The sequence below is a fragment of the Rattus rattus genome, chromosome 6, assembly GCF_011064425.1.
Source record: "Rattus rattus isolate New Zealand chromosome 6, Rrattus_CSIRO_v1, whole genome shotgun sequence".
NCBI classification, from domain to species: domain Eukaryota; kingdom Metazoa; phylum Chordata; class Mammalia; order Rodentia; family Muridae; genus Rattus; species Rattus rattus.
This window is the reverse complement of record NC_046159.1, coordinates 23675782-23747261: the sequence shown is the minus strand read 5'-3', so window position 1 is coordinate 23747261 and position 71480 is coordinate 23675782. Positions and strand designations below refer to the sequence as shown.

The 71480-nt window shown below is 39.0% G+C and overlaps 1 protein-coding gene across 1 annotated transcript; it reads right to left on the bottom strand.

The window, feature by feature from the left end:
* Window positions 1-14750: 14750 nt before the first annotated feature.
* Window positions 14751-50445, bottom strand: LOC116903301 (vomeronasal type-2 receptor 26-like). The gene is made up of 6 exons (XM_032905725.1): window positions 50234-50445; window positions 48705-49002; window positions 34296-35105; window positions 26481-26705; window positions 23224-23347; window positions 14751-15643 (listed from the first exon to the last, which is right to left on the bottom strand). The coding sequence occupies exons 1-6, from the start codon at window positions 50443-50445 to the stop codon at window positions 14751-14753; spliced, it is 2562 nt and encodes an 853-aa protein (XP_032761616.1).
* Window positions 50446-71480: the final 21035 nt, after the last annotated feature.

Here is a 71480-nt window from a genome sequence, read left to right as displayed (position 1 = left end):
TTGTGTTGAGCTTTACCATTTATTATCCTTTCTAGTGCTGGATTTGTAGAAAGATATTGTGTAAATTTGGTTTTGTCATGGAATATCTTGGTTTCTCCATCTATGTTAATTGAGAGTTTTGCAGGATACAGTAACCTGGGCTGGCATTTGTGTTCTCTTAGGGTCTGTATGACATCAGTCCAGGATCTTCTGGCCTTCATAGTTTCTGGCGAGAAGTCAGGTGTGATTCTGATAGGTCTGCCTTTATATGTTACTTGACCTTTTTCTCTTACTGCTTTTAATATTCTTTCTTTATTTTGAGCGTTTAGTGTTTTGACTATTATGTGACGGGAGGTGTTTCTTTTCTGGTCCAATCTATTTGGAGTTCTGTAGGCTTCTTGTATGCTTATGGGTATCTCTTTTTTTTAGGTTAGGAAGTTTTCTTCTATGATTTTGTTGAAGATATTTACTGGTCCTTTGAGCTGGGAGTCTTCACTCTCTTCTATACCTATTATCCTTAGGTTTGATCTTCTCATTGAGTCCTGGATTTCCTGTATGTTTTGGACCAGTAGCTTTTCCGCTTTACATTATCTTTGACAGTTGAGTCAATGATTTCTATGGAATCTTCTGCTCCTGAGATTCTCTCTTCCATCTCTTGTATTCTGTTGGTGAAGCTTGTATCTACAGCTCCTTGTCTCTTCTTTTGGTTTTCTATATCCAGGTTATTTCCATGTGTTCTTTCTTGATTGCTTCTATTTCCATTTTTAATTCCTTCAACTGTTTGTTTGTGTTTTCCTGGAATTCTTTCAGGCATTTTTGCGATTCCTCTCTGTAGGCTTCTACTTGTTCTCTAAGGGAGTTCTTCACGTCTTTCTTGAAGTCCTCCAGCATCATGATCAAATCTGATTTTGAAACTAGATCTTGCTTTTCTGGTGTGTTTGGATATTCCATGTTTGTTTTGGTGGGAGAATTGGGCTCCGATGATGCCATGTAGTCTTGGTTTCTGTTGCTTGTGTTCCTGCGCTTGCCTCTCGCCATCAGATTATCTCTAGTGTTACTTTGTTCTGCTAATTCTGACAGTGGCTAGACTGTCCTATAAGCCTGTGTGTCAGGAGTGCTGTAGACCTGTTTTACTGTTTTCTTTCAGCCAGTTATGGGGACAGAGTGTTCTGCTTTCGTGTGTGTAGTTTTGTCCCTCTACAGGTCTTCAGCTGTTCCTGTGGGCCTGTGTCTTGAGTTCACCAGGCAGGTCACTTGCAGCAGAAAAGTTGGTCTTTCCTGTGGTCCCGAGGTTTGAGTTCGCTCGCGGGGTGCTGCCCACGGGCTCTCCGCGGTGGCAGCAACCAGGAAGATCTGCGCCGCCTCTTCCGGGAGCCTCCGTGCACCAGGGTTCCAGATGGCCTCCGGTGTTTTCCTCTGGAATCAGTAATGTGTGCAGAGAGCAGTCTCTTCTGGTTTCGCAGGCGTGTCTGCCTCTCTGAAGGTTTAGCTCTCCCTCCCTCGGGATTTGGGTGCAGAGAACTGTTTATCCGGTCTGTTTCCTTCAGGTTCCGGCGGTGTCTCAGGCAGGGCTCCTGCCTCACCTGGGCCCTCTCCCACGGGAGCCCAGAGGCCTTATACAGTTTCCTCTTGGGCCAGGGATGTGGGCAGGGGTGGGCAGTGTTGGTGGTCTCTTCTGCTCTGCAGCCTCAGGAGTGCCCACCTGACCAGGCGGTAAGGTATCTCTCCCACGGGTTCTGGGAGCAGAGAGCTGCTGCGGGCCGGGATCCGCGGGTGTGGGACTCCTGTATCCCATTTTTATAATGGTATTTCATATCTCTGGAGTCTAACTTTTTTTAGTTCTTTGTATATTTTGGATATTAGCCCTCTATTGGATGTAGAATTGGGAATTTTTTTTCCAATCTGTTGGTTGCCATTTTGTCCTAATGACAGTGTCCTCTGTCTAACAGAAGCTTTGAAGTTTATGAGGTCCAATTTGTTGAGCCTTGATCGTAAAACATAAACCACTGCTGTTTTGTTCAGGAAATTTTTCCCAGGGCCCATATGTTCGAGGTTCTTCCCAGTTTTTCTTCTATTATTTTGAGTGTATCTGGTTTTATTTGGAGGTCCTTGATCCACTTGGACTTAAGCTTTGTATGGGGTGATAAGAATGGATCGATCTGTATTCTTCTACATACTGACCTCCAGTAGAACCAACACCATTTGCTGAAAATCCTATCTTCTTTCCGCTGGATAGTTTTAGCTCCTTGGGTCAATGATCAATTGACCATAGGTGTGTGGGTCCACTTCTGGGTCTTCAATTCTATTCCATTGTCTACCTGATTGTCTCTGTACCAATACCATAAAGTTTTTCTCACTCTTCCTCTGTAATACTGGTTGAGGTCATGGATGGTGATTCCCCCAGAAGGTCTTTTATTGTTGAGGATAATTTTCACTATCCTGGATTCTTTGTTACTACAAATGAATTTGCAAATTACTAATTCTTAAAAATTGCTCATATAAAAGAATTGATTTGGAATTTTGACGGGGATTGCATTGAATCTATAGATTGCTTTTGGCAAAATGTCCATTTTTACTGTTAGTCCTGCCAGTTGATGAGCATGGGAGGTCTTTTCATCTTCTGAGATCTTCTTCAATTTCTTTCTTCAGAGACTTGAAGTTCTTGTCATACAGATCTTTCACTTGCTTGGTTAGTCTCACTTTGGCATTTTATATTATTTGTTACTGTTTTGAAGGGTGTCATTTCCCTAAATTCTTTCTCAGTCTGTTTATCCATTGAGTAGAGGAAGGCTACTAGTTTGTTTGAGTTAATTTTATACCAAGACACTTTGCTAAAGTTGTTGATCAGGTTTAAGAGTTCTCTGGTGGAACTTCGGGTTCACTAAAGTATACTATAATATCATCTGCAAATAATGATATTTTGACTTCTAGCTTTCCAAATTGTATCCCTTTAAAGTCCTTTTGTTGTCTGATTGCTCTGGCTATGATTTTGAGGACTATATTGAATAGGTAGGAAGAGAGTGGGAAGCCTTGTCTAGTCCCTCATTTTAGTTGGATTTCTCCTAGTTTTGTTCTATTTAGTTTAATGTTATCTACTGTTTTGTTGTATACTGCTTTTACTATGTTTAGATATGGGTCTTGAATTCCTGATCTTTCCAGGACTTTTATCATGAAGAGGTGTTGAATTTGTCAAAGGCTTTCTCAGCATCCAGTGATATGATGATGTTTTTTTTTCTTTGAGTTTGTTTATATAGTAGATTATGTTTATGGATTCTGTGTATTGAAACATCCCTGAATCCCTGGGATGAAGCCACCTTGATCATGATGGATGATCATTACGATACATTCTTGGATTCAGTTCCAAAGTTTTATTGAGTTTCTTTTGCAGGGATATTCATAAGGGAAATTGGACTGAAGTACTCTTTCTTTGTTGTGTCTCTGTGTTTTCAGTATAAGTGTAATTATGGTTTCATAGAAGGATTTGGGGATTGTTCCTTCTGTTTTCATTTGGGGGAATAGTTTGGACATTATTGGTATTCGGCCTTCTATGAATATCTGATAGAATTCTGTACTAATCCTGACTGATCCTGGGATTTTTTGATTTGGAGAATTTTAATAACCGCTTCTATTTCTTTAGGAGTTATGGGACTGTTTAGATGGTTTATCTGATCCTGATTTAACTTTGACCCCATGTATCTATCTAGAAAATGGTCCATTTCATCTAGATTGTCCAGTTTTGTTGAGTATATGCTTTTCTTGAGGGATCTCATGATTTTTTTTAAATTTCCTCAGGTTCTGTTATGTTTCCTTTTTCATTTCTGACTTTATTTATTTGGATACTCTGTGCCCTCTGGTTAGTATGGCTAAGGTTTTATCTATCTTGTTGATTTTCTGAAAGAACCAGCCCCTGATTTTGTTGATTCTTTGTACAGTCCTTTCTGTTTCTACTTGGTTGTTTTCAGCCTTGAGTTTGATTATTTTGTGCCATCTACTCCTCTTCTGTGTATTTGCATCTTTTTGTTCTAGGGCTTTTAGCTGTGCTGTCAAGCTGCAATTGTACCCTCTCTCCAGTTTCTTTTTGGAGGCACTCAGAGCTATGAGTTTTCCTCTTAGCACTGCTTTCGTGGTGTCCCATAAGTTTGGATATGTTGTGCCTTCTTTATCATTAAATTCTAAAACATCTTTAATTTCTTTATTTTTTCCTTGACCAAGTTATCATTGAATAGAGCATTGTTCAACTTCCATGTGTATGTGGGCTTTTTGTCCTTTTTGTTGTACTTAAGACCAGCCTTAGTTTCTGGTTATCTGATAGGATGTATGGGATTATTTCAATCTTCTTGTATCCACTGAGGCCTGTTTTGTGACCGACTATTTGGCCAGTTTTGTAGAAGGTACCAAGAGGTTTTGAGAAGAAGGTATGTTGTTTTGTTTTAGGAAGAAATGTTCTACAGATATCTGTTAAATCCATTTGCTTCATAACTTCTGTAACTTTCTCAATGTCTCTGTTTAGTGTCTGTTTCCATGATCTGTCCATTGATGAGAGTGGGGTATTGTAATCTCCCACTATTATTGTGTGAGGTGCAATGTGTTCTTTGAGCTTTAGTAAAGTTCCTTTTATGAAAGTAGGTGCCCTTGCATTTGGAGCATAGGTATTGAGGATTGAAAGTTCATCTTGGTGGATTTTTCCTTTGATAAATATGAAGTGCCTTTCCTTACCTTTTCTGATAACTTTTGCTTGAAAATAAATTTTATTAAATATTAGAATGGCTACTCCAGGTTGTTTCTTTGGACCATTTATGTTGACAATTGTTTTCCAGAATTTTACTCTGAGGTACTATCTGTCTTGATCACTAAAATTTGTTTCCTGTATGCAGCAAAATGCTGGGTCCTCTTTACATATCCAGTCTGTTAATCTATGTTGTTTTATTGGGAAAATTGGTCCATTGATGTTGAGAGATATTAGGCAACAATGATTGTTATTTCCTGTTATTTTTGTTGTCATATGTGGAAATATGTTTGTGTGGCTATCTTCTTTTGTTTTAGGTGAAATTAGATTACTTCTTTTATTTTTCCATGGTGTAGTTTCCCTCCTTGTGTTGGAGTTTTCCATCTATTATCCTTTGTAGGACCGGATTTGTGGAAATGTATTGCATAAATTTGGTTTTGTCATGGAATGTCTTGTTTTCTCCATCTATGTTAAGTGAGTTTTTGCTGGATATAATAGCCTAGGCTGGCATTTGTGTTCTCTTAGGGTCTGTAGGACATATGCCCAGAATCTTCTGTCTTTCATAGCCTCTGGTGAGAAGCCTGGTGTAATTCTGATAGGTCTGCCTTTATGTTACTTGACCTTTTTTCTCGTGCTGCTTTTAATATTCTCTCTTTGTTTTGTGCATTTGGAGTTTTGACTGATATGTGGCAGGAGGAGATTCTTTTCTGATGCAATTTATTTGGAGTTCTTTAGGCTTCTTGTATGTTTATAGGAATCTCTTTCCTTAGGTTAGGGAAGTTTTCTTCTATAAATATGTTGAAGGTATCTACTCGCCCTTTAATTTGGGAATCTTTGCTCTCCTCTAAACCTATTATCCTTAGGTTCGATCTTCTCATTGTGTCCTGGACTTCTTGGATGCTTTGTGTTAGGAGTTTTTGCATTTTTCATTTCCTTTAGGGTTGTGTCAATGTTTTCTATGGTATCTTATGCCCCTGAGATTCTCTCTTCTATCTATTGTATTCTGTTTGCAGTGCTTGTGTATATGACTCCTGACCTCCTTCTTAGGTTTTCGATCTCCAGAGTTGTCTCCCTTTGTTATTTCTTTATTGTCTCTATTTCTATTTTTAGATCTTAGATGGTTTTGTTCAGTTCCTTCACCTGTTTGGTTTTGTTTTCCTGTAATTCTTTGAGGGATTTTTTTTTTTTTTGCATTTCCTCTTTAATAGCTTCTACCTGTGTATCTGTGTTGTCCTGTATTTCTTCAAGTGAGTTACTTATGTCCTTCTTGAAGTCCTCTATCATTATCATGAGTTGTGATTTTAAATCAAAATCTTGCTTTCATGGTGTGTTGGGCTATTCAGGGCTTGCTGTGTTGGGGGAACTGGTTTCTGATGCTGCCAAATGGCCTTGGTTTCTATTGCTTAGGTTCTTGCACTTGCCTATAGCCATCTGCTTATCTCTGGTGTTAGCTGAACTTGCTGTCCCTGACAGTAACTTGACCCTCCCATAAGCCCTTGTGTTAGCACTCTTGGAGACCGGCTTTTTCCTAGCTGGATCTGGGTAGAGAGAGCTGTGTCACAGGCTCAGCTCCTGGCACAGGCAGAAACAAGAAGGATCCTGTCCCACACTGCTCCTCAGTTCTAGTGTCCAGAGGGCTCAAGGTGGGTTCCTCTTGGGCCAGGAATGTGAGCAGAAGAGGTGGTCTCACCTGTGCTCTCAGTATTGTCTGCATTCTAAGAATCCAGCTCTCTCCCATGGGCTCTGTGTACAGAGGTCTATGTCACAGGGTCAGCTCCAGGCACAGGTGAAAACAGGAAGTCCAGATTAGTTGATTCTGATGGTCTTTCTGTGGAGTTTCTATCCCCCCTGAAGTTCTGATCCTTCCTCCTATTCTTCTTCCTTAAGAGTCCTCAAGTTCTATATATTGTTTGGATGTGTGGATGTATGCATCTGTCTGAGTCAGTTGATGGGTGGGGTCTCTCAGAGGACAGCCAGGCTAGACTCATGTCTGTAAACATATCAGAGTATTAGTAGTAGTGTCAGGGATTGGTGCTAGTCCATGGGAAGTAACTCAAATTTGGCCAATGATTGGTGGGCTATTGCCTCAATCTCTGCTCCATCAAGAATCTCTGCATTTCAAGTACATAAGATAAATTTTGAGGTTGAAAATTTTGTGACTTGGTTGGTGTCCATATCACTCAACCAGGGTTTTTGCCTGGCCACAGGAAGCAACCTCCTGAGAATATCTCCAATGCTATCAGTCACAGCTAATGATGACCCATTGATTCTTGGATGCCTCCTCTATCTCAGGTCTCCATCTCTTCCTGGAAATTAAGTCTACCTCCCTTTCCCCCTGTCAGTTACAGATTTCCATTCATGCTCATGGCCATTCTGTCATCCTCCCTGCCTTTCCCCAACATTTCCTTGAACACTCCTCTCTTTATCCCTACTGTCACCCAGTGTCCTCCCTCCGTCTCTCTTCCAATATCATCTGATTCCCTCTTCAAAATGAGGCTAAAGCATCCTTGCTTTGGCCTGCTTCCTCTCCATATTCCTTGGGTCTTTGGCGTGTACCATGGGCATTCTGTATTTTACAGGTAATATCTACTTATTAATGAATATAAGCCATGCATGTTCTTTTGGGGACTGGGTTACCTAAGTCAGGGTGATGTTCTCAAGATCCATCCATTTACCTGCATAATTTATGATGTCTTTGTTTTCATACCTGACTACTCTTCCATTGTGTAGATATACAACCTTTGCTTTATCCATTCTTCAGTTGTTGAGGGATATGTAAGTTGTTTCCAATTTCTGGCTATTGCAAATAAATCTCCTAAGAACATAATTAAACAAGTATCTAAATGGAATGGTGGAACATCTTTTGGGTATCTGCCAAGGAGTGGTATATCTGAGTCTTGAAGTAGAACTATACCAAGATTTCTGAAAAACTGCCAAATTGATTGTTGAGGTGGTTGTACAAGTTGCCACTCCCACCAACAATGGAGAGCTATTCCCTTGTTCTACATCCTCACCACCATGTGTCATTACGTATGCATTTTATCTTAGCAATCATGATTAGTTTAAGATGGAATGTCAGAGTTGTTTTGATTTGCATTTCCCTGATGACTAAGGACTTTGAAGATTTATCAAGTGCTTTGTGGACAGTCACATTTTCTCAGTTGAGAATTCTCTGTTTATCTCTGTGTCCCATTTTTAAACTGGGTTATTTGAGTTCTTGGTGTTTAACTTCTTGCATGTTTATAAATTTGGATATCAGCCCTCTTTCAGATGTACAATTGGTAAAGATCCGTTCCCAATCTATAAGCTGCTGCTTTGTCCTATTGACAGTGTCTTTTCCATACAGAAGCTTTGTGATTTCCTGAAGTCCCATTTATCAATTGGTGCTCTTAGAGTCTGAACCATTGGTGTTCTGTTCAGGAAATTGTCTCCTGTATCAATGAATTCAAGAGTATTTTTTCCACTTTGCTGTTTTGAGATTTGGTGTCTCCAATTTTATGTTGAGGTTTTCATTCCACTTGAGTTTAGGTCAAACTGATATATATGGATCTACTTTCATTCTTCCACAGGTAAACATCGAGTTAGACCAGCAGTATTTGTAAGAGGCTTTCTCTTTTCCATTGTATGCTTTTTGGCTTCTTTATCAAAATCAAATGTCCATAGGTATGTGAGTTTATTTCTGTGAGTTCCATTCAATTCCATTGATCAATGTGTCTGTTTCTCTACCAGTAGTTTTTGTCACTATTGCTCTGTAGTAGTTCTTTAGGTCAGAAATGGCGATTCCTCCTGAAGTTCTTGTATTATTCAGGATACTTTTGGCTATCCTGAGTATTTTTTTCCATACTAAGTTGATCATTTCTCATATAAGATGTGTAAAAAATGTTTTGGAATTTTGATGGGGGTTGCATTGAATAAGGAATTTTCTTTTGATACAACAGATATTATCACTGTCGTAATCCTACCTATCCATGAGCATAGGAGATCTTTCCATCTTCTAATATCTTCTTCAACTTTTTCTTCAAAGACTTGAAGTTCTCATTTACGTCTTTTACTAGCTTGTTTAGAAATACAAGATATTTTATGTTATTCCTGGCTGTTTATAAAGGGTGTTGTTTTTTCTAATTTCTTTCTCACCCAGTTTATCATTTATATAAAGGAGGGACACTGATTTTTTTTAAGTTAATGTTGTATCCAGATACTCTGCTGATGTGGATTATTAACTATAATTCTCTGGTAGAATTACTGGGGTCACAAATATATACTAGCATATCATTGACAAATAGCAATACTTTGACTTTTTCTTTTAAGTACTATATTGAATAGATAGGGGAAACCCTGGACTTCTCCATAATTTTTGGAATTGCTTTAAGTGTCTCTCCATTTTGCTTGATGTTGGCTATTGGCTTGCTGTATAATGATTTGATTGTTTAGGTATGTATACTGTATAACTGATCTCTCTGATACTTTTAACATATAGGGATGTAAGGTTTTGTTGAAGGCTCCTTCATTATTTAATGAGATGATCATGTAAGTATTTTTTTCTTTCTGTTTGCTTATATGGTGGATGACGTGGTTGGATTTTCTTATATTGAACAATCTCTGCATTCCTGTGATGAAGCGTATTTGATCATGATGGATGTTATCATGGATGTCTTCCTGGATCAGTTTGAGAGTATTTAATTGACTATTTTTGCATCAGTGTCCATAAGAGAAATTGGTCTGAAGAAGATCTCAGAAGATGGAAAGATCTCCCATGCTCATGGATTGGCAGGATTAATATAGTAAAATTGACCATTATACCAAAAGCAATCTACAGATTCAATGCAATCCCCATCAAAATACCAATCCAATTCTTCAGAGAGTTAGACAGAACAATTTGAAAATTCATCTGGAATAACAGAAAACCCAGAAGCTAAAACTATCCTCAACGATAAAAGGACTTCTGGGGGAATCACTATCCCTGAACTCAAGCAGTATTACAGAGCAATAGTGATTAAAAACTGCATGGTATTGGTACAGAGACAGACAGAGAGAGACCAGTGGAATAGAATTGAAGACCCAGAAATGAACGCACACACATATGGTCACTTGATTTTTGACAAAGGAGCCAAAACCATCCAATGGAAAAAAGATAGGATTTTCAGCAAATGGTGTTGGTTCAACTGAAGGTCAGCATGTGAAAGAATGCAGATCGATCCATGCTTATCACCCTGTACAAAGCTTAAGTCCAAGTGGATCAAGACCTCCACATCAAACCAGATACACTCAAACTAATAGAAGAAAAAGTGGGGAAGCATCTCGAACACATGGGGACTGGAGAAAATTTCCTGAACAAAACACCAATGGCTTATGCTCTAAGATCAAGAATCGACAAATGGGATCTCATAAAACTGCAAAGCTTCTGTAAGGCAAAGGACACTGTGGTTAGGACAAAACAGCAACCAACAGATTGGGAAAAGATCTTTACCAATCCTACAACTGATACAGGGCTTATATCCAAAATATACAAAGAACTCAAGAAGTTAGACCGCAGGGAGACAAATAAGCCTACTAAAAAATGGAGTTCAGAGCTAAATAAAGAATTCACAGCTGAGGAATGCCGAATGGTGAGAAACATCTAAAGAAATGTTCAACATCTTTAGTCATAAGGGAAATGCAAATCAAAACAACCCTGAGGTTTCACCTCACACCAGTGAGAATGGCTAAGATCACAAACTCAGGTGATAGCAAATGCTGGCGAGGATGTGGAGAAAGAGGAACACTTCTCCATTTTTGGTGGGATTGCAGACTGGTACAACCATTCTGGAAAGCAGTCTAGAGGTTCCTCAGAAAATTGGACAATGAAATACCTGAGGACCCAGCTACATCTCTCTTGGGCATATACCCAAAAGATGCCCCAACATATAACAAAGACAGAGATGCTCCACTATGTTCATAGCAGCCTTATTTATAATAGCCAGAAGCTGGAAAGAACCCAGATGCCCTTCAACAGAGGAATGGATACAGAAAATGTGGCACATCTACACAATGGAATATTACTCAGCTATCAAAAACAATGACTTTATGAAATTCATAGGCAAATGGAGGGAACTGGAAAATATCATCCTGAGTGAGGTAACCCAATCACAGAAAAACACACATGGTATGCACTCATTGATAAGTGGCTATTACCCAAATGCTTGAATTACCCTAGATGCACAGAACACAGGAAACTCAAGTAGGATGACCAAAATGTGAATGCTTCACTCCTTCTTTAAAGGGGGAACAAGAATATCCTTGGCAGGGAAGAGAGAGGCAAAGTTTACAACAGAGGCAGAAGGAACACTCATTCAGAGCTGGCCCCACATGTGACCCATACATATACAGCCACCCAATTAGATAAGATGGATGAAGCAAAGAAGTGCAGGCCGACAGGAACCGGATGTAGATCTCTCCTGAGAGACACAGCCAGAGTACAGCAAATACAGAGGCGAATGCCAGCAGCAAACCACTGAACTGAGAACAGGACCCCTGTTGAAGGAATCAGAGAAAGGACTGGAAGAGCTTGAAGGTGCTTGAGACCCCATATGAACAACAATGCCAAGCAACCAGAGCTTCCAGGGACTAAGCCACTACCCAAAGACTATACATGGACTGACCCTGGGCTCCAACGTCATAGGTAGCAATGAATGGCCTAGTAAGAGCACCAGTGGAAGGGGAAGCCCTTGGTCCTGCCAAGACTGAACCCCCAGTGAACATGATGTGCTTGTGTATCAAGCTGACGAGTGGTCAGTTGTATTGGCTGGTATTGTGTGTCAACTGGACACAAGCTGGAGTTATCACAGAGAGAGGAGCCTCCTTTGAGGAAATGCCTCTATTAGATCCAGTTGTAAGGCATTTTCTCAATTAGAGATCAAGGGGATAGAGGGCCCCTTGTGAGTGGTGCCATCCTGGGGCTGTTGGTTCTGGGTTCTATAAAAAAGCAAGCTGAGCAAGCTAGGTGAAGCAAGCCACTGACATCCCTCAATGAACTCTGCATTAGCTACTGCCCCCAATTTCCTGCCCTGTGTGATTTCCTGTCCTGAATTCCTTTGTTTATGTAGAGCAATGTGAAATTATAAGCTGAATAAACCCTTTCCTCCCCAATTTGCTTCTTGGTCATGATGTTTGGTGCAGGAATAGGAACCCTGAGTAAGACACCAAGGAAAACAAAATGTTCAGTGATGAAGCCAGAGAATGGCTGTGAAAAATGGGAACATTATTCTAGATATTAAGGATGATATTTCATCCCAGAAATTCCTAAAGGGATGAAAAGAAGCTATTTTATATAATTGTGAAATTGCAGAAATTCCCAAAAAGTATGTATTGCAATCTGCTTATTCATCATGTCATTGTGAGCTAAAACAAAGTGTAATTATCATTTCATATGATAAAATTTAAGTGTGACAAAACTAAGTAATTTGTATAGATGACAACATTTTGATACTATGTTGAGGCCCCAATTACTCAAACATAATTCAGAAAATAATTTGTTTGTTACTGAAAATTAATATTTTACACTACAATAATGGTTATAAATCAAAATTTTAGGTAATGTGTTTATACCACTAGACTAATCTAGAAATAGAAGACACTTCACTTGTAATAAAAAAGTGGCAAAAGTCCCAATTTCTATCATGAAGAGAATATTATTATATTATTATATGAAATAATTTCCTGTAAGAAATTTAATGATAACTAGAAAAGACTGAATATAGCTACATTATAGAACCCTACATGTGTAAACACCTAAAGAATGATTAAGAAAGTCAGTAACTTAGAGAATACATAAAGTATGCCACATTTACATAAGACTGAAAACTGACAAATTTAGCGAAGTATTATTTAAGGGTAGAAAAATTGATATTTAAGACAGGTCCAAGAAACCAACTCAAAGCTTACAATGAGGCTTCCCTCTGGAGAACTTCAATGAAGGGAATATGCTTGAAGTAGAAAAAATGAGGGTTTCAACTAATCTAATATTTCTTAAGGAAACTGATGCAAAATGATTGTTTATTTAATGAAATTTTTCTAAATAATTTATGAGAGAGTATGACATTATTCCTACATGTACTTATAAGTCAAAATCAAGTAATAGATTTGCATCATTTTTTAGAAAATACTAGATAATGGGTAGTCTCCATTAACCATATAGTGATTGCCACAGTCTGCCCATTTTCAATACACTTGAATGTTTGAACATGAATTAGCAACATATACTTGATAAACAGTTACTTAAGCTTTCAGATAAGCTCCACCCAGGATGTAAGATTCCTGCAATCCACCCAGAACTGCCCCTGAAGTATTCTATCTGTCTCTCAGTGCAATGCTTGGCTTGCAACATGGTGGTACATGGATTCAAGGGAGGAACTGACTCGAGAAAAAAAGAGATTTCTTTATACTCATGGTATCAATCTGCTTGGCAGCTTTTCAGAGTGAGTGTCTTCCTCTTTAAGGTGGTAAGATACTATGAGTGCAGTTTCGGACACTTTAAATGCAAATGTTTCTATGCCCTTCAAGTAATACCTTTTGAACAAACTTTATTTTACTAATATCAAAGAATATTCCAATGACGTGTTCTGTGCTGTTTTTATGCCAAACATAAGCAACTCAGTCCAATAGAAGTTTAAATAAATGAAAGATAAACAATAATTGAGACTCAAATTAGACTGGGAATACCATAAGTGTTTCTTCATCTTACAATGGTACTCTGTCCAATATTACAGTACCACTACAGTATTAAAATATGGAAGACATAAGTAAGTCTTGTTTTAAAACATAAGCAAAACCACTTTGGACATGTTGCCATTTCTGAGCATGTTTTTGACCATGATTGAGTAGTGATGCTCCCAATGCTGCAAGCTCCAACTTGAGTTTGCCCTTGGCAAAATCTGGCAATCATGTTTAAAGCAAGTTGTTGGCTAGATAAAAGCAAATATCTAAAATTCCAAATAGTCTAGAATGCATGATTCCCAGACTCTCCATGTCCTGTAGAATCCCTGTATACTTCTACAATCACATACATAAACCATCAGAGACATTCCATCCTTGAGTATAGATTCCAATGGATATAAATGATGTCTGCAGTCACTATGTGAAGACAATTTGAAACTACTAACTCTAATAGAAAAAAGTACTTCCCATGGAAGTTGTTTGCTCTCTCATGAGACCCTCTATCCACTAATATGTGTTGGACATCTTCAGGGTAAACATGTCTGTGTTTCCAATGGGATTCTCCCTAAGCTCTAATCCATGCTGTTCTACCTGAGCATAGAGAAGAGAACAAAGCCCTCACAAGACTCTGCAACTTACATCCTATTCTTTGTTGCTTATGAGGACCTCAAAAGGGAGAAGCAGAGACCATGAAATTTCTGTTGCAGAACTCACAATTATTTTTAAATTTATTTTTTTTTATTATTAACTTGAGTATTTCTTATATACATTTCAATGTTATTCCCTTTCCGGTTTCGGGCAAACATCCCCTCCCCCTCCCCTTCCTTATGGGTGTTCCCTCCCAACCCTCCCCCCTTGCTGCCCTCTCCCCAACAGTCTAGTTCACTAGGGGTTCAGTCTTAGCAGGACCCAGGGCTTCCCCTTCCACTGGTGCTCTTACTAGGATATTCATTTTTAAATTTATTTTATTGAATATAAAGTGTCAACCTGCATATGATTAATGAAATGGAAGCGTGTTTTTAAACATTTGCTATTTCTGTTTCCCCACAAATGATTTACTCTCATTCTTACCCTTGATCATTTCCAGTCCTCTTTCATTATGTTAAAAAAAGAAGACCGTGATTTAAAGGATCAGCTAGTAGACACACAAAAGTCACTTCTAGTTGACAACTCTCTAACCTGTGGTACCTTTGTACACTATGTTTACTTGGCTCCCAGGATAGCAGGGACACTTAAATAAATAGCAGTTCCCATTGTTCAGTGAAATGCACTGACTTCACACCACTTCTTTTAATATTTCTACATGGTTCATTTAACACAAATCACAATAAATTCCTTTGTCTTAAAGAAGAAGTCATTTAAAGAACTTCTTTCTAGAATGGTCACCTGACTTCATTAGGATCACATAGCATTTGGGAAGAAATATACAGCCCAGTAAGCCAGCACTGGAAGCCAAAATTGAAAGAATTTCCACAGCAACCATGGTTTTGCCTTTGGTGCTCAGGTAAGTGGGTACAAAAGAAATCCACACACTGCAGAAAACCAGCATGCTGAACGTGATTGTTTTTGCCTCATTGAAGGTGTCTGGTAGCCTTCTAGCAAGAAAAGCAATAAGCAAGCTGAGACTGGCCAGAAAGCCCAAGTAACCCAGAACACAATAGAAGGCAAGGGTGGAGCCTTCGTTACACCAGAGGATGATTTGCCCAAACTCTGACTGCATGTCGACATCAGGGAAAGGGGGATATGTTCCCAGCCAGACTGCACAGATGCACACTTGAATGATGGAACCACAAAAGACTATAGTGTTTGAGAGTCGGATCACCATCGACATTTTTAAGGCACTTCCTGGTTTGATGGCTTTGAAGGCCACAACCACAATGAAGGTCTTTGCCAAGATAGTAGAAACAGCAACAGAAAATACAACCCCAAAAATCACTTGTCTCAAGACACAAGTGACTGTTTTAGGTTGGCCAATGAATATTAATGAGCAAAAGAAACAGAGCATTAGAGAAACCAGGAGGAGATAACTGAGATTTCTGTTATTTGCTCTGACAATGGGTGTGTCCCGATAGCAGATAAATAATCCTAAAATCATAGCTGAAAAGGCAGAAAAACTAAGGGCCACGAAGACCAAAACAGCTCCCAGAGTATCTTCGTGGGACAAAAAATCTGTAATTTTAGGGAGACACTGATTCCTCTGAGTATTTGAATATTGATCTTCAGGACACTTGATGCATTGATCCATATCTAAAATAGAGACAGATAGGTTTATTACATTCCACTGGCCACCCCCCAGAGGTATGTATGTGGCATATACCTTGTGCAAAATGATTGTTTGATTCTGAAGATGATATCCCTGGTTATATTCACTGAACTGTAATATTGAAAAACAATAAATGATTAAGTTTTCTTTCATTAGTGAAAAGTACACATACAGTGTATTCATAATATATTCAGAAAGTAGGTAGAATTGAACAATATGAGATAATCAGAAATCTAGAGATAATGTTGACGGGAAATCACACCGTGTGAAAATTATATTTGATTACATATGAAAGAAACAGAATTTTGTTTTGAAGCTTTTAGCATTTTCTTTTTGTTCTATTTGTTTATTAAAATATTGTTTATTACTTGAGAATATTATATATGCATATCATGTGTTTGATCAAATCTACCACCAACTTCTTTCCATTGCTGCTCCTTCTCTCTCTCTCTCTCTCTCTCTCTCTCTCTCTCTCTCTCTCTCTCTCTCAGCATTTTCAACTTTATTTGCTTTTTTTTTTCCTTTTGCCCACTGAGTTCACTTAATGCTCCCTGTATGTGTGTCAATATAGGGCCATCTACCAAAACGAGGGCAGCCTATCAGGACCACATATCTGGAAAAAAACTGACTCTTTCCCTTCAGCAGCCATCTACTGCCAATACCTTCTAGCTAGGAGTGAGAGTTTATGATCCTATCCCCCATCCATTCTGGAATTTTTTTCTGCCTTGATCTGCCTTGATCTGGCTTGATCTAGTGCATGTGTTCCAGGACCCTGTCATGTCTGACGAATTCTGCTTCCCTACAGATATCCCCTCTCTGATTGGTGCTTTTATCCCTGTGAGCTCTTGGTTATTATGGAAGGTTCCAGGAGACATCTAGGAGAAGCTAAAAACTAGCAGGTGACCTCCTGAGATGGTTTCACTTTGACAGTAAAGTCAACATGGATTTGCCCTTCTAGTCAAGTCTGAACGAATTACACATGAGTAAAGATTCCTGTTATTAATATGCTTTACCTCTTATACATACGCATATGTATCAACAAATATTAGCACTTCATGGGAGATTCCTGCATATCAATGAAGATGTACCCTCATGTAGCGATTCTACATAGACATATAGAGAATTTCTTAATTCTTAATGATTCTATGAGGATTATAATCCCTGAAATTATATTAGTAATTATTAAGCCCCATATTATTGATATTATAACTGCAATGAGAACTTTGCTAATCTTCAAGTGTCACAAGTTAATTGATTCCGACATAGAAAGAAGGCACCTACAACTTAGAACACATTCCAAGAGGCTGTAAAATAATTAACCAAAGGTTATGAAAAGGGAATTAATAATCTACTGTAAGTGCAAGGACAGAAGATAAAATATTGACAGGGATTATATATACAAAACTTCAATAATAACTTAGTCACAAAAATTATGGATGTTAAATTTCAATGAACCTGCAGTGCTAATGACAGATAATGAGTTGAATGGTGAGTTTCACCAGATACATATGTAAACAATCTCTGTTGTAGACTTATTCAATTTGTGATTTGAATTTACGTTTGAACTTTTATAAAAAAAAAAAAGAAGAGGTGATTGGAAAAATTGTGTTATCTTTCCCATAGAAATGGTACAAAAAACTAGGAAAAAATACCTTGTAGGTCATTATTAGATCAAAGCAAGGGAGAGAGCAAGATAGGAAGGACAGCAGAGTAGAATAACTTAGAAATTAAAAAGGAACTTAGAAATTAAAATGGAACTTTGAAATGAAGAACTTTTGGAGAGAGAATTTTTGGAGGAGAGGATTTTTTGGAGAAGAACTTAGAAATAAATATTAAAATTGCTTTTTAGAGTGGCCCCGTTTTCTTCCTGAGACTTTCATTATTAACAGGCTGAGAGTGTTAGCCTCCAAGTTTCTGCAGATAAGACCAAGCCTACTTTACTTAATCCCCAGATGTTTTATGATGAAATTCTAAGTGTCTGCAGCTTCTGGCCTGAAGAGAAACTAAGAAAGGTAGGCCAGCTACTATCACATGGTAACTTAGACTTAAAACAGGTAAATGTTTTCTTATTAAAAAATAACACTAACTATCTCACAAGATCAAGTCTTGCCAACTTTCCCTATCAGCTACCTCTAAAAGACAACCAGATTGCCAGAGTAGGCTGACAGGGAGGCCTAGAAAGTAAAACTGCCTAATATTTACTGACATTTATGTTTAGGATCTGTGGTATTTCCTTTTAGTTCTTGATTAAAATTGTTTTAGAAATAATGCTGAAGGCAATACATTTTAGATGAATTTTTCCTTAGGATAAGTAATGCTCACTTTGATGACTTCCCTTGTACCCTTCTTTGATTGAACTCTAATTAGAAATTTATCAAAGGAAAAATAATTTGGCACTTAATTTTCAATAAATACTAATTACATATATTTGTTACCTGAATTTCCTGAAGTTTCCCAGAAAGATTTATTTATTTTCTTCACATAGTGTCTTTATAAATAGGACACAAGTAAGTTTTTTTAATATTTAAGACAGGGGTTGGGGATTTAGCTCAGTGGTAGAGCGCTTGCCTAGCAAGTGCAAGGCCCTGGGTTCGGTCCCCAGCTCCGAAAAAAAAAATTTAAGACAAATGCAGTGAAATAGGAAGTCTTATTAACTAAGCTTAGACTTTATTCACTCTGAAAGACACTTGCATAAGACCCACCTTCAAGTAAAAAGTATAATTACAGCAGGCACATTACTGCACATCTGTCATTCCAGCACTCAGCAGGATTACCAGGCTGCCTGGTCTATATACCATATCCCTGGCCAAGACAGACAGATTTTGCAATGAGGCCTTGTCTCAAACGTAAATAAAAAAAAAAAACTAACAGAAAACAAAATTAAAGAAAAGAAAGAAGGAAGGAGGGAAAACAATCTCATATTCAATTGTGAGTTTATATGTCACAAAATCATTCTAAAAATACAAGTTAAATATTGATCATTCTATATGGTTACTTTTCTCTTTCAAAGAGTAATTCAAACCAGATTTTTCCAGTGGTGTACACAGGTTGTTTTCAGGGACAGTGTTTCCTTCATGGTCATGATCCAAAGTCAATATGCTTGGCTATCGATTCTGCTCATTCTCCCCTTTGATTCTGAAGAATATATCCTTTGGCATAAGTAGCTAGACATGGGTGGTTTGAAAAAATTATATACAGGAACTAAAACTGAACTCCTATAGGAGAATAGATGTATTGTTCTAAGAAGCAAATAACAAAGTATTAGAAGCAAGTGAGAAACCAATAGGACATAGAAACCAGACTGAACCTATTTTAAAGGGTATAGTGAGCTCTGATTGAATTTAGTCCATGTAATGAAACGTTTTTATGGTGATAAATGCATGATCTGTGGATACAGCTGAGTGTGGTGGGAATGCCTAGCATATATAAGGTTTAAGGGTCTATTCCCAGCACAAAAATATGCTCAATGCATGATGGTGATAGAAATATTTTCCCTGAATTATTTAGTACTATGAGATTATATCACTCAACTAAACTCTTAACTTTCAGTAAATGTAAAATTGCAAACTTGCAAAATTTTCAAAATTAATATTTTAAGGTATGGAACAATTATTGTTGAAGATTATGAAAAGGATAAAGATAATGTACTTCAACTTGGTAGATGTAAGACTGTAAGATGTAAGAAAAATATATTCAGTCATATATACTTGTAAACACCAAGCATTCTGTTGATTGCTCAAAAAATACTAGTATAGGATGAAGAGGGAAAGATTGCCACAGCATCTTAGGTACACTAAAGGCATCTTAAAGAGATAGTATTCCTAGAGAATATGAGGTAGATATATTTTCTTGCCTTTCTATCTTTCAATGTATTACTTCTCTAAGTAAATGGTGGCATTTGAAGTTCATAACAGCACAGAACAAGGACTGCTCCTAGAATGGTTGCAGGAGTGGCATCAGTAGGTGGCAGAGAGGGAGAGGCAAAGGTTACCTTCAGTGTTCTGACCTATCATTAGTAGGCTAACACTTCCTGAAAAAAAGAGAGGTTGAAAGACCACCAGTTTGGTGCTACAGAGGTCCCAATAGCTCCAGGACTGGGACCAAGCCAGAGACCAGAAGAACACTTTCTGGGGCTGAGGGTCCCAAGTACCAATGAAGAGGGTGTCCAAGATGACACCAGCCTGAACAGGAAGCTACCCTGGGGACAGTGAGACAACCATGAATCAGGCATTGTGCAGGGTTATTGAGGGAGAGCAGACCATGCCAGAGATAATGCTTGCCTGGCACCATAAAGCATGAGAAGGAAATTGCACCTGAGACCACTCCTGAGATGACCTAAGACACTCAGGGCACCACAAAGAGAAGTGGTTAGGTGGTAGAAAATGGCAGAGAAAGATAAAATAGCTGTGGACACAATTAATTTAGGCAGAACTGGATACTGAAAGGTAGTGAGAAACAGCCATCGAGAACAAGGTGTTGCCACCTGGGACTATGATTGGTTCCTGGACTGTGCTGCTGCTGGAGACCGCATTCATTTGTGTGACCTACCAACAACAGGAGTCTGTTATCAAGCAGCTGTCCCCGGTCTGGACTGACACCTGGAGTTATGTTAATGTCTGAGGGCTATGCAGAAATGCCCTACCCCTTACCAAGACTTTGTGGGAGACCTGGCCCTGGGAACATGAAAGGGGGAGAGCTGACACCATGCCTGGCCAGATGTATTACTCAGGAGTATAGGCCCTGTACACCTCTAGAGTTAAAGGAGGACCGTACACTCCACCATGAGAGACCCAGCCCTACCTCTTGTCTCTGCAATGAAGTGGATGAGGGAGTGATACCTTTCTCCCCTTTTGTCCTACACCAGATGCCACACTCAGGGGAAAGAGCCCTGCATCACCTGAGGGCAGCACAACAAAGTTGACTCTGGCCATGGGGTGTGGGACACAGCTGAGCAAGCCCCAAGGTCGTAGCATGGCAGAGTGGCCAGCACTTGACTTCCATGTAGTGACATGGATACGGGAGAGATATCTTCCTAATTGTCCCTTGCCACCTAAAGCAGGATAGCTGCCCCCAAGATCATCAGAGCAAGAAAGCTGTCCCTGCCCTCACCTGTTGCAGCACTCAGGAGAGCAGGCATTGAACCTTGCCTGGTCAGCAGAGTACAGTTGGCCCTGGATATGAGAGCTGCATGTGAGCCAGCCCCAAGGACATGACTGTGGGAGAACCAACCCTGTCTCACATCTGCTGGACAATGGTGCAACCAAGGAGAGACTTCCTCCTACCTCCCTTGTTCCTTGACATCTATGTTAGGCAGAAGAGCTGGCACTGGAAAAATGAGAGTGGGAAAACTGACCATGTCCCTCATCAGCTGCAGCATTCGGGAGAATAGGCCTTAAACATCACAGAGGCAGCAGGTTTACAGCTGGCCCTCCTAGTAGGGGTTTCTGGTAAGCTGGTACCAAAGGCATTAAAGCAGGAAAGTTGGTGGGCTAACCATCTCAGATCATTTTCAGGCCTATACTAACTGCTTTGACTTTGTGCACTCCCACATCCACCCAACTATGAACTGCTGGAGTACATGAAGGGGCTGGTCCTACATATTGAAAACTACAGGATCTCATGACACTGAACAACAGGATATCCAAGAGGAATCCCAGTGAGGTTCCAGTATTAATAGAGTAGCAGAAGCCAGGGGCTTAGAACAGACTGACAAGTCATTGCAATAAACATTGGCAAGCAAAGAATAGACACAAGGGTATACCATGGGACTCACTGTGAAACATTAAAGCTTCCACAACGAGACATTGTTGTTGTTGTTGTTGTTGTTGTTGTTGTTGTTGTTGTTGTTGTTGTTGGGGCAGGTGAAGATTGCTAGGGTAGAGCTTCGATATAAGTAGAGGGGAAGATGAGTTGTAATGGGGTGTATGATGTGAAATTCACAAAGAAGCAATATAAAGTTAATAGAAAAAAGTATAATGATCAAGAACTTGATAGTGCTTATCTGAAATCATAGTATTTAGGAAGTAGTTAGTCTGGTATACCACTACTTTGCTACCAAAAAAACAAAGGACCTCATTTTAAATCATCTTCAGTAAGTAAAGATTTCATTCAGGAGATTAAAATAGCCATAACAGAGCACCTGATTTGAAATAGACGTTATATGTGAAGTAAGGATACAGAAACCTGGTAGTGGCATTGTTGTTGTGCTCTGTCGAGGCTTTGCAATGGAATCAATTTGAGGAAGAAGTGACAGCTGGACGGTAGGAGGACAGTGGGCAGAGCATCTTTGTATATCACTCACAGCACTGCACAACACATCACTCATTCTCTGGAATCCCTCAGTGCTTGGTTGTACAGGGACCTCATGCTTAGCTTACAGTACCAAGAAACGTATAATGAGAGCTCCCACAAGAATCCAAGTAATTCTAAAGGAAAAGGATTAAATCATACGGCAAATACGTATTTACTCATAAAAGTATTTATGGAGCTTCTACTATTAATCATAGGAAGTATCTCAATCATTGATCCTAGAATCTCAGGGTATCAGTATCTCAGAATCCCAGGGTCCCAAGGTCCTAAGGTCCCAGCTTCTTGGCATCAAAGGCTCCCAGGATCCCAGAAAAGAAGTGCTGTATCTGCCATCAGTGTTACACTGATACAATGTTTTAAGCAATTCCTCTAGTTTGACAAGTCTGTAGTTTGTTTCAGCTGTCTCCAGTTTGCATGATCATAGTGATTCATATACTGAAAGTATAATTTCCTTGTGAATAAAATGTTGGTTATTAGTAATATGTATTATAAACATGAAATAAGGTCATGCTTTATAATTCATCTCATAGTTGAGGATATACAGGAAGCACTAACTTTACTCACTGCTATAGCTATAATAGAACTACTAGTGAAAAGGAGGGGTACAAAGAAAACACATTAAACTCAGTGCAGATGTGCAGAAGACCAAGCTAAGCCAGATGCAGGAGCACACTCTTGTGGTATCGGTTACCCAGGAAGCTGAGTCAGGAGGATTGCTGGAGCCAATCCAGGTAGCATAGCAAATAAAACAAACAGGTAAACAACAGGAACAAAAATGACTAAGTTGAAATCAAGATTTGGGGGTTTGTTTGTTTGTTTGTTTGTTTGTTTGTTTGTTTTTCAAGATAGGTGTTCCCTGTTCAGCCCTCTCTGTCCTGGATTTCATTCTGTAGATCAAGCTGGCCTTCAACTCAGATATCTACATACTGAGAGGTGGGGTTAAAATCTTTGCCACCTACACCCAGTAAAAACTTGTTTTAAAATATTGGGAGTTCACAACATAAATCTAACTATGTCTTCAGGTGTTGTGTTACTCACCCCTATGCTGTGGTGCATCATTTCCACATTCAGGACCATTTCTAGAAAGGTCTATATTCAGAACCATTTCTAGATATTTCAACATTCAGAACTATTTCTAGAAATGTCCACATTCAGAATCACTCCTAGAAATTTCAACATTCAGAATTATTTCTACAAATTACTACATTCAAACCATTTCTAGAAACTTCCACATTCAGAATCATTTTGTAAATACCTGTTTCATTTGCAATCTCTCCATCTGGACATGGGAGACAATCAAAACAACAGGAGGGTTTCCCTTCAACAGGTGTTTTCCTAAATCCAAGTGGACAACTTTGACTGCAAACAGAAAAAGGAGTCTGTATAGGAGACATGGAATAAGGGAAGGCTGTCAATTCATGACACTCAGTATTAGCATCCAGATGGTAAATTTCAGCAGAACATCTGTGTATTATAATAATCAAGAATTTCCATGCATTTAGAGAGTGTGAAGTCAAGTGTTGGTTTCTCTCTTTCTCTCTTCCTCTCTCTCTCTCTCTCTCTCTCTCTCTCTCTCTCTCTCTCTTTCTCTCTCTCTCTCTCACTCTCTCTCTTTGCTTTATTTTATTTCATTGACCTATTATTTTTAATTTTATATTATGTTTTTTGTACTTAATACAATATTAAAGTTTGCATATATTTTGATTATGTACTTTTCCTTCCCCAAGTCTCTCTAGATCTTCTAATACTATCAATCCACCCAAATTTAAGATCTTTTCCACAAAAAAATGAAGTCCTAAAAAACAGATAATCTAAAACCTAGAAAATAAAATACAAAAGCACAAAAAGAAAAACAAACCCACAAAACTACAATCTAATATATATAATATATGTATATATTATATATATATATAGTGGATTTTTTTTCTTGTCCTGCCTAACTACTCCTGGATATGAGACCTGTCTTAGTGTGGTTGATAAACCCATGTCTTCCATTAGAGAAAACTTCTCGGATCTCTTGAAGACCATAATATTCCCCATCACTATGCATCACACACATAGATGTTCAGGGTAAATGATTCCAACGCTAATGATATGAATGTTCATATAAATTTAAAATTTAAACACAGAAATACCTGTCACAGGATATTTAATTACACTGAACCCTGAGAATGTGGTATTTACAAAAAAGAAAATCCTGTTTCTAGTTGTGGTGTGGTTCATCCCTTAGAATACATCTTTAATCCAAATAAAGTAAGTAAATTTAGTTTGTAAAAGGAAGCACCTCTGCTTCAAAGTAATTTCTAATCAAGGGACAGACAAAGTGACAAATCAGAGAAAGACCTGACAGAATGAGTCAGATATAGGACACATCCAATTCTCATAAGAATAGAAATGACGAGGTTGGGGATTTAGCTCAGTGGTAGAGCATTTGCCTAGAAAGCACAAGGCCCTGGGTTCAGTCCTCAGCTCCAAAAAAAAGAATAGAAATAAAAGAGAGGAAAATTGATGGGGATCTAGCTTCTAGTCAAGTATTGAGGTGAGACACAATGATAGATGAAAAACAAAGGCCAATGACCTCTGGCCATTAACTCTCCCTGGTCTGAGGACCAGAAACTGATGGCATCTTGAGATTTAACTTTCTCTTGTATTCTGGGGCCAGAAGCTGATGGCTTTTGCAATTAACTTGGTTTAGCTCTTCCTAGACCAAAAGTTGATTACTTCTTGCAATATACTCCTGCTAATAGCAGGAGGGGATTAAGAACAGAAACTTAATTACTTGGGCTCTTTACCCCTTGACTCAGAAGCTTCTTGTTAGCCAGGCAAGAGACACAAATTTGATTGACTTTTCCTGAGCTAGAAAGAAAGGAAAAGAGAAAAAGTGAGAGAGTGGGAGAGGGAGAGGGGAAAGGGGAGAGGGATGGAGGGAGAGCGAGAAAGAAAGAACAAAAGAAAGAAAGAAACTCAGCCACACAGACAAACAACACACATTGGGAGAAACAGAAAGGGACCAAGCCTTTATATTTGCTTCCAGTTTTTATAGCTTTTTAGTTAAAAATTCTATACCTAAAATGTTAAGCAAAGGGGAATTACAGCATAAAAAGAGATTGTAAGTTCAAAGCAGTGTTTCATTACATGAGCTCCTTACAATTTCAAAGCAACAGTTTCATAAGACCTTGCTTTTTCATAGTAAATATCTGTGGCCTATTTTATGGATCTAAATATTTGTCCTTGATCATTAATTTATTCCAATCCTGTGTTCTTTTGTTTTGGTTTTGGTTTTGGTTTTGGTTTGCTTTGCTAGCACAAGTAGTCCATGACACATGAAGGTATACAGAGCTCTATTTGCAACTTTTATTCCATAAGGCGCTTAAGAATACTTGTATCAATTTAGTAGCTCTATAAAATCATTATCAGCAATTAGGAAATCATAAATTCATCTAAACAGCATTACTACATAAAAGCACATTATCCTATTGGTTGCACAGTATACTTACCAATAGAGTAGGTAAATGCCCAGGAAATCTTTAAGCTATGTAATAGTGACAGGAAATAGAAGCAATCATGAGTCAAAGTCTCTGGGGTCTTTGCCTCTTAGAATGTGCCCATTGTAGCCACACAAAACTGTGGGCTATCTTGAGAAAACGTACTTGCTTATCATAGTCTTTCCTAGATGTCTTCTGTCAGCAACTTAAGGGAACAGTGCATGAGGGTTGGTGACAGGGGGTGCAGTGAGTTTTGCTGGGACAGTTATACATATAGGTTGCAGAGAGAAGCTAGACACAGGTAAAGACAGAACCAGCCAGAATTTGAAAAGAAATCAAAAGATTAGAATATAATGCCAAAAATCAATATGAGGCCAAGCAGAGCAAATTCAGTCAGAAACTGAGAGAAGTCAGCTTGAACCAGCCAGTTTAAGAGAAGAGTTTGAGCAGAAATATCTGAGTTGAGTCAGCCAGTCAGAGTTCAGAAAGAAGTACAGAAGGTGAGCTTATTCAACATTAAGTGTCGAAGGCTGTAACATTCTAGGCATAGAATACACTGTAAGGAGTCTAGAAGCTACCAGAAACAGGTCTAGGTTAAGAAATAGAGGCAGTAAGCCTCAGAGATGATAATTAAAAAGGAAAATAAAAGTTATATTTACAAATACCCATTTGCAGAGACTGGTTTTGTCCACACATCTTTATTCTATTTCTTTACTGAAGGCAATTACTTCCACTAAAGCCTTAACCTCTATAATTCATCTAGATAACTGCCCAAGGTGTTGGGGTTTTTTCTTTCTAAGTAGGCTATGGGTGTACCTGGTTATTGCAAGGATAGAACATCTGAATAATTAATCAAAAATGAATCAGTTCTTCTTTCAGTGACTCTTCAGGCAGAAAGTCTGGTATTTGGCATTGGAAAGGGCAAAATGAGGGTACCTCTCAGCCTGATGGCACTCAGCAGTCCCCTCAGCCTGTTCTCTGAGGAATTCCACTCTGAGAACAGTGCTAAATTCAAAGATACTCTCACCTGATTGTGGTGTTCACCCCAAGTTATGAGTTTGTCATTTAGGGAAAAATTCTGAACACTGTAAGATTCAAAGACAAACTCGCCAACTTTCACTTGAGCTTTGGTACCGCTCTGCAGAGACTGGTAATTAAAGATGTCAAGCTTGGTTGCTGAAACTTCCTTGTTCATGACAGCCTCCTCATTGGTGCTTCTCCCAAGCTGGCCATTTTGTAAGAATGGATGAAGCTAAAAGAAAAAATAATGGTCAGAATTCGTAGTATAAGTCACTGAGATGCAAATAAACCTGGCTACTTTAACTCTTTCACTACCTCTATGCTCCTGTGGCTTCCATTATTGTTCTGTTTATCATAGAGCTAATACATGCACACAGTAGGGCTATATGTAGACATTTGCATAGTCGCATACTGTTTAGCAACACTATCACTGATTTCAAACTTGAAAAACAAACTTTTCTCAATGTCTAGATGATGAAATGCGGACTTTAGCCATCAGATCCTGTCTTTATGAAAAAGGAGAACAATTTGAATAAGGGGTTTTAACCTTTTTGCATAATAACGTTTTAGGAATAATACCTTTTTCTTTTACAACTATAAATTGGTTGTGAAAGTTCCAATTAAATAAAATTTTCAGCCTTTAAAATATAAACGTTTTAATTAAGGAAGGAGGGGAAATCAGAACGCATGTGATGTAGAAATGGAGAAAATTGTGTGATGGAAAGCTGGAAAGATGGATGGGAAAGTCAGAGAGAATAGAGTGGGGATAAGTTTTCTAAACCTGAAGATATATGAAGACGTCACATGTCAAGCTACAACATTAAAATAACTAGAAAGAAAATATAATTTTAAAAGATATTGAGCAAATATATTACAGCTTATTAAATAAAAATTCCCTGCAACAAATGGAGATATCCCCCTGTTAGTTAAAAAGCCCCCAAAAGATCCCAAGACTATGCAAGTTATGATCATTGCCCTTGCTTGCCCATAGTAACCAGATAGGAAGACCCTGTTTCTGAAGACACCACATATCAAGGCTGCAGGTCACAGTAGGGAGACTGGAACTAAGCTGAAATCTTTCACCCTGTCATCTGTTCTGGTTGTTCTGGTTGTTCTGGTTGTCTGTCTGTATAGCACTGTTCATACTGCCAGAAGCTTCATTGCAAGCAGCTGGGGAAGAAAAGTCAGCAGAAGTCTTTCCCAATTGTGGACCTTTCATTTTATAATTCCAACTTCCCAGACACAATGTACATACTAGAGTAATACTAGCACAATTGTTATGGGGATAAACAAGTGTTTACTGACTGTATTTGAAAGCTTCTTTACAAGAGGAACACATGCCAGTTACTGCAAACCTCTTCAATGTCCATGTCTGGGGAGATCAGGCACGCTATGGATGAGCCTACTACTAAGGTATATTATTGAATTGCTTCATGTGTGTTTACACACATAGAATAGTGCCATTGTCAGATTATATCAAAGAATATTCTCTTTGCCAAGAATATCAGTGCTTGAGAAAAATGACTATTAAGTGCTCATATTTAAATGGAACAGCCATGGGACTGTTCCCAAGGCACAGGAAGCATTGTGAAGGAAGGATGGAGAGAATACAAGAGCAAGATGCTCGTTAGGGAGTCCATGAAATGTTGTCTTTTAGGTGTGACATGGTCATGGAACTTATGGAACTAAGTTTGCCTGTATAGATACAGCATAAGATTCAGCCTATAAACATATTTAACCAAAGATGGGAGATGGGGATCTTGGGATCTAGCCGCTCACATGAGGACTGTTAGCAACCAAAAGATTCTGAGGGAGAGGAAGTCATTGTTGTCAAAGATACTGCCACTTTTGGGTTCCTTCTCCCCCAGTGGATAACTGCATACTCATGCCCATATCAAAGGTCCTGTGGGTCACAAATCCAGTGGGTCATGAAAAAAAGAAAAAGAGATGAAATAAGCATAGGAACTTGGTGGGAAACTGGAGTATCTGTGAGGATGGAGAGAGATAAGGGAAGGAAGAAAGTGGATGTGAACAAAAGGTATTATATACTTGTATGCTTGTGTGTAACTTTTGAAGAATACATTATTTTAATAGACCATATAGGGTAGATATAAATACAACCACAGCTAACCTTATAATTTAAACAAACAAACAAATTTCTGAAGAAATAAGTGAAAACTACCTTTTCACTAGAGAGGATTATTTACCTCTGAGATTGGATCAGCAAAATCACCCTCTGAAAGTAAAGGGGAAATGAGTATGATCTGATATAAAAATACACAGGAGAAAAATTGTTCTCATGTCCCAGCTTTGTAGGAATGTTAAAGGAAACATTCAAAGAAAGGGAAAATTATATAAGCTAGAAAAATGAAACTGACACTTCCAGTTTCCATCTGTGCCTGGGAGCTGACCCTGTGCTATAGTCCTCCACACCCCAGAGAAAGTTTGTTACCCAGGAGTGTTGACACACCCAAGCTCATAGGTGAGACCACTGCTACAGACTGAATCCTATACCTTGTCCAGGTGGGACCTGGCCAGACCCACTGGACTCATCAACCACAGCACAGCCAGGGACACAATCCTTCTGATTCCATCCGTCCCTGAATGTTGACCCTGTACCACAGCCCTCTGCACCCAAATCACACCCAGAAAAGTTTAACTTTTTGGGACAGTTTTAGACGTGCAGGCTTTCTAGAGGAAGTGTGTCACTGGGGGTTGGGCTTCGAGAGTATAGAGACTTTTCAGTATACTCTCTTTTCCTTGTCTCATGGTTGAAATATGGTCTCCTTCCCCTGTTACCATGATTGATTCTTGTTGCCATGCCTCCTTGCCATGATGAACCCTTATCCTCCTGGAACTGCAAGCCAAATCCTTTCTCCTGAGCGTACTTAGGCATGGTGTTTTGTCACAGCAACAGGAAAATGAAAGTAATTAATATAGTGTCTATCAATTAATGGATGTGTTAAAAATTGATGTAAACAGTGTAATTATATCCATTTATAAAGATTAATGAAGTTGTGCCATTTATGGGGAAATTGGTCCAAAGAAAATATATTAGGCAAAATCAGACTCAGAAAGTCACATTTCAGTTTTCTCTCATTTATAAAGTTTATGGCTTTTATGATTCACAAAATTACACTCACACAGCAATACACACACATGTGCACATACATACACACACACATGCACACACATTTGAACACACACACAAATGTGTGCATACACACATACATACAAATGGAAGACTCAGTACTAAAGTCAGAACTGTTTACGAAACAAATGTAACACAAGTGGTGTATTAGTTACTGTTCTGTTGCTGGGATAAAGCACTATGGCCCAAGCAACTGACAGAAGGAAGAGTTTATTTGGGCCTATGGTTCCAGAGGGATTATAGTCTATCATGGTGAGGGGCATGGCAGCAGGCACATGTAATGGCATAGTTAGCTGAATGGTTACATTCTCACCTGCAAGATGAGAAGGTGGCCATGAAGTAAGACGAAGATATATAAATGCCAAAACCCTTCTGCACTGATGTCTTTCCTCTAGGAAAACTGAATCATCCAAATTTCCCTAGACAAATGGCATGGGAAACTATTGGTCAAATCCTAAGCCTGTGAAGGACATTTCTCATTCAAACCAGCACATCTCTACAGGGAGTAGAAAGTGGAGTGAAGGAGTTAAGGGGAAACATAGTCAAACTAATATTACATACACTTGAACGTAATTATCTTTATGAAGCCCAACATAATGTATAATAAATATGTCAATAAGAACAATAAAACAATATTTCTAATTATTTTGCTAATTGGAAACTAATTTAACCAAGAAGAAAAAGTGTTCCTATGGTAAAACATGTCAGAGATTGATGAAAGAGATTGAGAGATACAGAAAGGTAACAGCCTCAAGGATCAGAAGAGTTTATATTGTTTAAAATAGTTTATTATGCAAAATGTTTCACAGACTAGGGAAGTTTCTATGAAAATTTAATACTAACAAGGCCTAAATTCCCCTAGGGAGGGGAGCCATAACAAAGTCACACTCCTTTTGCAAACTTGATCGAGAAGAAGACAAGCAAAGAACTGCATTTCCCATTCCAAATAGTTTTATCAAATTACAGCAGTACAGACATGGCCTATGACGTGGCCTATAACATGCACACATCACAGAAGAGCTGAACAGAATCCAGAAAACAACAGAATACATGAGACACCAAGAACAAGCAAAGGGTGAAATGTATTCTCTTCCACAAAAGCTGTTGTCAAAAGTGGATGAGAAACTGCAGTTGGATTTTTGTCTGTTTCATATACCAAATAAGGTAAATACAGATTAAAAACCTCAGAATAAAAAACTACTAGAGTAAAACAGAGGGAAGTCCATCACTATCTGTTATGGAAAAGAAAGAAAGAATGAAAGGAAGGAAGAAAGGAAGGAAGGGAGGAAGGAAGGAAGAAAGGAAAGAAGGAAGGAAGGAAGGAAAGAAGGAAAGAAGGAAGGAAGGAAGGAGAGCAGCCTGTTCCGAAGCACCCCAGTGGTCACTCTCTCACTACTTCCAGCTCTGGTGGGTCATAAAAATTAGTACTAACTTATCTCAGCGGCTCCACACTGGCCCTCATGGTACTTTCTAACCCAGACAATCTGCAAGCTGTTCTAGCATGGCACCTTGCCACACTGCTTTGCTTTCACTCACAGTTCCCTTGGCGGGTTGTTATCACACCAGGCATACATAACTCAATATTCTGTGGTGGGTTTGGTGAGTCCTGCCACCACACCTTCTCTTGAACTCAATTAAGTCACCACATGAAAGAACATACCACACAATAACCTCTGATCCAATTGATAAGATATAATTTACCCATCTACACAGCACAAAATCCTGTACACACCCATCCCTTAAAAGCATTCATGAGCTGGAGAGATGGCTCAGTAGTTAAGAGCACTGACTGCTCTTCCAGAGGTCCTGAGTTCAAAGCCCAGCAAAAAGCCCATGGTGGCTCACAAACATCTGTAATGAGATCTGATGCCCTCTTCTGATGTGTCTAAAAACAGCAACAGTGTGCTTAAATATAATAAATAAATCTTTAAAATACATTCATAATAACCTGTATCTATGCACAGGGAAGAATTTTAACATCTGCTGCCATGTTCTCCCAGTTCCTCTCATGCTTCTCCCACTCCTACTAAAATCTCTACCCGAGGACCCAGCTACACCTCCCCTGAGCATATACCCAAAAATGCTCCAACATATAACAAGGACACATGCTCCACTATGTTCACAGCAACCTTATAATGACCCAGATGTCCCTCAACAGAGGAATGGATACAGAAAATATGGTACATCTACACAATGGAATATTACTCAGCTATCAAAACAATGACTTTATGGAATTCATAGGCAAATGGATGGAACTAGAAAATATCATCCTGAGTGAGGTAACCCAATCACCAAAAACACATGGTATGCACTCACTGATAAGTGGATATTAGTCTGAAGCTTGGATTACCCAAGATACAATCCACAAACCACATGAAGCTCAAGAAGAAGGACAGGATCAAAAAAGTGTGGATGTTTCAGTACTTCTTAAAATGGGAACAAAAATATTCACAGGAGGAAATAAGGAGACAAAGTTTGGAGCAAGAGACTGAAGGAAATGATCATCCAGAGACTGCCCTACCTGGGGATCTAGCCCATATATATAGACACCAAACCCAAACAATATTGCTGATGCCAAGAAGTGCATGCTGACAGGAGCCTGATATAGCTGTCTTCTAAAAAGCTCTGCCAGAACATGACAAATACAGACGTGAATGCTAGCAGCTGAACATTAAACTAAGAACAGAGTCCTCATTGGAGGAATTAGAGAAAGGACTAAAGGAGCTGAAGGAGCTTGCAACCCCAAAAGAACAATACCAACCAACCAGAGCTCCCAGAGACTAAACCACCAGCCAAAGATTATACATGGACTGACCCATGGCTCCAGTTGCATATGTAGCAGAGGATAGCCTTGTTGGGTAACAATGGGAGGAAAAGCCCTTGATCCTGCCAAGGCTGGACCTCTCCCAGTGTAGGGAAATGTCAGGGTGGGGAAGCAGAAAGGGGTGCATTGTTGAGGAAGGGGAACAATCGCATAGAAGAAGGGGGAGAGGGATGAGATAGGGTGTTTATGGATGGGAAACTGGGAAAGGGGATAACATTTGAAATGTAAATTTAAAAATCCAAAAAAATTCAATAATTAATAAATCCTTTATTTATTATTTTTTATTTATTAATTTTTTAAAAGAAAGAAAATGGGGAAAAGAGAAACATCTGTTCCCACCTTCCTTCCTTCTTGCCCAATGACAGGCCTTGTTTTGTCTTGTCTGCTTTCACCCGCATAATGACATCAACCTACAGATGTCCTTGTTCCTGATGATGATATTTTCAAAAGGACATCAGAAACAGTCAATGAAAGCTAAGAAAAACTCTCCTAAAAAAGAAAGCTTCTGCACAGCAAAAGCAAACAACCAGCCGTGTAAGAGGACAATTCTTGGAATGGAAGATGTCTCCAAACAAGATACCTGATGAAGGGTTATTATCCCCAGAGCATAGGTAACTAATGAAAGTATTTAGGCAAAATTTAAAATCAGGAAAGGCGTCTGTTAGACTTTACTTTTGTCAAGAAAGGGATACATATGGTACTAAAGTGTGTGGAAAGACATTTCACATCACTGATCTCAGAGGAAGGCAAATGAAGCTCACCGTGAGCTATGCCTCTTTCTATGTGTTAGGATGCCTGATATAAACATTCAAACACGTAAAAGATGTCTGTGATCTAGAGAGATAATTAGCCCTTAGTTTAGTAATAGCCTCTCACTCTAGGGTGAGAAACTCTAATTAAATTCAGAGGATCCACCAACAAAAAGAGGTCATGAGAGTGAGACAGGGCTGGTTGGCTCCAGCAGAGGAGGGAGGGACAGGGAATGCAATGGGGCGGGGGAGGGGGTAGAAAATGCCCAACATTCATTATTTAAATGTTTGAAAGTACCAAATAATAATAAGCAAATTTAAACAATCTCAAAAAAATAAAGTGTTAACAACAATGTAGAGTAAAGGACTCTGGCACACAGAAATATGAAAGGTTTGAAAAGATAAGCAGGCACAGGGGGATAAACCTGTGGAAAGTTGATATATTGTGTCAGTACCATGGCATTCAAGCCAGCTTCATTTTAAAGAACCTGTTTTTATTTCAGTTTGGTTTGGAATTTGATTTTTAAGACTAGGTCTGTCTAGGTAGTCCAGGATGATTTCAAACTCCTGATCCTTCTGCCTCAGCCTCTGAGAGGCTGGAGAACATAAAAGCTATTTGTTCTTCTAGAATCTGTTTATCAAAACAAAACAAGCTATTGTCATCGAATGTAGCTAAAATCCCTAAAAATATGCCATATTTATACGTTTACAATTCACTTGAGTTGTATATTATAATTACTTCACGTATTAAAAGCAATTATAAAATGCACATGGCAATTAAATGGCATAAATATTATTGTTTGTGCATAAAATTAAAATAACCATTCTTCAGCACTGAGAATGTGTCGTTTTCTGATAGAAATGTTAGTTCAACTTTAACTACAATGTGCTTTTTATTTTTTCTCTAACACTATTTCTCTATGCTACAATATGCTACTGAAATAAACATGAATACTTTGAGGAATGACATAGTAGCATAAAGAAATATGTTAGCATAAGAAATATTTCTCTAACACTATGAAAAATCATGAATCAAAATGCAGAACTTACAAGCCAGGGCTCAACACTCTAGGGAAACACAAGACCAGTTATTGCTACCTTCCATAGATGAGGTGCCTTAGATACATCTTTATTGAGAGAGTTTTCTTCCAGTTTGAATGATAGCTCCTCGTGGAGTGCCTGGGCAATGGCATATACAGCATCATGGATTTTGTAGCTGGAGGGTGAGGTATTCATATCCCAAACATGCAGAAGTCGTGTGCTCAGGTTGCCATTTTGCTCACATTGACTTAGTTCCCTGATTCCATATAGATAAGTATATGGACATTCAAATAAGATCGACCACACATCCTGGATAAAGATATCTTGAGGGTATTTCCTAGGTTGGACACTTCTGAGAAAATCTTTGAATCCCAGAATTTCATCTGTGTGAACAGAAAATGATAATCCTCCACCAAAATATGTATAACCTAGATTTTGTTGAAAGGGTAATGTGGTGATATCCCAATCAGAAGTTGTGATCCAGACGTTACCAAAAGGGGTGTTGCAAAAGATGTTATAGGCAAATCTCAGAAGAGAATATGTGTCACCAAATGCAACAATAACACGGGTCAAGGTGAATCTTTCTATAAAAAGTCCCCTGTTTACTGTGTCCTTAGCAGGAAATTCTGGAACCTTTTCTGCAAATGCAACACAAAGTCCATGGTTGTTCATCTCCTCTGTGATGTCCCTAAGGAAGAGTTCTCCCCTCACATCATCTGGAACCACCAGGCCAACCCAGACCCAAGTGAAGTATAGCAGCAGTTGAATAATTCCCTGATAGAGAGCTGTGGTGTGCACAGGAAACTGGTAAGGAGACTGGAACTGGACTCTGGTCCCAAGACTCTGGTCAAAGGGAGCATAACTGATCTAAATAGAAAGAAAGTTACTACTTAAGACAATTATTTTTATTCTCAAATGATTTAGTTTATCTTTTCTGTTTATGCACTCTAGGAGAAATTAAATAGCTAAATAAATTTGCTAAAAATATCATCCATGACTTTCTTCTCACTGCTCACACAAGATATATCTTTTTTCTTTGCACTATTATAGAACATATCAAACACGGCCACAGAGTGTCTATCTCCTTCTTTCAGTTCAGGTAATACCAGTCAAACGAGAGCATTTGCAAATCTGTAACTTCCCTTACCAAAACTTCCATCTTCCTGATAATAGAATTGGAGGAACATTAACACTAAGGCCTTTTTACTTGAAATCACAAATCTATAACTAATTGACCAATAAAGAGGAATCTAAGAAGCATTGTGAAACCCACTAGTGAAGTTCCAATGTCTTTTGTCTTTCTGTAATGTTTCATCCATAGTCAACTATCCTAAAATACACTTGCTTGGGATAGAAAACTTACTTATCTACCTCAACAATTATAAAGTCTCTCCTTTAACAGCACACTCTATCATATTGCTATCCTTCTTACCAAAAAACTTCAGTTGAAATGTCTACACTGTCATTCCTATGCACTTTAGGGCATTCCTTCTGGGGTTGGGAGTAGACTTGAACATTAATTACCTAATCTGCTATGTCAAATGACAAATTATCAAATTCACTTCACTTAATCCAATATTGGCATGAAATAATCCTTTTTCTTAAAATGTGCTCTTTAATGAGTTCCAAGATTCTTTCTTTAGTCAAGGAACATATTTCCAAGGTGTGGCCAACACTATCAGTCTGCCTTACTGAATCTTCTATCTCTGTCTACACTAGTGTTATCAGAATATCCTGGTGTCTCATGGCTCAGATTGGGACTTGTTCTCCTTTCCACATAAATTCCCTCAATTATCTCCTAAAATCAGATGCCCACTGGTTTATGCCTCAATCCCAGCTCACACCCTGGCTCCATTCACTGCCTTTTCACCAGGCATCTGAATTTGAATGTTTAGTAAACATTTCATTTATTGAATCCAAAATCATGACAACTGAAAACAGACACTCAATCCATGTTAATTGACTTGGCAAGAAGTATGGGTGGGGAGAAGGAGGAGGAAATAAGAAATAAGAAATCACAAAATGAAATGAATGTGAATATTTTGAGGAAGGAAACAGTAGCATAAAGAAATACTCGATATTAATAAATGGACAAAAGTAAGCAATTTAAATAGATGACACATGATGATATATTTTATATCAATAAACTTTGATAATGTGTTCATTAGTCCCATGAAAAGTAATTAATAAATAAAATATAATTTGAATTATGTTTTATTAATTAACATTAAAATGTTCATACAACATATTTCTAAAAATCTGAATGAAGTACTTTTAGCCCATAATAAAAAAAAATGCTTGAAGTGTAACAAATCACATCCAAAAGATAAGCAAGGGTCTGTAGTGGAGAGAGAACCGTTTTCCTGCAGATAGGACAAACCCAAGGTTCTCTCAGGTCTCCAAACTAGGTGTTGCTCTCAGGAAGACAGATATTACTCCAGGGAGATGGGCTGACAAAGCAGAAGAGCTATAGGTTGTCACTTCCTGTGACTCAGAAGGCTTTGGCAGGCTGTCCTCTCAGGAGAAATCTGATGATCTAATACTGATCTACTGTGGGGTGCTCAGAATGGGGAGGAACAGCACCTCACAGAGTCTGTAGGCACCTGAATAGGCATGGATGAGGCTGCCTCAGGAGACAGGTGTGGAAATGGAAGGTCACAATGGCAACAAACTGAAGAGTTAAGTAGGAGGAGGTTTGGCTCAGACAGTTTATAGAGGGAGGATTTAGTTCGTTGTCTTGCTGAGTAGAAGCTTACCTCAACATCAGGAGATAACTGTGGAGTTTGAAAGGCCAAAGACTGAGGGGACTGAAGAACAGAGTATAATGGTATACATGTATGAAGGTGCCATGATAAATCCAATATTTTGTACACTAAAGATAGAAATAGAAATAAATAGATGTAGGTGGAGATACATAGATATAGATGATTAGAGGGATACAGCTATAGAGACATAAATATAGAGATCATGAGGCGGGAAGGTAGCTCCTTGCTTGCTCTGCAAGCACGAAGACCTGCATTAGAATCCTCAGCATCCCCATAACAAGTCAGACATAACTGCTTTTGTCAGTATAGAAATAGTTAAATCCCAAGAGCTTGCTGACTAGCCAGTTCAAAATCTCAAGCTTGTGAAATCAGGGTCTTCAGTGAAAGATCCCAATTCAAGGTTGCAGTGTACAAAGTGATAGAGGAAGACTCTCTGGCCTCCATGTGTGGGTGTATTAACATACCTACCTGCATAGTCTTATGATTCGTTTGCAAGTGTAACAAACCAAACACACACCACATGTTTCACATACCACATACACACACACACACACACACGCATGCATGCACATACATGTGCAAGCACACACATATTCATATACACACACTGAGAAATAGAGTGAAAGGGAGTGAAAGAGAGCGAGAAAGAGAGAAAACCACTGTGCACCTCCATGAGCTCATAATTCCTCTGTACTAGAAATCAAAGAGAATAAGAAAAGTGAAATGAGAGAAGATATCAGAGATGCTCTGTTGTATAGAGTGACCAATAATCACAAACAGAGCTCACATAAGCAGGTAGCTGCAATACAAGAATCAATTCTGATTCTAAATAGAACTTAGCAACCAAGCATTTAGTGGATAAATCTTAAAATGTGGAAGAAAGATTCTGACAAAACAAAACATCCAAATAAAGTTGCTGAAAGTTAAAATGCAAGTCAGTCAAATGAAAACCACCACTGAACAAACTTTGTAAATTTTCTTCAACTCAAGGATGCACTCTGGAAAATGTGAAAATGAATCAAGAAAGATCTGGACTTAGCACACAGAGTACCCAACACGTGGAAATATTGGAGAACAGACACACAGTACTCAGGCTGTCAAAGAGAAGAAATGGAAAGAAAGGATTATCTGTCTTATGTAAAGTTGGAATAATTTTCATATGTTAGGGATTCATTTACATATACTAGAATGATTTACTTATTCTACACAGAAAAAACTCAAACAAAAATTCCAACGTGATAAGGAAAGAAAACATGTATAAAACCTGGTCAGCAGCACAGAACTGCCAGCCCCACAATTCAGGCTTAAGCTGTGTGCAAGAGAATTACTAAAAGAAATGAAAAAAAATGTTTCACGATGTTATGACTATATTGAAGTTGTTGTGTTAGACCATGTGCATAACTATCAGTGGACACAGTCATCCCTCTGGCCACAGGTTGAATAGCAAAATTTGTACTTCAGCTATAAAAAATGAGGACATCATGAATTTTGTAGACAAATGGATGGAAGTAGAAAATATCAACCTGGGTAAGGTAACCCAGACCCAAAAGAACATACCAAAAAATATTTACTCACTGATAAGTGGATATTAGCCAAAAAAGTACAAAATACCCATGATACAACCCATAAGAAATTTAAAAAGAAGGAAGACCCAAGTGAGGATACTTCAATCCCACTTAGAAGGAAAAGCACAATATTCATGGGAGGCAGAGGGAGGGATGAACCTGGGTAGAAAAGGGAAAGTGAAAAGGAGAGCAGGATCAGGTGTGTGTGGAGGAAACAAGAGAGAAGACCAAAGAGCGAGGAGAACGAATGGAAATATGGAACTTCGGGTGTTAGAGGGCAGGGAAACCCTCTAGAATGTTCCAGAGACCTGAGATGTCAATGGAGATGAACTTAGGAGAAATGCCAAACAGTGGGGAGATAGACCCTGAAGAGATGACCACCGGTAGATAGACAGGGCTTCCAGTAGAAAGATGGGGTCACTGAACTACCCTCAAACTTTTTAACCCAGAGTTGAACTTGTCTAAAAGAAAGCAGGGACAAAAATGGAGCAAGAGACTGAAGGGAAGTCCATCCAGAGATTGGCCCACCTTGGAATCCATTCTAGGGCTGGCAACCAAACACTGACACTATTACTGATGCCATGTTGTACATGCAGACAGGAGCCTATCATGGCTGTCCTATGAGAGGCTCTGACAGCACCTGACCTAGACAGATGTAGATACTTACAGCCAACCACTAGACTGAGCACAGGGACCACAATGGAAGAGTTAGGGAAAGGACTGAAGGAGCTGAAGTAGATAGCAGCCCCATAGGAAGAACAAGACTATCAAGTAATGGGATCTTCAGAGCTCCCAGAACTAAACTACCAACAAAGAGTGTACATGGGTTGAGTCCATGGGTCCCGCTACTTAGGAAGCAGAGGACTGACTTATTGGGCATCAGTGGAAGTGGAGATGCTGGGTCCTGTGGAGGCTTGTGGCCCCAGTGAAGGGGGATACTGAAGGAGTGTGACTAGAGTGAGTGGGTGAGCAACCTCTTTGAAGCAATGAGGAGGGGGAATATGATGGGGGTTTGCAGAGGGGAGATCTGGAAGGGGGACAAATTTGAAATGCAAGTTTCAATTTTAAAAATTTACTTATAAAATCTCATAAAATAAAAATCTGATCAGTATGAGTGTGCGTGCCTTTTATCCCAGCCCTGAGAAGCAAAGGTAGGAGGATCTCTATAAGGCTATCCTGGTCTACATAGAATATTCAATACCAGGCATGTCGGCATGGGAAGAACATGTCTTAAAAATGAACAAATAGGTAAAAATTAAAAATAAGAAATGTATCTGCCAAGCAACCAGAGCTTCCAGGGACTAAGCCACTACCTAAAGACTATACATGGACTGACCCTGGACTCTGACCTCATAGGTAGCAATGAATATCCTAGTAAGAGCACCAGTGGAAGGGCCCCTGGGTCCTGCTAAGACTGAACCCCCAGTGAACTAGACTGTTGGGGGGGGAGGGTGGGGAGGGAACACCCATAGGAAGGGGAGGGGAGGGGATGTTTGCCCGGAAACCGGAAAGGGAATAACACTTTCGAAATGTATATAAGAGACTTCCCCACGTCGCGGCTGCGGGGAGCAACAAGCGGCAGCACGTGAGTGTGGGGCTCGCGCCGAGGGGCGCGCGCTTTTCACCGCGGCCACGCTGGGAGTGTGGGCTCCAGAAGTGGCCGGCCAGGCGCTGGCTAGCGAGCTGGCCACCACCAGGTGGCCGTAGGGAAGGACAGAGATACCTGATTCTGCATCCTACCTGAAGGTGGAGACCGACCAGAGAGAGCCTGGGAAGCCTGGGGAACCTTCCCGACCTGTGGGTTAAGTGTTCAGAACCGCTGTGCTCAGGCTGCATATACAAACTCATCTTGGAAAGTCGCCTGCTGCAAAGGAATGTCTCATTGAACTTGCACAAAGCCAGCAAAAGGTCACATGAGCACTGCGTCTGAGACACCGCACCTGAAGGGACCGACCGGATAAACAGTTCTCTGCACCCAAATCCCGTGGGAGGGAGAGCTAAACCTTCAGAGAGGCAGACACGCCTGGGAAACCAGAAGAGACTGCACGCTGCACACAGTACTGACCCCAGAGGAAAACAAAAGCTATCTGGAACCCTGGTTCACCAAACCTCCAGAAGGGGCGGGCAGATCTTCCTGGCTACTGAGGCGTGGAGAGCTCAGGCAACACCCCGCAAACTTGAGCCTGGGGGGACCACAGGTAAGACAAACTTTTTCTGCATTGCCTGGTGATCTCGGTCACACAGAGGCGGAGTTCCTCTGGGGCCGGACACTTCCGTGTTTGGCCAGACTCGGACCAGCGGAGGATCCCTGCCTTCAGCAGCTCTCTGCTCCCAGGCCCCCTGGAGGGGAGTTCTTGCAGCCTGGTCGGGCGGGCTCTCCTGAGGCAGCAGAGCGGGAGGAGACCACCAAGGCTGCCCACCCCTGCCCACATCCCTGGCCCAGGAGGAAACTGTATACTGCCCTCTGGGTACCCGTGGAGGAGGGCCCAGGAGCAGCAGATCCACTGCCTGAGACACCTGAAGGGACCGACCGGATAAACAGTTCTCTGCACCCAAATCCCGTGGGAGGGAGAGCTAAACCTTCAGAGAGGCGGACACGCCTGGGAAACCAGAAGAGACTGCACGCTGCACACAGTACTGACCCCAGAGGAAAACAAAAGCTATCTGGAACCCTGGTGCACCAAACCTCCCAGAAGGGGCGGCGCAGATCTTCCTGGCTGCTGAGGCCGTGGAGAGCTCATAGGCAACACCCCGCAAGCAAACTTGAGCCTGGGGACCACAGGTAAGACAAACTTTTCTGCTACAAACGACTTGCCTGGTGAACTCAAGACACAGGCTCACAGGAACAGCTGAAGACCTGTAGAGAAGAAAAACTACGCGCCCGAAAGCAGAACACTCTGTCCCCATAACTGGCTGAAAGAAAACAGGAAAACAGGTCTACAACACTCCTGAAACACAGGCTTATAAGACAGTCTAGCCACTGTCAGAAATAGCAGAACAAAGTAACACTAGAGATAATCTGATGGCGAGAGGCAAGCGCAGGAACCCAAGCAACAGAAACCAAGACTACATGGCACCATCGGAGCCCAATTCTCCCACCAAAGCAAACACAGAATATCCAAACACACCAGAAAAGCAAGATCTAGTCTCAAAATCATATTTGATCATGATGTTGGAGGACTTCAAGAAAGACATGAAGAACTCCCTTAGAGAAACACAGGAAAACATAAACAAACAAGTAGAAGCCTACAGAGAGGAATCGCAAAAACTACTAAAAGAATTCCAGGAAAACATAAATAAACAAGTAGAAGCCCATAGAGAGGAGTCACAAAATCCCTGAAAGAATTCAGGAAAACACAATCAAACAGTTGAAGGAATTAAAATGGAAATAGAAGCAATCAAGAAAGAACACATGAAACAACCCTGGATATAGAAAACCAAAAGAAGAGACAAGGAGCTGTGGGCTACAAGCATCACCAACAGAATACAAGAGATGGAAGAGAGAATCTCAGGAGCAGAAGATTCCATAGAAATCATTGACTCAACTGTCAAAGATAATGTAAAGCAGAAAAAGCTACTGGTCCAAAACATACAGGAAATCCAGGACTCAATGAGAAGATCAAACCTAAGGATAATAGGTATAGAAGAGAGTGAAGACTCCCAGCTCAAAGGACCAGTAAATATCTTCAACAAAATCATAGAAGAAAACTTCCTAACCTAAAAAAAGAGATACCCATAGGCATACAAGAAGCCTACAGAACTCCAAATAGATTGGACCAGAAAAGAAACACCTCCGTCACATAATAATCAAAACACCAAACGCACAAAATAAAGAAAGAATATTAAAAGCAGTAAAGGAAAAAGGTCAAGTAACATATAAAGGCAGACCTATCAGAATCACACCAGACTTTTCGCCAGAAACTATGAAGGCCAGAAGATCCTGGACTGATGTCATACAGACCCTAAGAGAACACAAATGCCAGACCAGGTTACTGTATCCTGCAAAACTCTCAATCAACATAGATGGAGAAACCAAGATATTCCATGACAAAACCAAATTTACACAATATCTTTCTACAAATCCAGCACTACAAAGGATAATAAATGGTAAAGCCCAACATAAGGAGGCAAGCTATACCCTAGAAGAAGCAAGAAACTAATCGTCTTGGCAACAAAACAAAGAGAAGAAAAGCACAAAAACATAACCTCACATCCAAATATGAATACAACAGGAAGCAATAATCACTATTCCTTAATATCTCTCAACATCAATGGCCTCAACTCCCCAATAAAAAGACATAGATTAACAAACTGGATACGCAACGAGGACCCTGCATTCTGCTGCCTACAGGAAACACACCTCAGTGACAAAGACAGACACTACCTCAGAGTGAAAGGCTGGGAAACAACTTTCCAAGCAAATGGTCGGAAGAAGCAAGCTGGAGTAGCCATTCTAATATCAAATAAAGTCAATTTTCAACTAAAAGTCATCAAAAAAGGTAAGGAAGGACACTTCATATTCATCAAAGGAAAAATCCACCAAGATGAACTCTCAATCCTAAATATCTATGCCCCAAATACAAGGGCACCTACATACGTAAAAGAAACCTTACTAAAGCTCAAAACACACATTGAACCTCACACAATAATAGTAGGAGATTTCAACACCCCACTCTCATCAATGGACAGATCATGGAAACAGAAATTAAACAGAGACGTAGAAAGACTAAGAGAAGTCATGAGCCAAATGGACTTAACAGATATTTATAGAACATTCTATCCTAAAGCAAAAGGATATACCTTCTTCTCAGCTCCTCATGGTACTTTCTCCAAAATTGACCACATAATTGGTCAAAAAATGGGCCTCAACAGGTACAGAAAGATAGAAATAATCCCATGCGTGCTATCGGACCACCACGGCCCCAAAACTGGTCTTCAATAACAATAAGGGAAGAATGCCCACATATCGTGGAAATTGAACAATGCTCTACTCAATGATAACCTGGTCAAGGAAGAAATAAAGAAAGAAATTAAAGACTTTTAGAATTTAATGAAAATGAAGATACAACATACCCAAACTTATGGGACACAATGAAAGCTGTGCTAAGAGGAAAACTCATAGCGCTGAGTGCCTGCAGAAAGAAACAGGAAAGAGCATATGTCAGCAGCTTGACAGCACACCTAAAAGCTCTAGAACAAAAAGAAGCAAATACACCCAGGAGGAGTAGAAGGCAGGAAATAATCAAACTCAGAGCCGAAATCAACCAAGTAGAAACAAAAAGGACCATAGAAAGAATCAACAGAACCAAAAGTTGGTTCTTTGAGAAAATCAACAAGATAGATAAACCCTTAGCCAGACTAACGAGAGGACACAGAGAGTGTGTCCAAATTAACAAAATCAGAAATGAAAAGGGAGACATAACTACAGATTCAGAGGAAATTCAAAAAAATCATCAGATCTTACTATAAAAAGCCTATATTCAACAAAACTTGAAAATCTGCAGGAAATGGACAATTTCCAGACAGATACCAAAATACCGGTTAAATCAGGAACAGATAAACCAGTTAAACAACCCCATAACTCTAAGGAAATAGAAGAAGTCATTAAAGGTCTCCCAACCAAAAAGAGCCCAGGTCCAGACGGGTTTAGTGCAGAATTCTATCAGACCTTCATAGAAGACCTCGTACCAATATTATCCAAACTATTCCACAAAATTGAAACAGATGGAGCACTACCGAATTCCTTCTATGAAGCCACAATTACTCTTATACCTAAACCACACAAAGACCCAACAAAGAAAGAGAACTTCAGACCAATTTCCCTTATGAATATCGATGCAAAAATACTCAATAAAATTCTGGCAAACCGAATCCAAGAGCACATCAAAACAATCATTCACCATGATCAAGTAGGCTTCATCCCAGGCATGCAGGGATGGTTTAATATACGGAAAACCATCAACGTGATCCATTATATAAACAAACTGAAAGAACAAAACCACATGATCATTTCATTAGATGCTGAGAAAGCATTTGACAAAATTCAACACCCCTTCATGATAAAAGTCCTGGAAAGAATAGGAATTCAAGGCCCATACCTAAACATAGTAAAAGCCATATACAGCAAACCAGTTGCTAACATTAAACTAAATGGAGAGAAACTTGAAGCAATCCCACTAAAATCAGGGACTAGACAAGGCTGCCCACTCTCTCCCTACTTATTCAATATAGTTCTTGAAGTTCTAGCCAGAGCAATTAGACAACAAAAGGAGGTTAAGGGGATACAGATCGGAAAAGAAGAAGTCAAAATATCACTATTTGCAGATGATATGATAGTATATTTAAGTGATCCCAAAAGTTCCACCACAGAACTACTAAAGCTGATAGACAACTTCAGCAAAGTAGCTGGGTATAAAATTAACTCAAATAAATCAGTAGCCTTCCTCTACACAAAAGAGAAACAGGCCGAGAAAGAAATTAGGGAAATGACACCCTTCATAATAGATCCAAATAATATAAAGTACCTCGGTGTGACTTTAACCAAGCAAGGGAAAGATCTGTACAATAGGAACTTCAAGACTCTGAAGAAAGAAATTGAAGAAGACCTCAGAAGATGGAAAGATCTCCCATGCTCATGGATTGGCAGGATTAATATAGTAAAAATGGCCATTCTACCAAAAAGCGATCTACAGATTCAATGCAATCCCCATCAAAATACCAATCCAATTCTTCAAAGAGTTAGACAGAACAATCTGCAAATTCATCTGGAATAACAAAAAACCCAGGATAGCTAAAACTATCCTCAACAATAAAAGGACTTCAGGGGGAATCACTATCCCAGATCTCAAGCAGTATTACAGAGCAATAGTGATAAAAACTGCATGGTATTGGTACAGAGACAGACAGATAGACCAATGGAACCGAATTGAAGACCCAGAAATGAACCCACACACCTATAGGCACTTGATTTTTTGACAAAGGAGCCAAAACCATCCAATGGAAAAAAGATAGCATTTTCAGCAAATGGTGCTGGTTCAACTGGAGGTCAACATGTAGAAGAATGCAGATCGATCCATGCTTATCACCCTGTACAAAGCTTAAGTCCAAGTGGATCAAGGACCTCCACATCAAACCAGATACACTCAAACTAATAGAAGAAAAACTAGGGAAGCATTTGGAACACATGGGCACTGGAAAAATTTCCTGAACAAAACACCCATGGCTTATGCTCTAAGATCAAGAATCGACAAATGGGATCTCATAAAACTGCAAAGCTTCTGTAAGGCAAAGGACACTGTGGTTAGGACAAAACGGCAACCAACAGATTGGGAAAAGATCTTTACCAATCCTACAACAGATAGAGGCCTTATATCCAAAATATACAAAGAACTCAAGAAGTTAGACCGCAGGGAGACAAATACCCCTATTAAAAAATGGGGTTCACAGATGCCCTTCAACAGAGGAATGGATACAGAAAATGTGGTACATCTACACAATGGAATATTACTCAGCTATCAAAAACAATGACTTTTTGTGAAATTCAATGGCAAATGGTTGGAACTGAAACTATCATCCTGAGTGAGCTAACCCAATCACAGAAAGACATACATGGTATGTACTCATTGATAAGTGGCTATTAGCCCAAATTCTTGAATTACCCTAGATGCCTAGAACAAATGAAACTCAAGACGGATGATCAAAATGTGAATGCAGATCGCTCCTGAGAGACACAGCCAGAATACAGCAAATACAGAGGCGTATGCCAGCAGGAAACCACTGAACTGAGAACAGGACCCCTGTTGAAGGAATCAGAGAAAGAACTGGAAGAGCTTGAAGGAGCTCGAGACCCCATATGTACAGCAATGCCAACCAACCAGAGTTTCCAGGGACTAAGCCACTACCCAAAGACTATACATGGACTGACCCTGGACTCTGACCTCGTAGGTTGCAATGAATATCCTAGTAAGAGCACCAGTGGAAGGGGAAGCCCTGGGTCCTGCTAAGACTGAACCCCTAGTGAACTAGACTGTTGGGGAGAGGGCAGCAATGGGGGGAGGGTTGGGAGGGGAACACCCATAAGGAAGGGGAGGGGGGAGGGGGATGTTTGCCCGGAAACCGGGAAAGGGAATAACATTCGAAATGTATATAAGAAATACTCAAGTTAATAATAAAAAAAAAAAATAGAAAAAAAAAATGGGGTTCAAAAGAATTCACAGCTGAGGAATGCCGAATGGCTGAGAAACACCTAAAGAAATGTTCAACATCGTTAGTCATAAAGGGAAATGCAAATCAAAACAACCCTGAGATTTCACCTCACACCAGTGAGAATGGCTAAGATCAAAAACTCAGGTGACAGCAAATGCTGGCGAGGATGTGGAAAGGGGAACACTCCTCCATTGTTGGTGGGGTTGCAGACTGCTACAACCATTCTGGAAATCAGTCTGGAGGTTCCTCAGAAAATTGGACATTGAACTGCCTGAGGATCCAGCTATACCTCTCTTGGGCATATACCCAAAAAGATGCCCCAACATATAAAAAGACACGTGCTCCACTATGTTTCATCGTAGCCTTATTCATAATAGCCAGAAGCTGGAAAGAACCCAGATGCCCTTCAACAGAGGAATGGATACAGAAAATGTGGTACATCTACACAATGGAATATTACTCAGCCATCAGAAACAATGACTTTATGAAATTCGTAGGCAAATGGTTGGAACTGGAAAATATCATCCTGAGTGAGCTAACCCAATCACAGAAAGACATACATGGTATGTACTCATTGATAAGTGGCTATTAGCCCAAATGCTTGAATTACCCTAGATGCCTAGAACAAATGAAACTCAAGACGGATGATCAAAATGTGAATGCAGATCGCTCCTGAGAGACACAGCCAGAATACAGCAAATACAGAGGCGTATGCCAGCAGGAAACCACTGAACTGAGAACAGGACCCCTGTTGAAGGAATCAGAGAAAGAACTGGAAGAGCTTGAAGGAGCTCAAGACCCCATATGTACAGCAACCAACCAACCAGAGCTTCAGGGACTAAGCCACTACCCAAAGACTATACATGGACTGACCCTGGACTCTGACCTCGAGGTTGCAATGAATATCCTAGTAAGAGCACCAGTGGAAGGGGAAGCCCTGGGTCCTGCTAAGACTGAACCCCTAGTGAACTAGACTGTTGGGGAGAGGGCAGCAATGGGGGAGGTTGGGAGGAACACCCATAAGGAAGGGGGGGGGGGGGGATGTTTGCCCGGAAACCGGGAAAGGGAATAACACTCGAAATGTATATAAGAAATACTCAAGTTAATAATAATAATAAAAAAAAAGAAATGTATATAAGAAATATTCAAGTTAATAAAAAAAAAAAGAAAGAAATGTATCGACATGGGAGCCTAGTTCATTTCACTAAGATTTAAGTTACTTCATTGATATCAGGGAAACAGTTCATGCTGAATCAGTTATTTGCAAATTAATATATTTCTAAGTAGCCCTTTTCAGGTTTACTACTAATAAAAATGAATTTGACTTATAAATGCTACCTCTATAGTATTGCTTATAAGAAATCATTACTAATCAACAGAAAGATTTTTTTAAAAAAATACCAAAATATGAAACTCTCCTGCCAACAAAGGAAAATTTCAAACAGACCAAACATCTAGCCTGAGTAGCCATGGTCTGACCCATGCATGGTTCATTGTAAAAATAAACGTTATGTGGCAATTTGAACTGATACTGAAGAAAAATAATAAGGCATGTTTCCACACTAGGTACAATAGAATACTGTGAGTAGAATTATTATAATCTTCATGCTTTGTGATGTTCTAAATCATCATGTGAAAGAAAGACAGTATTAACAATGGTACATGGCAAAGGACATTTTCTTGGAGTGGTAGGAATACAGGTTATCATTACTTTTATTCATATTTTTTCAATTTTAAGGGTTTTGAAATTAAATTTATTATACAAACATGATTCCATCCTATGAACAAATTATACTTTAGAGTTAAAAATTATAACTAAATAGTAAAGTTTTAACTATTTCCATACCTCATCAGTAAACAATAACTAAATTAATTAGCATTTATTACTACAATTCTGTGTTTAACCTAAGGAGCCAGGATTCTCTGCGTACCTGAGGGACATTGTAGAGACTTAGAACTCGGGAGATCTGAGTTGATATTCCTGTTGAAATGCCTCCTATCACTGCAACCAGCTTATCAGTCTTCTCAGGCCTGCAGCTGTAGTTAGGAACTGGGGGGCTCTGTCCTGAGAGCAAAGCCATAGAACTCTCCACGGCCTTCATATCAATGAAGTTGACATTGAAGAGGTAGAATCCCAGGGACATGTTGAATAGAATATTTAGGTCCTTGTTGATTTTTTCTATAGCAAAAACCACTGCCAAAATGTGCTGATAATGTTTAGTGAAATCCCTAGGGAAAAAATGGAAACACAATTTTTGTTCTTTTAATTTTAATTTTTAATTAAAATATAATTGTATCACTTACCTCCATCTCTTTTCTCCCTGCAGCTCCTCCCATGCTCCCTCTCAAAGTCTGGATTTTTATTTATAACAATCTAAGTCATATAAAGAATATACATGATATTCCAAGAAACAGGCAGAATATTCTATATTAAAAATGTAGAGAAACTAGCCATAAAAAGAAGATTCATAGTACAACTCATTACCAAATTCACAATTTTTATTTTTGAAAATTTTTTGATACAGAGTCACATCATTCACCCCAGGCTAGACTGAAACTCACTATGTAGAATATATTAACCTGAGGCCCACATAGATCCACCTGCCTCTGCTCCTTAAATTCTGGGACTAAAGGTTTGAACCACCACATACTATCAAATACAAATTTTTCACTTTTTCTGTACAATTTGTGTGAGAAAGTGAAATGGAGGAGTAAAGAATGCAGGAAGTAGCAAACATTAAAACTTAATATTTCATGTGGTCAAATAGGATAAACCTCAGGATATACAGTACATATCAAGCATAAAATTTCAAAAAATAGTGTCAAGTCAATTTAAGCAGGAAAAATAAGGTGTTCTCAGTACAATACACAAAGTAAGTACAGAGAAAACATGTTTTCAGCTGCAAAGTGCTTTCAACATGTTACATTATTAAGAGAATTCAGTATGAGTAGAGGAGAGATACAGAGATGAGTAGCTACTGTCATTTGGTGGCTACTGGAGAAGGGGGGTCAGTTTCCTTAGGGGGGTTGCCCTAGTATACTGTGGAGGAGATTCCAGATGATGTCCTATACTCCTGTAGTACTGGCATGCCTAAATGAACTCAGTAGATTAAAAAGTGAGTGAGAGAGAGAGAGAGAGACAGACAGACAGACAGAGACAGACAGAGACAGACAGACAGACAGATAGACACAGACAGAGACAGACAGACAGACAGAGACAGACAGACAGACAGACACAGACAGAGACAGAGATGGACAGACAGACAGAGACAGACAGACAGACAGACAGACAGAGACAGAAACAGACACATACAAAGAGAGGCAGAGATAGAGACAGAGAGACTCCATGGAGTTGAAGACAGAGACATTGCACGGGAAGCAGTAGATATTGGTGTGATCAACACATATTGTACATGATGAAATCCTGAAACGATCATTTTTAAAGAGAGAAGTCACTTACGCATAAATGATATCCGGTATATAGATTGTATCTTTAAAGCCAAATTTACTTTTAGTGTCTCCAGAAGTCACTCTAAGGGAAAAGAGTCCTCCAATAACAAAATCCCCATCTTGATAGTAGCCAGGAGAAGCAGGTATACTTAAGGCCAAACAAATTTGTTTCTGGAATACAATGGGAACAATAAGGAGAGAGAAAGCAATGAATAATTTCATACTAACATTGATAATAATTGATAAAACTCAGATATCTGTTGAGAATCTTGAACTAATCAACCTTGAAAGCACATCAACAAACTGATAAACCATGTGGCTGAATGCTCAGTGTGGAGCAAGTTTATAAAGCACTGTTTTGTCCTGATACAGGCCCACCAGTGTCCAAACACTCCCTCAGGTCCTGGGAGTATAATCTGCTTTGCACATACTTAGCCCTAGATCATGTCCCCTTCACAGGGTCATTGTGAGTCTCCAAAGGCCCAGGAACCTCTCACTTGGCACCTGGGAATCCTGATTCTCAGCAGAAAACACATAATTATGAACAAGTGTGAAGTCCTCTAAAACACCTGTGGGGTGTGTACACTCAGCGAGCTGAGACCTCTCAAGGTCCCAAAGTAAAGAGAGACTAACCAGAGGAAACATGATTAAGTCATGAAGGATCATCTGAAGGCGGTACCTATTTCTGTAAGGCAAAGCCAAAGCCTTACATTAGAAAACACTATTTCTGATTACTTTTGTAGAGTCAGTTATCGACTTGTATATTTTTTTAATATCTTACCTTGTATATACTTATGAATACAATGTTTTGGAATGCATATAATTTGTAAAATTTAAATATAATTTTAATTCATATAGATTTTTTCCCACACTGGCATTATTTCAAATTTATGTTCTTCAAAGAAAGTAAATCAAAGGATATTACTAGCTTTAAATATGTCTATTGTGCATGAGGTCTAATGTGTTAATCTTCTTTTTTGTTCTTTAGTCCTGTTTTACAATTCAGATTTCATCCCCCTCCTGGACTTCCCCCTGACCACACCCCATCCCATACCTCCTTCAGCCCATTTAAACCTTTTTCTATGTATGTATGTATGTATGTATGTATGTATGTATGTATGTATGTATGTATTTCACTCACTCACTCATTCATTCATTTTTGGTGCAGGCACTGTAGGAGACTAAACCTAGAACATGGTACATGGTAGGCAAGTACTCTACCATAGTGTCACATCTTAGCCTTAATAAATCTTTAAGGGACTAAGTTTCCTAGGTTGTCTGTGAATTTGTGACCATCCTCTCTCAATCTTCCCACCAGCCAAGATTACAGGTGTGCATCACCAAGCCTGTTAACATATTTTGATGTGAAAAAATACATAATTGTAATGATAAATTCAGATGTGTAAAGACATATGCCACTTTCTGCAAATCATATTAAATCCATTCACATAGAAAATCCACTTCATCAAAGCCCTTAAGAGGCTAAGAACCTTTATGTAAGAATGTGAACAGAGGCTTTGTTGGTTAGAACATGAAGAAAATACACCTTCTCCTCAGCTAAGTTCTTTGGGTAGATAGTAGCATGGTTAATCTTTACAGCTTATATGCACATATAAGTGATATCACACCACATTTGTCTTCCTGGGTCTGAGTTTCTTCACTCAAAATGATATTTTCTACTTCCATCTATTTGACTGCAAATTTATGCCATTGTTTTTAGTAACTGTGTAATATTCCAGTATGCAAATGTACCATATTTTCTTTATCTATTCTTTAGGTGATGGACATTTATGTTGTTTCCTATTTTGAATAAAGGTGCTATGAACATAGCTGAGCAAGTGTCCCTGTGGTACAGTGAACCATGCTCTTAGTATATGCCCAGAAACAATATAACTTGGTCCTGAGGTAGACCCATTATATTTCAAGTTTCTTGTATCTGTTGAGATTTGCTTTGTGTCCTCTCAATTTTGGAGAAGTTTCCATAATGTCCTTAGAAGAAGGTTATTTCATTTGCGTTTGGGTAAAATATTTTGTATATATGTGTTAGGTCCATCTGAATCATAACAGCTGTTAGCTCTATTATTTCACCGTTTTCTTTCTCTCTGGATGACATTTTCATTGGTGAGACTGTGGTGTTGAAGTATCTCACTATCAATGTGCGAGGATGGATGAGTGGTTTTACTTTAGTAATATTTCTATTATAAATGTGGGAGTCCTTGCATTTAGGGCATAGATGTTGAGAATGTAAATGTCCTCCTGGTGGATTTTTCCTTTGATAAATATAAAATGTCCTTCCCCATCTGTTTTGATTAATTTTGTATGAAAGTCTATTTTGTTAGATATTAGAACAGCTACACCAACTTGCTTCTTATATCTGTTTACTTGGAAAATATTTTTTCAGCCCTGTACTCTAAGGAAATTCCCACCTTTGATGTTGAGATGTTGCTTTTTGTATGCAGCATAATGATTAATACAATTTTCACATGCACTCTCTTAGCCTGTGTTTTTTATTAATGTCCATTAAGGTTGACAGATATTAGTGAACGATTTTTTAATACTTATTTTGATGGTGGTGGTGGTGGTGGTGTGTGTGTGTGTGTGCGTGTGTGTGTGTGTGTGTGTGTGTGTGTGTGTGTGTGCATGTACATGCATGATTCTTTCTTTTGGCTTTGCTAGTGTGCAATTATTTATTTCCTGTATTTTCTTACATGTAGTTAATGTCCTAGGATTTGAGTTTCCTTATTGAACCTTCTTTAGCACTGGGTTTGTAAATCAGTGTTTAAATTTAGTTTTCTCATGGAATATTTTGTTTTCTCCCTATGTGGTGATTGAAATTTTTGCTGGGTATAGGAGTCTTGGCTAACATCTGTGTTATCCTAGACTCTAAAGACATCTGTCTAGGCCCTTCTGGCTTTTAGAGTCTCTGCTGAGAAGTCAGGTGTAATTCTAATAGGTCTGCCTTTATATGTTACATGACCATTATTCTTTGCAGCTTTTAATATTCTTTGTTCTGTATATTTAGTATTTTGATTATTATGAGATAGGAGGACTTTCCTTTCGTGCCCAACTTGGTATTCTGTAAGTTTTATACGTTTTTAGACATCTCTTTATGTAAGAGAAATTTTCTTCCACGATTTTTTGAAAATATTTTCTGGTTCTTTGATAGGTAATCTTTCATTGTTCTATTCCTATTATTTTTAGGTTTTGTCTTTTCATAGTGTCCCAGATTTCACAGAAGTTTTGTGTCAGAAACTTTTTAGATTCATCATTTTCTTTGAATGATGTGTCAATTTCTTTTATCATATCTTCTCTGCTTCAGATTCTCCCTTCCATTTCTTAAACTCTATTGGTGTTCCTTGTATGTGTAATTCCTGTTCAGTTATCTAGATTTTCCATGTCCAGAAATCTTCTAGTTTGTGTTTTCGTTATTGGTTTTATTTCCTTTTTAGGTTTTGAACAGTCTTACTAATTTCCTTCACCTATTTGTTTGTATTTTGCTGGATTTGGTAATTTCATGTTTAAGGGGGATAAGAGAGATCATATGTGGACAGGATAGAGGGAAAGAGTAAAAGAGAGAATTAGCCAGGCCCGCAGCAGCTCTCTGCTCGCAGACCCCATGGGAGAGAAACCTCACCGCCTGGTCAGGTGGGCACTCCTGAGGCTGCAGAGCGGAAGAGACCACCAACACTGCCCACCCCTGCCCACATCCCTGGCCCAAGAGGAAACTGTATACGGCCTCTGGGTTCCCATGGGGGAGGGCCCAGGAGCGGCAGGACCTCTGCGCCTGAGACACCGCCGGAACCTGAAGGGACAGACTGGATAAACAGTTCTCTGCACCCAAATTCCGTGGGAGGGAGAGTTAAACCTTCAGAGAGGCAGACACGCCTGGGAAACCAGAAGAGACTGCACTCGGCACACATCTCTGACGCCAGAGGAAAACACCAAACACCATCTGGAACCCTGGTGCACAGAGGCTCCCAGAAAGGGCGGCGCAGATCTTCCTGGTTGCTGCCGTTGCGGAGAGCTCCTAGGCAGCACCCCACGAGCAAACTTGAGCCTCGGGACCACAGGTAAGACCAACTTTTCTGCTCCAAGCGACCTGCCTGGTGAACACCAGACACAGGCCCACAGAAACAGCTGAAGACCTGTAGATAAGAAAAACTACACGCCCGAAAGCAGAACACTCTGTCCCCATGACTGGCTGAAAGAAAACAGGAAAACAGGTCTACAGTACTCCTGACACACAGGCTTGTAGGACAATCTAGCCACTGTCAGAAATAGCAGAACAAAGTAACACTAGAGATAATCTGATGGCGAGAGGCAAGCACAGGAACCCAAGCAACAGAAATCAAGACTACATGGCATCATCAGAGCCCAATTCTCCCACCAAAAAAACACAGAATATCCAAACACAGCAGAAAAGCAAGATCTAGTTTCAAAATCATATTTGATCATGATGCTGGAGGACTTCAAGAAAGAAGTGAAGAACTCCCTTAGAGAACAAGTAGAAGCCTACAGAGAGGAATCGCAAAAATCCCTGAAAGAATTCCAGGAAATAATAAATAAACAAGTAGAAGCCCATAGAGAGGAGTCACAAAAATCCCTGAAAGAATTCCAGGAAAACACAATCAAACAGTTGAAGGAATTAAAAATGGAAATAGAGGCAATCAAGAAAGAACACATGGAAACAACCCTGGATATAGAAAACCAAAAGAAGAGACAAGGAGCTGTAGATACGAGTTTCACCAACAGAATACAACAGATGGAAGAGAGAATCTCAGGAGCAGAAGATTCCATAGAAATCATTGACTCAACTGTCAAAGATAATGTAAAGCGGAAAAAACTACTGGTCCAAAACATACAGGAAATCCAGGACACAATGAGAAGATCAAACCTAAGGATAATAGGTATAGAAGAGAGTGAAGACTCCCAGCTCAAAGGATCAGTAAATATCTTCAACAAAATCATAGAAGAAAACTTCCCTAACCTAAAAAAAAGAGATACCCATAGGCATACAAGAAGCCTACAGAACTCCAAATAGATTGGACCAGAAAAGAAACACCTCCTGACACATAATAGTCAAAACACCAAACGCACAAAATAAAGAAAGAATATTAAAAGCAGTAAGGGAAAAAGGTCAAGTAACATATAAAGGCAGACCTATCAGATTACACCAGACTTTTCGCCAGAAACTATGAAAGCCAGAAGATCCTGGACAGATGTCATACAGACCCTAAGAGAACACAAATGCCAGGCCAGGTTACTGTATCCTGCAAAACTCTCAATTAACATAGACGGAGAAACCAAGATATTCCATGACAAAACCAAATTTACACAATATCTTTCTACAAATCCAGCACTACAAAGGATAATAAATGGTAAAGCCCAACATAAGGAGGCAAGCTATACCCTAGAAGAAGCAAGAAACTAATCGTCTTGGCAACAAAACAAAGAGAATGAAAGCACACAAACAAAACCTCGCATCCAAATATGAATATAACAGGAAGCAATAATCACTATTCCTTAATATCTCTCAACATCAATGGCCTCAACTCACCAATAAAAAGACATAGATTAACAAACTGGATATGCAACGAGGACCCTGCATTCTGCTGCCTACAGGAAACACACCTCAGAGACAAAGACAGACACTACCTCAGAGTGAAAGGCTGGAAAACAACTTTCCAAGCAAATGGTCAGAAGAAGCAAGCTGGAATAGCCATTCTAATATCAAATAAAATCAATTTTCAACTAAAAGTCATCAAAAAAGATAAGGAAGGACACTTCATATTCATCAAAGGAAAAATCCACCAAGATGAACTCTCAATCCTAAATATCTATGCCCCAAATACGAGGGCACCTACATATGTAAAAGAAACCTTACTAAAGCTCAAAACACACATTGCACCTCACACAATAATAGTAGGAGATTTCAACACCCCACTCTCATCAATGGACAGATCATGGAAACACAAATTAAACAGAGACGTAGACAGACTAAGAGAAGTCATGAGCCAAATGGACTTAACAGATATTTATAGAACATTCTATCCTAAAGCAAAAGGATATACCTTCTTCTCAGCTCCTCATGGTACTTTCTCCAAAATTGACCACATAATTGGTCAAAAAACGGGCCTCAACAGGTACAGAAAGGTAGAAATAATCCCATGCGTGCTATCGCACCACCACAGCCTAAAGCTGGTCTTCAATAACAATAAGGGAAGAATGCCCACATATAAGTGGAAATTGAACAATGCTCTACTCAATGATAACCTGGTCAAGGAAGAAATAAAGAAAGAAATTAAAGACTTAGAATTTAGTGAAAATGAAGGTACAACATACCCAAACTTATGGGACACAATGAAAGCTGTGCGAAAATGGCCATTTTACCAAAAGCGATCTACAGATTCAATACAATCCCCATCAAAATACCAATCCAATTCTTCAAAGAGTTAGACAGAACAATTTGCAAATTCATCTGGAATAACAAAAATCCCAGGATAGCTAAAACTATCCTCAACAATAAAAGGACTTCAGGCGGAATCACTATCCCTGAACCCAAGCAGTATTACAGAGCAATAGTGATAAAAACTGCATGGTATTGGTACGGAGACAGACAAGTAGACCAATGGAATATTATTGAAGACCCAGAAATGAACCCACACACCTATGGTCACTTGATTTTTGACAAAGGAGCCAAAACCATCCAATGGAAAAAAGATAGCATTTTCAGCAAATGGTGCTGCTTCAACTGGAGGTCAACATGTAGAAGAATGCAAATCGATCCATGCTTATCACCCTGTACAAAGCTTAAGTCCAAGTGGATCAAGGACCTCTACATCAAACCAGATACACTCAAACTAATAGAAGAAAAACTAGGGCAGCATCTCGAACACATGGGCACTGGAAAAAATTTCCTGGACAAAACACCAATGGCTTATGCTCTTAGATCAAGAATCGACAAATGGGATCTCATAAAACGGCAAGGCTTCTGTAAGGCAAAGGACACTGTGGTTAGGACAAAACAGCAACCAACAGATTGGAAAAAGATCTTTACCAATCCTACAACAGATAGAGGCCTTATATCCAAAATATACAAAGAACTCAAGAAGTTAGACCGCAGGGAGACAAATAACCCTATTAAAAAATGGGGTTCAGAGCTAAACAAAGAATTCAGAGCTGAGGAATGCCGAATGGCTGAGAAACACCTAAAGAAATGTTCAACATCTTTGGTCATAAGGGAAATGCAAATCAAAACAACCCTGAGGTTTCACCTCACACCAGTAAGAATGGCTAAGATCAAAAACTCAGGTGACAGCAAATGCTGGCGAGGATGTGGAGAAAGAGGAACACTTCTCCATTGTTGGTGGAATTGCAGACTGGTAAAACCATTCTGGAAATCAGTCTGGAGGTTCCTCAGAAAATTGGACATTGAAATACCTGAGGACCCAGCTACATCTCTCTTGGGCATATACCCAAAAGATGCCCCAACATATAACAAAGACAGATGCTCCACTATGTTCATAGCAGCCTTATTTATAGTAGCCAGAAGCTGAAAAGAATCCAGATGCCCTTCAACAGAGGAATGGATACAGAAAATGTGGTACATCTACACAATGGAATATTATTCAGCTATCAAAAACAATGCCTTTATGAAATTCATAGACAAATGGTTGGAACTGGAAAATATCATCCTGAGTGAGGTAACCCAATCACAGAAAAACACACATGGTATGCACTCATTGATAAGTGGCTATTAGCCCAAATGCTTGAATTACCCTAGATGCATAGAACACATGAAACTCAAGACATATGATCAAAATGTGAATGCTTTACTCCTTCTTTAAAAAGGGAACAAGAATACCCTTGTCAGGGAATAGAGAGGCAAAGATTAAAACAGAGACAGAAGGAACACCCATTCAGAGCCTGTCCCACATGTGGCCCATACATATACAGCCACCCAATTAGACAAGATGAATGAAGCAAAGAAGTGCAGGCCGACAGGAGCCAGATGTAGATCTCTCCTGAGAGACATAGCCAGAATACAGCAAATACAGAGGCGTATGCCAGCAGCAAACCACTGAATTGAGAATAGGACCCCCGTTGAAGGAATCAGAGAAAGAACTGGAAGAGCTTGAAGGGGCTCGAGACCCCATATGAACAACAATGCCAAGCAACCAGAGCTTCCAGGGACTAAGCCACCACCTAAAGACTGACCCTGGACTCTCACCTCATAGGTAGCAATGAATATCCTAGTAAGATCACCAGTGGAAGGGGAAGCCCTTGGTCCTGCTAAGACTGAACCCCAGTGAACGTGATTGTTGGGGGAGGGCGGCAATGGGGGAGGATGGGGAGGGAACACCCATAAAGAAGGGGGAGGGGAGGGGCTAGGGGATGTTGGCCGAAACCGGAAAGGGAATAACACTCGAAATGTAAATAAGAAATACTTAAGTTAATAAAAAAATTAATTAAAAAAAGTCCATTAGTCAGGAGAAAAAAATGAAATCTGAATTAGATTTAGTTTTTACAAAATGACTACTTTAAATAGTATTCTAGTTTTCAGAGTGCTTTCAAAGTCCTTTTTTAATTTCCACAATGCCATTTTTAGTATTAAAACTTCTAAAACAAAACAAAACAAAACAAAAAGAAAGCAGACCTATCAGACCCTAAGAGAAAGCCTAGGCTACTATATCCAGCAAAATTCTGAATTAACATAGATGGAGAAAGCAAGATATACCATGACAACACCAAATATACACTATGGTTTTTCCATAGATTTAGCATTACAGAGGATAATAGATGGAAAACTCAAACACAAGAAGGGAAACTATACCCTAGAAAAAGCAAGAAAGTAATCTTCTTTCAGCTAACACAAAATAAGATAGCCAAAGAAACAATTCCACCTATACCAACAAAATTAACAGGAAACAACAATCATTGGTCCCTAATAAGATTCAGCATCAATGGGTTCAATTCCACAATAAAAAGACATAGACTAATAGACTGGATACATAAAGAGGACCAAGCATTTTGCTGCACATAGGAAACACACCTCAGTGACAATGACAAACATTTCCTCAGAGAAAAAGGCTAGAAAACAATTTTCTAAGCAAATGATCACAAGAAACAAGCTGGAGTAGTCATTCTAATATCGAATAGACTTTCAACCAAAAGTTATCAAAAAAAGATATGGAAGGATATTTCAGATTCATCAAAGGAAAAATCAATGGAAGATTTTGATGAACTATCAATCCTGAATATCTATGCTTCAAATACAAAGGCACCTACATTGAAAAAAGAAACTTTACTAGATCTCAAAGCACACATTGCACTTTACACAATATTAATGTGATATGTCAATGCCCCACTCTTATCAATGGACAGATCATGGAAACAGAAACTAAATAGAGACACAGAGAAACTAACAGAAGCTATGAACCAAATGGATTTAACAGATACTTATAGAACATTTCATGCTAAACAAAAGAATACACCTTCTTCTCAGCACCTCATGGTGCCTTCTCCAAAACTGACCATATAATCTGTCACAAAAAATGGCTTCAACAGATACTAGAAGATTGAAATAATCCCATGCATGCTATCAGATCACTATGAACTAAGGCTGGTCTTCATTTACAACAAAAACTATCAAAAGCCCAAATACACATGATTGCTGGACAATGTTCTACTCAATGATAATCTGGAAGAATTAGAGAAAGAAATTAAAGACTTTTTAGAATTTAATGAAAATCAAGGCACAACATACCCAAAATTATGGGACAGAATGAAAGCACTGCTAAGAGGACAACTCATAGCTATGAGTGCCTCTAAAAAGAAAATGGAGAGAACATACGTTAACAGCTTGACATGACACCTAAAATGTCAAGAACAAAAAGAAGCACATACACTCAAGAGAAGAAGGCAGTAAATAAACTCAGGGCTGAAATCAACCAAGTAGAAACAAAAAGAAGTATACAAAGAATCAACAAAACCAGGAGCTGGTTCTTTGCTGAAGTTGTTTATCAGGCTTAGTAGTTCTCTGGTGGAACTTTTGGGGTCACTTATGTATACTATCATATCATCTGCAAATAGTGATATTTTGACTTCTTCCTTTCAAAATTGACCTCCTTTTGTTGTCCAATTGTTCTGGCTAGGAGTTCGAATACTATATTGAATAAGTATGGAGGGAGTGGGCAGCCTTGTTTAGTCCCTGATTTTAGTGGGATTGCTTCAAGTTTCTCTCCATTTAGTTTGTTGTTGGATACTGGTTTGCTATATATTGCTTTTACTATGTATAGGTATGGGCCATGAATTCCTGATCTTTCCAAGACTTTTAACATGAAAAGGTGTTTAATTTTCATATTAAATGCTTTTTCTAATGAGATCATTGTGGGTTTTTTCCTTTGAGTTTGTTTATATAGTTGATTATGTCCATGGATTTCCATATATTGAACCATCCCTGCATCCCTGGAATGAAGCCTACTTGGTCATTATGGATGATGGTTTTGATGTGTTCTTCGATTCAGTTTGTGAAAATTTTATTGAGTATTTTTGCATCGATATTCATAAGGGAGATTGCTGTGAAGTTTTCTTTCTTTGTTGGGTCTTTGTGTGGTTTAGATATAAGCATAATTGAGCCTTCATAGAAGGAATTACTTAGTATTCCTTCTGTTTCTATTTTGTGGGAGAGTTTGGACACTTTTGGTATTAGGTATTCTATGAAGATTTGATAGAATTCTGAAATAAACCCATCTGGTCCTGGGCTTTTTTTGGTTCAGAGACTTTTTAATAACTGCTCCTATTTCTTTAGGAGTTATGGGACTGTTTAGATGATTTATCTGATCCTGATTTAACTTTGGTACCTGGTATCTGTCTAGAAAATTGCCCATTTCATCCAGATTTTCCATATTTGTTGAGTATAGTCTTTTGTGGTAGGAACTGATGATTTTATAAATTTCCTCAGATTCTGTTATGTCTACTTTCTCATTTCTGATTTGGTAGTTTGGATACTCTCTCTGTGCCCTCCGGTTAGTCTGTCTAAAGATTTATCTTGTTGATTTTCTTAGAGATCAAGCTCCATAATCCGTTCATTTATGAGAGTGGGGTATTGAAATCTCCCACTATTATTTTGTAAGATTCAATGTGTGGTTTGAGTATTAGTAAGGTAATTTTATGAATGTAGGTGCCCTTGCCTATGAAGCATAGATATTTAGGATGGCGAGTTCATCTTGGTAGATTTTTTTTCCTTTGATGAATATGAAGTGTCCTTCCTTATCTTTTCTGATGTGGCCATTCCTGTCTTCTGTAATAACTTTGGTTGAAAGTTGATTTTATTTGATATTAGAATGGCTATTTCAGCTCGTTTCCTGTGACTGTTTGATTGGAAAATTGGTTTCCAGGCTTTTAGTCTCAGGTAGTGTCTGTCTTTGTTACTGAAGTGTGTTTCCTGTATGCAGGAAAAAACTGGGTCTTCTTTATGTATCCAGTCTGTTGGTCTATGTGTTCATATTGAGGAATTGAGTCCATTGATGTTAAGAGATATTAAGGAATAGTGAGTGTTGTTTCCTGTTATTCTTGTTGTTAGAAGTGAAATTATGTTTTTGTGTCTCTCTTCTTTTGGTTTCATTGCAAGGAGATTACTTTCTTGTTTTTTCTAGGGTGTAGTTTCCCTCTTTGTGTTGGAGTTTTCCATCTATTATCCTTTGTAGGGGTGGATTTGTAGAAAGATATTGTGTAAATTTGGTTTTGTCATGGAATATCTTGGTTTCTCCATCTATGGTAATTGACAGTTTTGCTGGATATAGTAGCCTTGGCTGGCATTTGTGTTCTCTTAGTGTCTGTATGCATCTGCCTAGGATCTTCTGGATTTCATAGTCTCTGGTGAGAAGTCTGGTGTGATCCTGATAGGTCTGCCTTAATATGTTACTTGACCTTTCACCTTACTGCTTTAATATTTTCTTTGTTTTGTGCATTTTGTGTCTTGACTGTTATGTGATGGGAGAAATTTCTTTTCTGGTCCAATCTATTTGGAGTTCTGTAGGCTTCTTGTATGCTTATGGGCATCTCTAGGTTAGGGTACTTTTCTTCTAAAATTTTGTTGAAGATATTTACTCGCCCTTTAAGTTGGGAGTCTTCTCTCTTCTATGCCTATTATCCTTAGGTTTAATCTTCCCATTGTATCCTAGATTTCCTGAATATTTTGGGTTAGGGCCTTTTTGTGCTTTTCATTATCTTTGACAGTTGTGTCAATGTCTGAGCATCTCTCTTCTAGCTCTTGTATGCTGTTGGTAATACTTGTATCTATGACTGCTGATTTCTTTTCTAGGTTTTCTATCTCCTGGGTTGTCTCCCTTTGTTATTTCTTTATTTCTTTTATTTCTATTTCTATTTTTAAATCCTGGATGGTTTTGTTCAATTTCTTCACCTGTTTGGTTATGTTTGCCTGCAATTCTTTAAGGTATTTTTGTGTTTCCTCATTAAAGGCTTCTACTTGCTTACCTGTGTTGTCCTGTATTTTTTAAGGGAGTTTATGTCCTTCTTTATGTCCTCTATCATCTTTGACAGTTGTGTCAATGTCTGAGAGTATCTCTTCTAGCTCTTGTATGCTGTTGGTAATACTTGTATCTATGACTGCTGATCTCTTTCCTAGGTTTTCTATCTCCTGGGTTGTTCATGAGATATGGTTTTAAATCCAAGTCTTAATTTTCTGGTGTGTTTGGATATCCAGTATTTGCTTTGGTGGGAGAGCTGGGCTCTGATGATACCAAGTAGTCTTGGCTTCTCTTGCTTGGGTGCCTATGCTTGCCCCTCACCATCAGATTGTCTCTGGTGTTAGCTTGTCTTGCTGTCTTTGATAGTGTCTTGACTCTCCTGTAAGCTTGTGTGTCAGCATCTCTGTAGACCTGTTTTCTTTCAGCCAGATCTGGAAACAGAGAGCTGTAGGACTGGGTCAGCTCTGGGTGCAGGCAGAAACCAGAAGCGTCCTGTATCATACTGCTCCTGCTTTTGTGTGTTCTGAGGCCACCAGTCAGGTTGCTCAGAGTAGAAGAGTTGGTCTTACCTCTGATCTCAGATATGTCAACATTCCTGGTGACTGGTTTTCAGTTATGAGCTCATGCAGAAACCAGAAGTGTCCTGCCCCTGACTGCTCCTTGGTTCCTGTATCCAGAGGGCACTAGACAGGTTCCTCTTGGGCCAGAAATGTGAGCAGAATTGGAAGTCTCCCCTGAGTTCTCAGCACTGTCTGCATTTCTGAGAGTTCAGCTCTCTCCCCAAGGGATCTGGGTACAGAGAGCTGTGGGACAGGTTCAGCTTTCTCTGAATCCCTTTCAATTTGCTGCTGAGTGGAACCTCTCAGTGGACAGTTATGATAGGTTTCTGACTGCAATCATAAAGGACTACCATTAATATGTCAGGGATTGATTCTTACCCATGAGATGAGTCTCAATTTGGGGCAGTCATTGGTTGGCCAATCCCTCAGTCCCTGCTCCATCTCTGTCTCTGCTCACCTGTGTTCTTAGCACATCCTTGGGTGTTTATTTTCTTTTATCACCAACCAAGATGCAATTTTTGTTCTTTATAATAGAGACTACTCTAAGTAGAACAAAAAATAAGTTGAATAAAACTTTAAACAGTAAATCTCTTTCCAGTTCATTTTGTTTTCCATACTTAAGATAAGATCCAGGGCCTGTACAAATCAGTCAAACTCTCTGCCACCAATCTATCCCACCACGATCTTTTCAAACCTTTGTTAGGTGGAAAGTCAGACAGTAGTCTTTATTCTACAGCTGTTTGTGGTTGTTTACTGTTCTTGCCCTGGGCAATCTCTAAGGACTGCTCTCTAGAGTGGAATATAATAAGTAAAGTATATCAGAAAAAAGTAAAGCGATATGAATCTGAATTCTCCCTCTATCACATAATAGGAGTAGAGAGACAGGCCCTGGACTTCTCAATTCAGAGGACCTGCCCCTTGGCAGGATTTGCAAAAAGCTGTACAGACAGAGCTGCCAGTAAGTACACCCTACTTCAAGGCACATGACACCAGGACACAAACCCAGCAGACTCAACCAGAGCCACACTCAACCTCATGTCTAGATGCATTGCCTATGAGATGGCCACACAACAGCCAAGCAACACTTTCACTCATAGGGACCTCTGTGGTTGAGAAACACTATTTTGGAAAAAAAACTGGTTTCCCTTTGCCTTCATATATCAATTGTAAATGGCTTCTCAGTTAGGGGTCGGACTGAACTTTCACTTCCTCTCCTTGGTAATGGGCTCCATCTGGCTTGAACTTTTGTTGGTTTTCTGCATGTTGCCACAGTCTCTGTGAGTTCATGTGTTGCACATCAGTCCCTTGTGTCTGGAAAATGCCATTTTTACTCAAAATCATCCCTTGCCTTTGGCTCTCACAATCTTTCTGCTTCTGCTCTGCAGAATCTTCCTGAGCTTCAAGAAGACATGTTTGAGAAAGGGGGCCCATTAAGGACTGAATGTTCCAGAAATACCAACACTTAATAAGTGGATACAATGACTAGGGACTTGGGGAAACTGTTGAAGTTGACTGCTGAAGAGGCAGGCAGAGATCTGGTAAGAAATATTTCCAGCAAAACCTAAACATGGGCATGGTCATAGGTGTGGACATAGGAACGTACATGGGTGTGGTCACACCTGTTCTTTAGGCTTAGAAACCCTAGCAGGGGGCAGACTCATGACTTCCAACATGCTCAAAAAAGAATGGGTACAAAATTTTTAAAGAAACATTTCATGAAGGGGCTGGGCAAACTGGAGGAAGGACAGATACCTGCTGTTGATTAAGCAGCAACTCACCTCAATTCATTTGTTTACATTCTCTGGGACACTGCCCAAGCTTCACTCCTATTTTCCAGATTGAAACTGGAGCCACAGACTACACTTTCCCATCAGAACTGCTTTTTGTATAAGACATCACAATGTGGTGAGGAATTTAAAAATATCCCACTATGAAAACTATGCTGACTGGTGGTACAATGTTTGTTTATCTCTTTTGTTTTCCTTGGCTTTCTTATTTTTTTAATCTTCACTCTTTCATACATGTCTTTTGCTTTTCTTTTTATAATAAAATATAATAAGATAAAATAAAACAACAAAGTGAAGGGAAGCAGAATGGGATGGGGGTTATATCTGGGAAACCGGGAAAGGGAATAACATTTAAAATGTAAATAAAAAATATTCAATAAGGGGTTGGGGATTTAGTTCAGTGGTAGAGTGCTTGCCTAGCAAGCGCAAGGTCATGGGTTTGGTCCCTAGCTCCGAAAAAAAAGAAAAGAAAAAAAAGAAATATTCAATAAAAGAAAAAAAGAAAAGAATCCAAGAGAGATCAAGTTGGCATGCTCATGAATCCCATAAAAACACTAAACTAGAAGCCATGATACATACACAGAGGAAATGGTCTTAACCCATGAAAGTCCTGTGCATGCTGCTTCAGTCTCTGTGAGTTCATATGAGCTTTACTCAGTTGCTTTAGAGGGCCTGTTATTCTTTGTGTTTTTAATCCCCTCTGTCTCTTACATTCTTTCTGCCTCCTCTTCTGAAGTATTTCCTGAGCTCCAAGATGAGGGATTTTATGGAGACATTTCATATAGGGCTGAGTGCTCCAAAGACTCTCATTATGCATAACTTATGGCTGTGAGTTTCTGTGTTTGTTCCCATAGGCTGCAGGAGAAAGCATCTCTGATGATGACTGAATAAGGCACTGATATATGAGCATGACAGAATTTCCTTAGGAGTCATTCATTAGTAAGACTTGTCTAGACCAGTATTATTTATTTTTTCTTAGTCTCTTGGGCCATCTAGTCTCAGGATCTCAGTCACAGAAGAAGTATCAGGTATGAATTCTATCTTGGGGAGTGGGCCTTAAATCAAATCATTTTTAGTTGGTTACTTCAAGTTTTGTGCCAGAATTGCCCTAACGTATCTTACAGGCAAGCCACCACTGTAGATAGAGCAAAAGGGTTTGTGGCCACTTGTGTTTGAGGCCTGTTTTATGACCTATTATATGGTCAATTTTAGAGAAAGTACCATGAGGTGGTGAGAAGAAGGTATATCTTTTGGTTTTAGGATAGAATGTTCTATAAATATCTGGTAAGTCCATTTGGTTCATGACTTCTCTTAGTCTGTCTACGTCTCTGTTTAATTTCTGTTTCCATGATCTGTTTCCATTGATGAGAGTGGGGTGTTGAAATCTCCTACTATTATTGTGTGAGGTTCAATGTGTGTTTTGAGCTTTAGTAAGGTTTCTTTTACGTATGTAGGTGCCCTTGTATTTGGGGCATAGATATTTAGGATTGAGAGTTCATCTTGGTGGATTTTTCCTTTGATGAATATGAAGCGTCCTTCCTTATCTTTTTTGATGACTTTTAGTTGAAATTTGATTTTATTTGATATTAGAATGGCTACTCCAGCTTGCTTCTTCAGACCATTTGCTTAGAAAGTTGTTTTCCAGCCTTTTACTCTGAGGTAGTGTCTGTCTTTGTCTCTGAGGTATGTTTCCTGTAGGCAGCAAAATGTTGGGTCCTCATTGTGTATCCAGTTTGCTAATCTGTGTCTTTTTATTGGGGAATTGAGTCCATTGATGTTGAGAGATATTAAGGAATAGTGATTGTTGCTTACTGTTATATTTGTATTTGAAGGTGAGACTATGTTTGTGTGCTTGTCTTCTATAATGTTTGTATATAGCATTATACATTGTTTTTCAGTCCCCTCAGGCTTTATCCTTTCAGGCTCTACTGTTATTGTCTAATTATGAGGTCAGATCCCAGTCAGCAAAACAGTGAACTATCTCTCCCTCCACAAACTGCCTGAGCCAAGCCTTCTCCTATTGAACAATTCAGTTTGTTGCCATTGTGACTTTCCTCCTAAGGCAGCCTCATCCAGGCCTGATCACTTTCATGCAGACTATGTGAGGTGCTGTTACTCCCCATTCTCAACCCCCAACAGTGGGTCAGTGTTAGAAGATCTGTTCTCTTCTGAGATGTGTAGCTTGCCACAGCCTTGAGTCATAGTGAGTGACAAACTAGTATCCTTGTGCTTGGTCAGACCATCTCTCTGGAGGAACAGTTGTCTTCCTGAGAGCAACACCTAGATTAAAGACCTGAAAGAACCCTGGGCTTGTCCTATCAACAGGTCTCTCCACTACAGACCCTTGCCTTATCTTTGGATGTGCTTTGTCACACTTCAAACATGTGTGTGTGTGTGTGTGTGTGTGTGTTAAATATAGTCTATTCAGATTTTAAAATATATGTTGAATTAAAACATTTATGTTTGAGGTAATGTCAGAGAGTTATACAGAGACCAAATTCCTAAGCATATTTTAGTTTGAGTTTCTCAACACAAAGATTGAAATGCAAAGTTTATCTGGATAGTTACCTTACTCTCGGCATTATTTTATAGCAATTTCTACCAAGATAAAAACTTTTATCTTAAAGGGAACCTTATTAATACATAGGGTGTTCTAAAAGAGTGTGAGGCTTTTCATCCTATAGGGACACTTCTTTAGCTCAGGCAGTAACCAAGGCAAAGGCTCCAGGAAGTCCCAGAATCTTATCAGATACACTAGGTCTCTCCTTCCTTTAGAACTTATAATCAGTAAAACAGGCTTCAAGACACTTTCAGACAAGTTAAGCTGAGTAGAAGAGTCTTGGACATACTGGAATAGTCCTAAAGGATACTCTCCAACCTATAGAAATACCCAAAAGTTGTCCAGTATGCTCCATATTTCTAGCTTCCATGAAACATCACTCATACTAGGGTGAATATTAGTAAGACAGGTGTCTTTGAATCATTTCTACCCCAGTAATTCTTGACCCATACTCCAGTAAATAATAATGAAATTCATTGCTTCACCAAGATGAACTTTGGTGGTATCTTTCAATTATTATCAGTTCTCTATTCAGGATGAGTAGACATTTGCTGAAATGAGCAAATTCTGCTCTCTGCAGAAAGAGCATCATGCATCAGATGCCAGCAAAGGAATATGAATAAAAAGCCAAAATTGCATTGAGACCAAAAGATAATGTAATTCATGCTACTAAATTTTGTTTTCTATCTCAGGTGAAAGTCATTGAGCATATAGGTTGGGGTACTTATCCAATCTCCACCATGAGCTAGTGGTCAAGAATTCCCCTGAAGGTGAACCAAGCACATCTCCCTTTCATGTTAGTAGGCATATGTGCTCATGCCAACCAAAAAGGTTCTCAGAAAAAATAACATGGATTGCTGAAAGTTAGACCGACATACCATAGAGTTACATGAGAGAGTGGGAGTTATGGTATAACTATGCTATAATTCTATCATAGTGAGCAATATGGCCACAGATTAGTTCAGATCTCCTACATTGGAATGTGGCTAAGAAATATTACAATTTTGATGAGGAAACATACAGAATTTTAGGGAATGGAATATCTTGAATAAATTTCAATCGGTACAGAAACCCATTTGTGTGGAACAAAGGCTGCTGGGGAAAGCCAGGTCTCACCAGGACCAGATAAGAGTTTAGAGTGTTGCTCTATTTGAGAAATAACCTCTCAATATTTGGTAATAATGGAAACAAAACAAGATTTATGTTAATTAATAAAATATAATTCAAATAAAATATAATTCAAATAAAATATAATTCAAATTTGAAATATGTCTTATTAATTAATTTAGATTTATTGGACTCATGAGCCCATCAACAGAGTTATTGATATAAAAAATTGCATCATCTTAGGTCATCTATTTAAATTTCTTATTTTTGTGCATTTAGTAAATATTGAACATCTCTGTGTTATTGTTTTTTCCTCAAAATATTCACAATTTACTTCACTTTATGATTTCTTCTTTCCTATTCCTCCTCCTCCCCACCCACCCCTCCCTTCTAATCAATTAACATATATTGAGTGTCTATATTCAATTATCTTGATTTTACATCCAAGCAGTAAAATGTTCACAAACATCCAAATACAGATGCATGTGGAGAAATCAGTGCACAGAGCCAGGGCATATGCTGTGAATTAGGGCATGACATAGTGGGCATCTAATTATAGGAGATTATTATTTAGGATTTTCTGTGGAAAGGGAATCAAGTCCCAACCCGAGATATAGGACACTGGGATGTTGATACCACTAGTATAGAGACAGAGAGAGAAGATTCAGTAAGGCAGACTGTGTTGGCCAAACCTTGGAAATATGTTCCTCGACTAAAGAAAGAATCCTGGAACTCATTAAAGAGCACGTTTTGAGGAAAAGGAATGTTCCATGCCAATGTTAGATTAAGTGAAGCAAATTTGATAATTGGTCATTCGATATAGCAGATTAGGTAATTAATGATATAGTCCGACCCCACCTCAGAGCAGCTGCCCTAAGGTGGATAGGAATTACAGTATAGTCCTCTCAATCGAAGCTTTCTGATAAGAAGAATAGCAATGTGATGGAGGTGACCAGAGTGTCCTGTTAAAGAGACTTTTCAACAATCACTGAGGTAGATAGTCAACCTTTATATCCTAAGCAAACTTATTTAAGGGTAGTTGTCTACAAATTAAGCATTACAGAAATGCAAAAGACCTAGGAAGTATTAGGGAAATATAGACTTCACTGGTGGATTTTACAATGCTTTATAGACTTCTCTTTATTCACTGGTTACAGATTTGTGACTTCAAGTAAAGGGCCTTCAGTGTTAATGTCTCTCCACTTCCATATCAAGAGGAGGAAATTTTAGGTATGGGAAGTGACAGATTTGCAAATGGTTTTGTTTGAATGATATTGCCTGATCTGAGAGCAGGAGATAGACACTCTGTGGCACTGTTTGGTATGTTCTATGAACATGCAAAGGAAAAGATACATTTAACGTAAGCAGTGAGAAGTAAGTATGATATTGGTCATAGGTATTGATATTTCCTTTGCAAAGTTAATTAACCATTTAATTTCTCCTAGAGTGCATAAACAGAAAAGGTGAAACAAATCATTTGAGAATAAACACAATTATCTTATGTCAAGTAGTAACTATCTTTCTGTTTAGATCAACTATGCTCCCTTTGACCAGAGTCTTGGGACCAGTGTCCAGCTCCAGTCTCCTTACCAGTTTCCTGTGCACACCACAGCTCTCTATCAGGGAATTATTCAACTGCTGCTATACTTCACTTGGGTCTGGGTTGGCCTGCTGGTTCCAGATGATGTGAGGGGAGAACTCTTCCTTAGGGACATCATAGAGGAGATGAACAACCATGGACTTTGTGTTGCATTTGCAGAAAGGTTACAAAATTTGCTACTACGGGCACAGGAATTTTGGAACATTTTATGGAAAGGTTCACATTGACCCGTGTTATCATTGCATTTGGCAACACATATTCTCTTCTGTAGATTGTTGAAACCATCTTTTACTATAATCCCTTTGGCAATGTCTGGATCATAACTTCTGATTGGGATATCACTGCATTACCCTTTGAACAAAATCTAGGTTATACATACATTGGTGGAGGATTATCATTTTCTGTTCACACGGATGAAATTCTGGGATTCAAGGATTTCCTCAAAAGTGTTCAACCTAGAAAATATCCTTATGATATCTTTATCCTGGATGTGTGGTTAATCTTATTTGAATGTCCATATGTTTATCAGGATGGAGTCAGGGTACTAAGTAAATGTGAGCAAAATGGTAGCCTGAGCACACGACTTCTGCATGTTTGGGATATGAATACCTCACCCTTGAGCTACAACGTCCATGCTTCTGTACATGCCATTGCCCAGGCCCTCCATGAGGAGCTGTCACTCAGGGTGGAAGGAGACTCGCTTGATAAAAGTGTACTCCAGGCTGTTCACCTATGGAAGGCAGCAAGAGCTGTTCTTTGTCCTAGAGTATTCAGTTTCTGCATTTTGATTTACAATCTTTCATAGTGTTAGAAAAATATTTCTTAGGGTACCTTATGCCACTATCTCCTTCCACAAACTATTTGTGTTTATTTCAGTAGCATAAAGAAATAGAAAAAAACAGAAAAAGAACATATAGTGTTTAAAGTTGAGCTACCATTTCTATCAGAAAACAATACATTTATGATGCTGAAAAACTGGATTTCCTTGTTTATGCACATTCAAACAATAATATTTATGCCACTTAATTGTCACATATTTTTTATTACTACTTTTAATGTTTTGTGAAATAATTCCAATACATAACACAAGAGCATTTTACAAGTATAAATATGGCACATTTAAAGGGATTTTAGGCACATTTGATGCCAATA

Bases quoted from the DNA above. Each gene is read 5' to 3' on its own strand.
- LOC116903301 (XM_032905725.1), bottom strand. From the start codon at position 50,445: ATGAAATTATTCATTGCTTTCTCTCTCCTTATTGTTCCCATTGTATTC. The intron at 23,348-26,480 runs GTGAGAGTATCT...TCTCCTATACAG, and splicing joins GGGGTGAACACCACAATCAG to ACTCCTTTTTCTGTTTGCAG. The intron at 15,644-23,223 runs GTATTTACAAAA...TCTCTATTTTAG, and splicing joins AGAGATTGCAAATGAAACAG to ATATGGATCAATGCATCAAG.